We start from the raw sequence: 69,553 nt of genomic DNA on the forward strand, positions 1-69,553 counted from the left end.
GACACCCACACCCACTAGACCCAGCTCCTTATTCTCCTGAACTGCGTCAACCCTGCTTTGTGCTGGAACTCCCCCTAAGGTGGAGATGGACCCTCCCACTGCAGCCAGCCTCACATACACACACACACACACACACACACTCACTCACTCACTCACTCACTCACTCACTCACTCACTCACTCACTCACTCACTCACTCACTCACTCACACAGGGTGGCGGTTTGCGGGAGAGCAGATTAAAGGACCATCTCTCCCTCCCCAGTAGTACCCAAGCAAGGACATGAGGGTCAGGGGGCACGTATGCTTTATTACTTAACTCCCACACGTGAACCAAGGCACAAATCGGACCACCCACCTGCACTCGTTTATACTTTAAAGACCAGGTTAATGGGACGCAGGGCAGCTTCCACAATGACCCAGCCCCAAGGCGCTGGGGCCTGAGAGAACACAACTTCTGCTTTGAGGCCTGGTCATTCCGGCCCACACCCCATTCCTCCAGACCCCCGACTTTGGAGAAAAGAGCAGACACTGGGTTGCATACTGAGCGCCAGGACCCACAGAAGAGAACCAGGGAGTCCCCAAGTGATACTTTCTCTCTTCCCACGGCTCAGCCTCCAGAAGAAGAAAATAAGGCACAGTCGGTGGTCGAGAGGGAACAAAGCCAAGAACGTGAGCTGAAGACAGCCCTGCTTTTCCTTTCTCCCAGGCAGCCTGGTCTGGGGTGGAGAGAGGTGAGGGGGCAGGTCCACCCAGAGGCTGGGTCCGGGGATCCTGGAAAGAGGAGGCGTGGCCCCTACCCTTCCACCCCACTGGCTCTGACTGGGAGTCAGGGTGAAGGCCACATGGCTCCCGCCCCCTTTCCCAGGGTCCTCAGGCCGGCCGGGCTCCTGGTGGGCACTGTCGGCCCTGCCGAGGGCTCAGCTCCGGTAGCTCCTGAGCAGCTGCCCGGCGATCACCAGCCTCTGGATCTCACTGGTGCCTTCATAAATCTCGGTGATGCGGGCGTCACGGTAGTGCCGCTCAGCTGGCATCTCTGTCACGTAGCCCATGCCACCCAGGATCTGCATGGCCTAAGGTGAAACGCAGGGGCTCAGGAGGAGAAGACCCCCACTGGAGGGGAAAGACAGGGCAGGATCAGCCACACAGAAGGACCAGCTGGCGGAGGGGCAGCTGGCACACTCACTGCTACTCAACGCTTGGGACCTCCCTCGCCCAGGCACTGGGGATACTCACCTGGTGGGTGATAGCAGTTGCAGCCTCCGATGCAGCTAGCTTGGCCATTGCCGCCTCCTAAGCACAGGGGATGGTGGCATCAGAAATTACCTTTCAGGGAGTGCCTGGCACAGGGCCCTCAGTGGGGTGGGCCTGAGGGAGCCGCCCCTTGGAGCAATAAACCCACGGGCCCAAAGGAACCGGGACCCTGCCCAGTCCCTCCCCCACCAAAGTTCTGGGCCGTGCCCGGGGAGACCCCCGTGCCACTGGCACCTTGATGAAAGGCTTCTTGTTATCCTTCAGCATGGCAGCACGCCAGGTCAGCAGCCGAGCACTCTCCAGGGCCAAGGCCATGTCCGCCAACTTGAACTGCAACAGGCCAGCCCCACCCACCAGTCAGCGTTTGCCCTCCCTCCCCTCTCCCTACAGGACAGGAGGGAGGAGGGCGAAGGATGCGAGAGCAGGTGACAGCCTTCTGGGAGGCAGAGAGCAAAGGCTGAAATTCCCTCCCTCCAGCGTCCAGGCAAGGCTTCACCTCCTCACCTGGATGCCCTGCAGCTTGGTGAGGGGCGCCCCGAAGGCCCTGCGGTTCTCAGCATACTGCACGGCACAGTCGAGGGAGGCCTGGGCAATTCCCAAGGCCTGGGAGGCGATGCCTATGCGGCCCATGTCCAGGGTTTGCTGTGAGGACCGCCTGGTCAGTGGCTGGCCCTCCAGGCCCCAGGGCCCCGCCCCAGGGCATCTTCCCCCACCCCCACCCCCCACCGCCGCCAGGCTCACCATGGCGATCTTGAAGCCCATCCCCGGCTCCCCCAGCATGTTGTCCTTGGGTATTCGACAGTCCTCAAAGATGAGGTTGGCAGTGGATGAGGCCCGGATGCCCAGCTTGTCTTCCTTCTTCCCCAGCGTGAGCCCAGGTGTCGGTATGGGAACCAGGAAGGCACTGATGCCCTGGAGGCCAGACACACCCAGTGAATTTCTCACCTGCCTGATGCCACACCCCTCACACAAACCACCGCAGACACCATCTCCTGGTCCCTTCCTGCCACCTCCCTCGGAAGCTCGGCCATGACGCCCTCTGCCGGCTCCTCTGGGGAAGGCGCCACCCAGGGATGCAAAGGGACAGCGGCAAGTGCCCCAGAGCAAGAACCGCTCCGTGGGACCAAGGAGATTTGGATCTGGAAACTCTGAACGTCTCACTGACCCTCCCTTCGGGGTCCCCACCTTGTTCTGCAAGGATCTGTCTGTGCTGGCGAAGACCACAGTGGCCGAGGCCTCCCAGGCATTGGTGATCCAGGCTTTGGTGCCACTCAGGACCCACGTGTCACCGTCTGCCCGAGCCGTGGTGGTGGCGGCCCCTGCGTCACTGCCGTTCCCTGCCCCACACGCAGGCTCAGAGGCCACCGCCACCAGCGCACCCGGAACCACACCTCCCCCCAGGCTAGCGAGTCACACTCGGGTCCAAGCCACCAGGGTCTGGCTCCCGAGAGAAGGCTCGAGGGCCACAGCGGCTCCCACAGCTCTCAGGGTGGGGGGATGAGGGGGATGTGACAGCTGGGTGTCTTCAAGACAAAGGGACCCCAGGGCCCAAGTGCCCCCCTCCCAGGTCAGCCAAGCGACCCCATGCTCAGGGGCAGATCCCAGCAGCCAGAGCTCCACCCCAGGCCCTCAAGCCTGCCCTCCTGCCCTCCTGCCCTCCTGCCCCAGGAAGCAACAAGCAGCTGACTCAGCTCAGCACTGGCCCCAGCCCAAGTCTGTCACCCCCGATTCTGAGGTGAGGGGACAGGGTGGACCACTGTCCCATGGTGGTACCTGGTTCACTGAGGGCAAAGCAGCCAATTTTGTTGCCACTGGTGAAAGGAGTGATCCACTGCTGCTTCTGCTCCTTGGAGCCAAACTTCAGGATAGGCCCTAAGTAGAGGGACTGGGGGTGGGGGGTGGGGGGGCAGTGGGGGGTGGTCGGAGGCCTTCCAGCCCGGCACACCTGCCCACCCACATAGCCACCCCCAGGCCTCCTCTCTCCGGAGGCCCACGCAAAGGACCAGGTCCAGAGGTGCTCAGGTCAGGGGCGGGGAGTCAAGGTCGGGCTGCGCCCTGGATGTTGGGCCACGTGGCAGAGGGTCTGCCCGCTCACAGGAGCCTCCCCTCCCTGGTGTATCCAGGGCCCAGGCGCGAGACTCACGTTGTTGACACTCATGATGACTCCGGTGGAGGCGCAGCCCCGGCTGACCTCCTCCATGGCGATGGCGTAGGCCAGGTAATCGAGGCCCGCACCACCGAGCTCCTCAGGCACATCCATGGCCATGAGCCCCAGCTCGCCCATCTTCTTCACCTGGCCCCAGGGAGGGTTGTCATGACAAGGGCAGCTGCTGGGGGCCGGTGCCCACCCTTTCCAACCCTGAGCCAGTGCCTGAGGAAAGTCAGGTCATATGGCCCCACCCACCCACCCTGGGACCCCCAAGGCCGAGTCTGCATCACAGCACCATTCACTCAAGCCATCCTGTCCCCACACTTCGCCCTAACTCTTCTCTGTCTAGAGCCGCAATCAGTGAGCTGGCAGAAGGCACAAGAAGCCTTTGGGGGCCTCCGAGGTAAGGAGCAGAGCACGGCAGCACAGCACCACACAGACCTTCTTTCAGTCCCTTATGCGCACCACACTTCCCCTCCCCACCACAGGGCCTTTGCACTTGCTGTTTCCTGTCAGTGATGCCATTTATCCACTAGTTATTATCTCCTCCCGCCCTTGGGTCTCAGCTCAAGTGTCACTTCTGCTGCACGGCCACCTCTGACCTCACTAAGTCAAATCCTTTAATCACATGCTCCTGCAGCACCTGTGCCTCTCCTCGGTGGTGCCTGTGCAGCTGCAATTTCACACCTATTCGTGTGCTTGTTCTGATTAAGGTCTTTCTCCCTGACCACGAGGGCAGAGACTGTGTGGTTTTGCCCACTGCTATACTCCAATGCCAGTGGAAGAATGAATAAAGGGGAAGAGCTTGGAATTTCTGACTTGGAATCCAGTGGTGGTCATGGTTAATTATCAAGTGGCTTCTATATATCCAATGCTGAAAAGTGCTTTATGTATATTTTCTCATTTGAGTCTTGCTGAAGTCTGTGAGGACAATGCTGAGTCGACCTCATGTCATAGGTGAGGAAACTGGAGCTCAGGGAGGTGAAGCAACCAGCTCAGGGAGAAGCTTGTAAGGTGGGGCTGGGACTGAAACCCAGCACTGACTCCAGGACCTCAACCAGCTCAGCCCCTGTGGCAGGTTCCGAGGGCAGATTCCTTAGGAATCTGTCAGCCTGCTTCCCACCTGGGAAACAGGGACCACAACAGAACCTGTATAGCTTCAAGAACAAACAACAAAAACCAACAGCCTCCAGGGAGCAGGCTGTGGGGAGAGGAGGGACTGTTGCTTTTCCTTAGAAAATCATTTTATATCGTTTGATTCCTGTAACTGTGTTCTTGGACTATTTGGACTTCAATGAAGCAAATCAGTATGAATGTTTGCCACATCTTCTCATTTGTCTATAATTAGTATTACTTCTGTGATTATAAAAGTTTGACGCCCTCTCCCCGAATAGTACGTACTTCATAGAATTATTTTAAGGACTGATACAATATACATAAAATGTTGAGCCCGGTGCTTGGCACAAGGCAAGTGGTCGGTGAACGGCATTTTTAAAAAATTTTATTGATGTATAGCTGACTTACAACGTTGTGTTAACTCCGCTGTACAGCAAAATGACTGCTATACATCTATATATATATTTTTTTAATAAATTTATTTATTTATTTATTTTATTGGCTGTGTTGGGACTTTTTTGCTGTGCACAGGCTTTCTTTTTAGTTGCGGTGAGTGGGGGCTACTTGTTCGTTGTGGTGCGCGGGCTCCTCATTGCCGCGGCTTCTCTTGTTGTGGAGCACAGGCTCTAGGCAAGTGGGCTTCAGTAGTTGCAGAACATGGGCTCAATAGTTGTGGCTCATGGGCTTAGTTGCTCTGCGGCATGTGGGATCTTCCTGGAGCGGGGATTGAACCCGTGTCCCCTGCATTGGCAGGCGGATTTTCAACCACTGCGCCACCTAGGAAGCCCTATATATTCTTTTTCATATTCTTTTCCATACGGTTTATCACAGGATATTGAGTATAGTTCCCTGTGCTGTACAGTAGGACCTTGTTGTTTATCCAAACTATGTATAATAGCTTGGATCTACTAATCTCAAATTCCCAATCCTTCCCTCTCCCACCCTCCCTCCCCTTTGGCAACCACAAGTCTGTTCTCTATGTCTGTAAGTCTGTTTCTGTTTTGTAGCTAGATTCATGTGTGTTACATTTTAGATTCCGCAAAAAAGTGATATCACATGGTATCTGTCTTTCTCTTTCTGACTTACTTCGCTTAGTATGATAATTTCTAGGTCCATCCATGTTGCTGCAAATGGCATTAGTTCATTCTTTTTATGGCTGAGTAGTATTCCATTGTATGTATGTACCACATCTTCTTTATCCATTCACCTGTTGATGGAGATGCGGGTTGTTTCCATGTCATGGCTATTGTGAAGAGTGCTACTATGAACACAGGGGGAAAGTATCTTTTTGAAATACAGTTTTGTCTGGGTATATGCCCTGGAGTGGGACTGCTGGATCACATGGTAGCTCTATTTTTAGCTCTTTAAGGAATCGCCACACTCTTCTCCATGGTGGCTGCACCAATTCATATTCCCACCAACAGTGTAGGAGGGTTCCCTTTTCTCCACACCCTCTCCAGCATTTATTATCCATAGGCTTTTTAATGATGTCCATTCTGATCGGTGTGAGGTAGTACCTCATTGTAGTTTTCATGTGCATTTCTCCAAGAATTAGCAATGATGAGCAAGTGAACGGTATTTATTATCATTAAGCGACTGATAAATTCTTGTCTTGACAGTGATGTCTGGGAGGAGGGGCACTGGTGAATCTGCTGAACTTCCATAATGATTTGTGTCCCTCTGTGAAACTGCTTGTTTGATTCCGCCTTGAGTTGTTCCCGTGAGAAATTCTTGTAAGACTACGCTTGGGGCTTCCCTGGTGGCGCAGTGGTTAAGAATCCACCTGCCAATGGAGGGGACACAGGTTTGAGCCCTGGTCCGGGAAGATCCCACATGTCTAGGAGCAACTAAGCCCGTGCGCCACAACTACTGAGCCTGCGCTCTAGAGCCTGTGAGCCACAACTATTGAGCCCATGTGCCATAATTACTGGAGACCATGCTCTGCAAAAAGAGAAGCCACTGCAATGAGGAGCCCACGCACTGCAACAAAGAGTAGCCCCCGCTCTCTGCAACTGGAGACAGCCCGTGTGCAGCAGTGAAGACCCAACACACCCAATAAATGAATGAATGAATGAATTTTTAAAAAAAGACTCTACACTTGGGGTGGGCCTGACCCACCTCAGGGTCTCTCATGTAACACAGGGGAGGAGACGGCCAGTGCGTGGGAGGCAGAATGACAGCCCCAGCAAAGACAAGCACATCCTAATCCCCGGGACCTGTGACTATATTTCCTCATGTGGCAAAAGGGACTCTGCAGGTGAGATGACGCGAAGGATCCTGAGGTGGCGGGGCTGCCCTGGATGATCCAGGGGGGGCAATGTCATCACAGGGTCCTTGTAAGGGAAATAGGGAGACAGGAGGGGCAGAGAAGGAGATGGGACAATGGAAGCAGAGGCCAGAGTGACTGGATGCTGGCTGGAGGCGGGGAATGCAGGCGCCTCCAGAAGCTGGAAAAGGCATGGAAGTGATTCTCCCCTGGCACCGCCGGAAGGGACACGGGCCTGCCCACACCTTGATTTTAAGCCCAGAGAGACCCACTTTGGATTTCTGCCCTCCAGGAACGGTCAGATACTCAATGCGTGTACTGTTCTAAGCCGCTGAGTCTGTGCTAATTTGTTACAACTGGAAGCTAGTACACAGCAGTAAGTGGGTCTCAGAGCTCCCAGGGATGTGTCATTTCGAGAATCGCTTAAAAAAAAGTTCTGTGGTCCCCACACGCCTGGGAGCAGCGGGGCTGATGCTGTGGGGAAGGGCTGCATCGTTGCAGCTGGTGGGAATCAAGGAGGGGGTGGGAGAGGAAAGTAGAGAGTGATTTAGGTGGCCTTGTCTCTCAACAGGACCCGGGGACTCACAGAGCCCTGTGCCAGCATGAGCGTGACCTCAGAATACAGCCCCTTTCTTTCTTTCTTTTTTTAAAATTTATCTAATTTATTTTATTTTTTGGCCACACTGCACAGCACGTGGGATCTTAGTTCCCTGACCTGGGATCGAACTTGGGCCCCAGCTCCCTGCATTGGAAGCATGGAGTCTTAACCACTGGACAGCAGGGAAGTCCCAGAGTCCCTTTTGAACCCGCACTTAGGGCCTCCAACAAACCTATTCCAGGGTGACATAGGTTTTACTGGGGTTGCCTGGGCGGGGTCAGGAGCCAGCATCGTCGTATTCCACCAGAAATACGCAGGGTCCCCAAGCTTCATGCTCAGGCCTGGACGGGAACCCACTAAAGGGCTTTCTCTGGCCAAACAGCAAAAGAGACTGAGCTAAAAAAAGAAAAAAAGAAAAAAAAAAAGCCCCAACTGTCTCACCCTACATGTGCCACCCAGCTTCCCTGGACACGAAGGCCCACCCTCGTCTTCAGCCTCTATCTCCAGTACACAACCCTGGGATAAATGACCAATCAGCAGGTCCCTTGTGTCTGTGAACCAGGAGTCCAGACCTGCAACTTTGACTGGGCCAAGCCTCGTAGTCTCCAAACTTCCAAGAGAAAATGCAAGGAAGAGAAGACCCGTTTCCTAGCAGAGCGAGCCTTCAGCGCCTGCTGCCTTCATGTTTGGGACACATTTAGAGGGCACTTCATATAAAAATAGTGCTTTTAGGGACTTCCCTGGTGGTCCAGTGGTTAAGACTCTGTGCTTCCACTGCAGGGGGCACGGGTTTGATTCCTGGTCAGAGAACTAGATCCCGAGTACCGTAACTAACATGCAGTGCAGACAAATAAATTCTTTTTAATCAAAAAAAAAAAAAAAAAAAATTGATTCTTTTAAAAAAAAAAATCAAATTTGCCCTAAGTGTGCTTATGCTCACTAGAGTTAAAACGAACTCCCCTCAGAGAATCAAATTCCCTAACTTGCTGAAGATCTGCTGCTTTATTCTAGGGATAGGGGCCATGGGAGCCACCGGCCCAGCTCGCACGCTGTGTGTGCTTAGTGCTGGGGCGATGAGGACATTCAGGATGACTTAAGCATAAAATTCAAGTCCATAAAATTCAGCAAACATCTGCTGGATACCAAGCACTTACTGAGGGCGAGGAGGTGTTTTGCTGGACAAGGAGGTCGGGGCGTGAACAAGAGCAATCCCCAGCCCCCAGGAAGGTGACCTCAGGAAATAACTGGGACGTAGGACACACACGATCACGTGATGAGCACGCCGAGAGAATGGGGTATTATGAACGGAGGCTCCTGCAACGCAGAGACGAATTCCTGCTGGGAGAGGTGAGAGGCGGTGCCATGCAGGGGACACTTCCGGAGTGGAATTAACAGGAGGCTGTGCGTATGAGTAAGAAAAATGGCCTATGAGTCAAGAGGTTTCTCTGCAGCTAATTATCATCTGAGATAGGGCAAGAGGAGGAAAAGCAAGTTTTGCACCTGATATATTAAAGTTACTCAATAAACATTCACTGAGTGCAGGGGAAGAAACTAGGTTCAGTTTTATACATACAGATATGCACATATAGGGACTTTCCTGGCAGCCCAGTGGTTAGGACTCTACACTTTCACTGCAGGGGGCCCAGGTTCCATCCCTGGTCAGGGAACTAAGATCCCACAAGATGCACGGCGCAGCCAAAAAAGGAAAAAAAAAAAAAGCACATTCCCAGGTTCCGGAGTCCAAAGCTGGTTTGGAAACACCATTCTATTTCTAATTTGCCTATATAACATAATAGCATTGTAAATTCAGAATTGTTCCTTTTTTTTTTTTTTTTTCAGGAGCAGGAGGTAGGTTTGGACACAGAAAGACTAAAGTTCAACTTAGATTACAAAACCAGGCAAGCCAGCAGAAACTGGCACTAACCTTCCACCTCCTTCGTGAACTGCCCACCTCTCAGTTCTTCTCCCCTTGACTTTTCCCCAGTAAACCCACTTTTCTTGGGGGAAAAAAATTCTTCAGGAAAAAATACTAGATATCACTAATTTCAAACCATCTCCTACAGGCCGGGGTGGGGGGAGCTCAGTCTACATCTGGCTCCTCCGATCCCAGCGGTGTGACTTTTGAGCAAGAAATGTAATCTCTGGCTTCAGTTTCCCCACCTGAGGACTGGAGATGAATGAAGTAATTGCCTCAGTGTGTTTTGCTGAAGATTTAACAGATAAGTACCTGGAATATAGTAACCCCCAAACGAGTCACTCCTGTTACTATCACTGTTGTCATTTTAAAACACTAGCGGTGGGCTTCCCTGGTGGCGCAGTGGTTAAGAATCTGCCTGCCACTGCAGGGGACACGGGTTCAAGCCCTGGTCCTGGATGATCCCACATGCCACAGAGCAACTAAGCCCACGTGCCACAACTACTGAAGCCCACGAGCCTGGAGCCCGTGCTCCACAATAAGAGAAGCCACCGCAATAAGAAGCCTGCGTACTGCAATGAAGAGTAGCCCCCGATCTCCACAACTACAGAAAGCCGGCGTGCAGCAACGAAGACCCAAGGCAACCAATGAATAAAAATAAATAAAGTTTAAAAAATAAAATAAAACACTAGTGGTATTATTTTTAATTTTGCAACCTGCCCTATTATCCCTGTGTCTACTGCTTTCAACCTCTGCCTGTTTAAGCCCCGGACTCCCTTCTGTAATGGGGGGCTGAGCATCACCACCAGTAACAGAGAGAGTGACAGAAAAAAAAAAAAAAACCAACTGGCTTGAATCTTTAGCAAAGGGAAACACTGAGCAACCTCTGCATCCCACCAGCCACGAAAAAACCAGAGACCAGTTCGTGTGGGACGGTGGCAAGATCAGAAGATTTAGCGCTATTTCTTCCCAAGCTCTCCAACCTCAGGTAATTCCTACAACTGCTCCTTCATCCTCTAGACAAAGGAAATAAGAGTGGGACTCCTGATAACCTAATGAGATTACAGATATGAAAACACCTGTCCAAGATAAAACAAAATAACAAATGCTATCACTACTCTGAGCTGGGTCATGCATTCAGCAAGTCTGGACTGAGCAGCCTCCAGGTGCCAGAACGTGCTGGAAGGGAAGGAGGCTGATCCTTTTGATCTCTTCCTTCCACGTGCATTTCTGCCACTATTTAGTGACAGGATTAATTTGCAAATTCCTCCGCCCTATAAAGCAAGTAAAGGATTATAAAGCCAGAGGACTGGTGAAGAGTAGCTCAGTAGAAAGTCTGTTTCTACTGCCAGCTTTCTTGCACAGAGTAAGTCTATGTCTGTAATGTAAGAAGTTATTTGAGGGAATACAGGAAAAATAAATCAAGTGGTCTGTCATTTGGCAGAAAAAGCCCCAACATCCAGCCATGTCTTGGACAACTGCTCTGGGGGCAGCACCCGTGTGCGGGGGTATGGAGGGTACAGGCGTAGTTTAGGCCCTTGATGATAACATTCCCAACTAGAACAGGGCTTCCCAGCTGGGCTCCCAGGACAACAACACGACGAAGTGGATGGAGGAGGGTTTTGGAGCCAATCACCTCTGGGGTATGAATTCTCACTCCATAGACCAGTAGGCCTTGGAAAATCACTTCATTTCTCTGTGTCTCAATTTTCTCAATTGTAATAAAAATAATAATAGTATGAATAGCTACTGTTTTTCACATATCAGGCAGCATGAACTTGATATATGTGATCTCCCACAATCACTGCAAACATTCCAGGAAACCAAATGGAGATCAGACTTGCAGCTGAGGATGTCCTTAGGACTAAATGAGATGACATGATTTCAATGCTTAACACCTAAAAGTTGCCCAACTACTTTTGGTGCTCAGACCGCCACTTGCCTAGCCCACGTGCAGCTCCTTGGGTATTCCCACAGTCCAGGCACAGCACCCGATACACTGTGAACACACAACACTGACTGAGCTGGAAAAGTGGCCCCAGAGCCTAGCAAGCATGTTAATGGCCATTACAACTCTTGAATTCCTCAGACTGGAAAACAGGCACGGAGAAGCCAGACATACTTGCTCCTTCACAAGTGATGTACTCAACAAATCTCTCGAGTATTTATACCCTGTGCCAGACATCTTGCCAAGCCGGGGGATGGATACAGCAGGAACATCTCATATTTGTCATTACAGATGGAGTGATACAACAGCATGGGAAGGAGGGGACTGATTGGGATCTCAGCAGCTGGCAGAAGACAGACTTAGGTTCAAACCTTAGCTCTGTAACTCATTAGCTCCATGACCTTGGGCACATTATTTAATTCTTCCATCAATTTGAGTTTCATCAACTTATGCAATAGGTTATGTAATAATGGCAACTTCACTTCATAGGACAGTTTTAAGAAACAGATAAGCTAGGGACTTCTCTGGCAGTCCAGTGGTTAAAACTTTGCACTTCCACTGCATGGGCACTCGGGGTTCAATCCCTGATCTGGGAACTAAGATCCCGTGTGCCGCTTGGTGTGGCCAAAAAAAAAGAAAACACGAAAGAATGAACGAAAGAAAGGAACAGATGACCTAACCCACCAGCACTTAGGACAGTGCCAAGCACAAGGTCAGCATTTTACAAGCATTAAATATTATCATCAACACGACACCCAGTACACAGTAAGCTTATCAACCATCTACTGTTATTACTGTTTTTCGAGAAGTTACATCCTGGCTATAGGCCTCATACTGGACAAAGGAAGCCTCCAGGGCATTTTCTGTGTCCTAGGACCCCCTCTTAGGGTTCCTTGACTGCAGTCTCTATGCCTCTGGCTGTCACTGTCACCAGTCACCCTGGAGTGGAGGGCAGATCCCATCACAGGCTGCTGAGGTTGGGACTCTCACCTGAGCTGCCGGGAAGCGATGTTCCTTGTCCACCTGGGCTGCGATGGGAACGAGCTCCTTCTCGGCAAAGTCCTGGCACGTCCGACGCAGCATCTGGTGTGTCTCAGGCAGTTCCGCAGACTGGTAGATGGTGTGTAAGCGACGCCAGATCTGAGGCCAGGGAGCTGCCAGAGGGAAGAGGAGGAGTGGGTGGAAGGGGAATGCAAGAGGTCTTGCGTAGTACTGGTAGTAGTGATAATAATAATAGTGATCCACTAACTGGGTGGTTCTCCACCACGGATGACTTTGTCCCCCAAGGGACATCTGGCAATGTCTGGAGACATTTTTGGTTGTCTCAACCGAAGGGTGGTGTGGAGTGGGTAGAGGGAATACTGCTAAACATTGTACAGGACAGATGCCACAACAAAGAATTATGGACCCAAAATGTCAACAGCGCTGCTGTCGGGAACTGCACTGTTTGCTATGCTCGCTTAATACTTTGTTCCGTGATCGCACTCAGTCACCAGTATAACTCCAATAATAGTAAGAGCACAGCTCTGCGACCTCAGGCAAGGAAGGAGCCTAGCTTCACTGGTTTCTCTAACACATGGAGGACAACAGGACTCAGCTCCTGGGTCGGGAGAATGGGATACTAACTGTAGCACTTAGCAGGGGGCCTGGCAGAGACAGCTCTCAAAGAAAGTCCTCTTTATTATTATTCAGGGTGAGTGGGTCGTGACCAGGCCAAGGAAGTCCTGGGCACAGGTGTCACTGCTGCTACAGCTGGAGAGAAATAAGACGATGGGAAAGGTACTGCACGCAATCAGCCTCAAGCGCTAATACTGAGCGCCTGTAATATGCCAGGCACCCGTGGCTTACTCCTTATAACAACGGTATGACAACAGCAGTATTACTGGGGTTATTTTACACAAGGGCCACGTGAGGCTGCCAGAGGCCCAAGGTCACAGATGCACAGTCTGGGTTCAATCCCAGGCCTGGCTCCCCAGGAATGGCGCACCCTGAACCTCCGCCGAAGGTGCAACGAGGGAAGGGGGATGTGGGCGCACTGGTGAGAACTGGGCTGGGGGCGGGGGTCGGAGCCGGAGCCGGGTCCACGCAGGCGCGAGCAGCGGCCCCACGGGGGCCAAGGCCGCGCGCTCCTGGAGGGGGCACCGCCCGCCCGCCGGCCTGCCGCAGGGGAGAGCCGGCCGCCGGGATCCACGCCCGCCCGGCCCGCACTCACCTCCGTGGACGGGGCCACTGGCCCGGGCGAGAAGCGCGGCGGCCATGCTGAAGACAATGGGCTTCTTCCCGGCGACCTCGGGCCGCGAGCGCGGGTTCCGGGCAGCGGGGGGCGGGGCCGGCGCCCGTTCCGGGGGCGGGGCCTGCCTGCCGCGGGTCCGTCCCGAGCCCCGCCCCCCTCCCGGGAGCTCCATCAAAATGTCCCGCCTTTGGGGGGAAGTCTCTGAAGTCGGTGCTAGGCTGATCCTAAACCTCTTCCGGGGCGCGCCTGTCTCTCCTAACATCCCTATTTGGCCTTCCCCCACCTGCCTCCCTGGCCCCATGCCCACCATGCCCTTGCTGTCCTTGCTGCGGCCTCACAGGGCAGCTTTTCTCCAATACCTCTAGCTGGTTCCTGCCTCCGGACCTTTGCAGTCACCGTCCCCTCAGCTGGAACACTCCTTCCCTCATCACCCACTGAAGCCTGCCGAACCCAGGAGGCCAGGGTTCCCCCCTCCCCTCCACTGTTTTATTTATTCCCGGCGCGTGGCATATGAAATCTTATCAAGTGACCTACTAGTCTGTGAGTGCCAGGAGTGGCAAGGGTCTTGTCGGGCTGGTGCTCATTATTTAGGCATGGGGAGTTGGATTCCTGGGAGGTTGTGAAGGTGGGGTGGCACTGCTGCTTCCCTGTTCCACTGTGGTCCCACCATCTCACTCCCAATTGTGGGCAGAGCCTCCCCACCCCCACCCCTCCGCAGGGAGCAGGGGGCACTGTGCCCTAATGCCGTGCATTTGGTCCTTAGTATCCGTCAGGACGCCTTCACCCTGCCCAAAAAACTACAGAGATTTCACTTGCCTGCCATGCGACTTCCATGGGCACAGGTGTGGGTCAGACTTCCACAGGCTCCAGGCGCCACCCACACATGCCCAGGAACCCAATCCCTCCAGCTGCCTTTCTTCCCCCAACGCTCAGCCAGGCGTCCGTCCCCAGCACTGACCCACAGGCCAAAAATTCTGTCTTTTTTAAGACCTTGTTCTGAGCTTCCTGGAGGAGACCTATTAAAAGATGTGGCAAAGTCTTTCAAATGTTACCTTGCATTTAAAAGAAATGCATTCAAAAGAAAGCCTCTAAATCCACAGTACTTTTACTGTCATTGGGAAGTGCTCCGAGGCTTCCTCACCTTTCATCACCCCACCTGGGCACCAGGAAGAAAAGAGGAAGAAGCAGGAGAAAGGGGGAAATAAGTGGTTTGTGGGGAGAGGCCAATAGACCTTTGGGTGCCATAAACCATCTAAACCAGATTTAAAATTTTTAAGTTGTATTGTCTGTGACCTTAAACATGGATGTTTTATATTACAAGTATGCAAAAGTTTTATATTAAAAGTATACAAGTTTTCCAAAAGGGACAAAAATCAGAAGATGGTTGCCAGGGGTTGGATGGAAGGAGGGAACTGGCTGCAGACACCAGGAACTCAAGGGAACTTTCTGAGGTGATGGAAATGCCCTGTATCATGATTGTGATGCCCGGTATCCACTTGTCAAAACTCATCAAACTATACTCTTAAATGAGGTTAATTTACTCTTAAATGAAGTATAGTTAAAACACACCTTGCTCCTCGCATCTCCTCGTCATCGGCCCCGCCGAGTCTGCGGGCAGAGGGAGGTTGGGGGCTTGTAGGGGGGCGGGCAGGTCTAGGTAGCCAGCGCGGTGGCTGGCAACGACCCCTCCCTAGGTCGCTGGCACCACAGCGGCATCCAAGCGCAGAGCGGAGGGGCACGAACCACAGTGCTGGTTAATTAGTTGTGATTGAGGAAGATGGTGGAGTAGGAGGACGTGCACTCACTCCCTCTTGCAAGAGCAGCGGAATTACAACTAACTACTGAACAACCATTGACAGAAAGGCACTGGAATTCACCAAAAAAAGCCATCCCACATCCAGAGACAAAGGAGAAGCCGCAATGAGACGGCAGGAGGGGCGCAACTGCGTTAAAATCAAATCCCATAAATGCTGGGTGGGTGACTCACAAGCTGGAGAATAATTATACCACAGAAGTCCTGAGGGTTCTGAGCCCCACGTCAGGCTTCCTAACCTGGGGGTCCAGCAACGGGAGGAGGAATCCCCAGAGAATCAGACTTTGAAAGCCAGCGGGATTTGATTGCAGGACCTCCACAGGACTGAGGGAAACGGAGACTCCACTCTTGGAGGGCACGTAAAACACTGTGCTCACCAGGACCCAGGGGGAAGGAGCAGTGACCCCATAGGAGACTGAACCAGACCTACCTGCTGGTGTTGGAGGGGTGCCTGCAGAGGTGGGGGCCAGCTGTGGCTCACCGAGGAGACAGGGGCGCTGGCAGCAGGGGTTCTGAGAAGTGCTCATTGGCGTGAGCCCTTCCAGAGTCCACCATTAGCTCCACCAAAGAGCCTGTAAGCTCCAGTGCTGGGTTGCCTCAGGCCAAATGACCAGCAGGGTGGGAACAGAGCCCCACCCATTGGCAGACACGCAGATTAAAGTGTCACTGAGCTCCACCCACCAAATCGGATTAAAGTTTTACTGAGCTCCGCCCACCCAGCCCTACCCACCATCAGTCCCTTCCATCAGGAAGCACCCGCGAGCCTCCTAGACAGCTTCCTCCACAAGAGGGCAGACAGCAGAATTAAGCAGTATCAGCAGTATTTCATCTTGTGGAACTGAAAAATCACAGCCACAGAAAGACACAGAAAATGAAAAGGCAAAAGACTTTGTACCAGATGAAGGGACAAGATAAAACACCAGAAAAACAACTAAATGAAGAGGAGATAGGCACTCTTCCAGAAAAAGAATTCAGAATAATGATGGTGAAGATGATCCAGGACTTTGAAAAAAGATTGGATGCAAAGATTGAAAAGTTGCAAGAAAAGTTTACCAAAGACCTAGAAGAATTAAAGAACAAACAGAGATATGCAACACAATAACTGAAATGAAAAATACACTAGAAGGAACCAATAGCAGATTAACTGAGGCAGAAGGACGAATAAGTGACATGGAAGACAGAATGGTGATAATCACTGACGCAGAAAAGAATAAAGAATGGAAAATACTGAAGACAGCCTAAGAGACCTCTGGGACAACGTTAAACGCACCAACATTCACATTACAGGGGTCCCAAAAGGAGAAGAGAGAGAGAAAGGACCTGAAAAATATATTGGAAGAGATTATAGTTGAAAACTTCCCTAACATGGGAAAGGAAATAGCTACCCAAGTCCCGGAATTGCAGAGAGTCCCAGGCAGGATAAACCCAAGGAGAAACACGCCAAGACATATAGTAGTCGAATTGACAAACATTAAAGACAGAGAAAAGTTATTAAAAGCAACAAGGGAAAAAAGACAAATAACATACAAGGGAACCCCCATCAGGTTAACAGCTGATTTCTCAGCAGAAACTCTGCAAGCCAGAAGGGAGTGGCATGATATATTTAAAGTGATGACAGGGAAGAACCTACAACCAAGAATACTCTACCCAGCAAGGATCTCATTCAGATTTGATGGAGAAATCAAAAGCTTTACAGACAAGCAACAGCTAAGAGAATTCAGCACCACCAAACCAGCCTTACAACAAATGCTAAAGGAACTTCTCTAAGCGGGAAACATTAGAGAAGAAAAGGACCTACAGAAACAAAAACAAAACAATTAAGAAAATGGTAATAGTAACATACATATCAATAATTACCTTGAATGTAAATGCACCAACCAAAAGACACAGACTGGCTGAATGGATACAAAAACAAGACCCATATATATGCTGTCTACAAGAGACCCACTTCAGACCTGGGGACACATACAGACTGAAAGTGAGGGGATGGAAAAAGACATTTCATGCAAACTGAAATCAAAAGAAAGCTGGAGCAGTGATACTCATATCAGATAAAATAGACTTTAAAATAAAAAATGTTACAAAAGACAAGAAAGGACACTACATAAAGATCGAGGGATCAATCCAAGAAGAGGAGATAATTATAAATATATATGCACCCAATATAGGAGCACCTCAATACATAAGGCAAATACTAACAACTATGAAAGAGGAAATCGACAGTAACACAATCATAGTGGGGGACTTTAACACCCCACTTACACCAATGGACAGATCATCCACACAGAAAATTAATAAGGAAACGCAATCTTTAAATAACACAATAAATCAGCTTGATTTAATAGATATCTATAGGACATTACATCCAAAAACAGCAGATTACGCATTCTTCTCAAGTGCACATGGAACATTCTCCAGGATAGATCACATTTTGGGTCATAAAACAAGCCTTGGTAAATTCAAGAAAATTTAAATCGTATCAAGCATCTTTTCTGACCACAACGCTATGAGATTAGAAATCAATCACAGGAAAAAAACTGTAAAAAACACAAACACATGGAGGCTAAACAATATGCTACTAAATAACCAACAGATCACTGAAGAAATCAAAGAGGAAATCAAAAAATACCTAGAGACAAATGACAATGAAAACACAACGATCCAAAACCTATGGGACAAAAACAAACAACAACAACAACAACAACAACAAAAACCTATGGGATGCAGCAAAGGCAGCTCTAAGAGTGAAGTTTATAGCGATACAATCCTACCTCAAGAAACAAGAAACATCCCAAATAAACAATCTAACCTTACACCTAAAGAAACCAGAGAAAGAAGAGCAAACAACACCCAAAGTTAGCAGATGGAGAGAAATCATAAAGATCAGAGCAGAAATATATGAGAGACAAAGAAAACAATAGCAAAAATCAATAAAACTAAAAGCTGGTTCTTTGAGAAGATAAATTGATAAACCTCTAGCAAGACTCATCAAGAAAAAGAGGGAGAGGACTCAAATCAATAAAATTAGAAATGAAACAGGAGAAGTTACAACAGACACCACAGAAATAAAAAGCACCATAAGAGATTACTACAAGCCACTATATGCCAATAAAATGGACAACCTGGATGAAATGGACAGATTCTTAGAAAGATATAAACTTTCAAGACTGAATCAGGAAGACATAGAAAATATGAACAGACCAATCACAAGGAATGAAATTGAAACTGTGATTAAAAATCTCCCAACAAACAAAAGTCCAGGACCAGATGGATTCACAGGTGAATTTTATCAAACATTTAGAGAAGAGCTAACACCACACCCATCCTTCTCAAACTCTTCCAAAACATTGCAGAGGGAGGAACACTCCCAAGCTCATTTTATGAAGCCACCATCACCCTGATACCAAAACCAGACAAAGATACTACAAAAAAATAAAACTACAGACCAATATCACTGATGAATTTAGATGCAAAAATCCTCAACAAATACTAGCCAACAGAAGCCAACAACACTTTAAAAGGATCATACACCATGATCAAGTGGGGTTTATCCCTGGAATGCAAGGATTCTTCAATATACACAAATCAATCAATGGGATACATCATATTAACAAACTGAAGGATAAAAACCACATGGTCATCTCAATAGATGCAGAAAAAGCTTTTGACAAAATTCAACACCCACTTATGATAAAAACTCTCCAGAAGGTGGGCATAGAGGGAACCTACCTCAACATAATAAAGGCCATATATGACAAACCCACAGCAAACATCATTCTCAATGGTGAAAAACTGCAAGCATTCCCTTTAAGGTCAGGAACAAGACAAGGATGTCCATTCTCGCCACTACCATTCAACATAGTTTTGGAAGTCCCTGCCACAGCAATCAGAGAAGAAAAAGAAGCAAAAGGAATCCAAATTGGAAAAGAAGTAAAACTGTCACTGTTTGCAGATGACATGATACTATACATAGAAAATCCTAAAGATGCCACCAGAAAACTACTTGAGCTAATCAATGAATTTGGTAAAGTTGCAGGATACAAAATTAACACACAGAAATCTCTTGCATTTCTATACACCAACAATGAAAGATCAGAAAGAGAAATTAAGGAAACAATCCCATTCACCATTGCAACAAAAAGAATAAAATACCTAGGAATAAACCTAACCAAGGAGGTAAAAGACCTGTACTCAGAAAACTATAAGACACTAATGAAAGAAATCAAAGAAGACACAAACAGATGGAGGGACATACCATGTTCTTGGATTGGAAGAATCAACATTGTGAAAATGACTATATTACAGAAAGCAATTTACAGATTCAATGCAATCCTGATCAAATTACCAATGGCATTTTTCACAGAACTAGAACAAGAAATTTTACGATTTGTATGGAAACGCAACAGACCCCGAATAGCCAAAGCAATCTTGAGAAGGAAAGACGGAAGTGGTGGAATCAGGCTTTCCAACTTCAGGCTATACTACAAGGCTACAGTGATCAAGACAGTATGGTACTGGCACAAAAACAGAAATATAGATCAATGGAACAGGAGAGAAAGCCCAGAGATAAACTACGGTCAACTAATCTATGACAAAGGAGGCAAGGACATACAATGGAGAAAAGGCAGCCTCTTCAATAAGTGGTGCTGGGAAAACTGGACAGCTACATGGAAAAGAATGAAATTAGAACACTTCCTAACACCACACACAAAACTAAACTCAAAATGGATAAGAGACCTAAATGTAAGGCCAGACACTATAAAACTCCTAGAGGAAAACATAGGAAGAACACTCTTCGGTGTGAATAACAGCAAGATCTTTTTTGATCCGCCCCTAGAATAATGGAAATAAAAACAAAAATAAATAAGTGGGACCTAATGAAACTTCAAAGCTTCTGCACAGCAAAGGAAACTATAAGCAAGACGAAAAGACAACCCTCAGAATGGGAAAAAATATTTGCAAACGAATCAACAAAGGATTAATCTCCAAAATATATAAACAGTTTATCCAGCTCAATATCAAAAAAACAAACAACCCAATCAAAAAATGGGCAGAAGACCTAAATAGGCAATTCTCCAAAGAAGACATATGGATGGCCGAGAGGCACATGAAAAGCTGCTCAACATCACTAATTATTAGAGAAATGCAAATCAAAACGACAATGAGGTATCACCTCACACCCGTTAGAATGGGCATCATCAGAAAATCTACAAAGAGTAAATGCTGGAGAGGGTGTGAAGAAAAAGGAACGCTCTTGCATTGCTGGTGGGAATGTAAATTGATACAGCTACTATGGAAAACAGTATGGATGTTCCTTGCAAAACTAAATATAGAACTACCATATGACCCAGCAATCCCACTACTGGGCATATACCCAGAGAGCACCATAATTCAAAAAGACACATGCACTCCAGTGTTCATTGCAGCACTATTTACAATAGCCAGGACATGGAAGCAACCTAAGTGTCCATCAACAGATGAATGGATAAAGAAGATGGGGTACATACATACAATGGAATATTACTCAGCTGTAAAAAGCGATCAAACTGGGACATTTTTTAGAGACATGGATGGACCTAGAGACTGTCATACAGAGTGGAGTCAGAAAGAGAAAAACAAATATTGTATATTAACACATATATGTGGACTATAGAAAAATGGTACAAATCAACCGGTTTGCAAGGCAGAAATAGAGACACAGATGTAGAGAACAAACATATGGACACCAAGTGGGGAAAGCGGGGAGGGTTGGGGGGGAAATGAATTGGGAGATTGGGATACCAAACTGTACACTCTAAATATATGCAGTTTATTGTAAAAAATAAAAAAATAAAAAGTTAAAAAAAACCCCACATACCTTAATGAATGTGTTTCAAAAACATGTATATACATTTTTAATTCTCAAAGCATTCCATCAAAATGTAAAGCAAAAAATACTAAGCCTAAAGCACAATACTGTGCCCTCATCACCCTAGAAACCAGCTGTACTCATTAAACCAATATTTACAGAGAGGCCACATAAAGACACTCAGAGCCCACCCCCAACTCCATACCTGCTCCCCCCAAGACACAAGGGGCCCAGTCAGGAAACAAGAGCGGGTGTACACATACTGTGAAAATCTTTCTTTTATTACTGTCTCTTGCAAAATAACATTTTATACAAATAAGTCACCTAGTTTACTTTGGACACAAAGACAATACAAACTGGAATGAGGATCTTAGGTGAAGGGGAAAGGGGAAGGAGGATAGATCAGGTCATTAACATTTCTTATATTCTGTGAAAAATAGATATATAGGGAAAAAAAATAGACTTTCACAAGTTCAATGACTTTACATGATCCTTTGTACAACAAGGGGTAAATCCACCTCCACCAGATCCTTCTTATGCCTCAAGATGTTCTGTGATGTGGAATGTTGAGAAACATGATGATTCAAGGATTGGGCTCCTGCACCAGGGACAGCAGCGCCCTCTGAGTCAGGGAGCCTCACGCACAGATGAGTCTGTGCTGTGATTCTGAGAACTATCCCCATTCCCCAACCTCAATGACATCATAGTGACAATGGCCACCAGAAGAAAGTGACTTTACAGAGAAAAAAAGGAGTACCCTGGGAGCCTATCAAGGCTGGCAAGATACAGTAAAGTAAGACTCATCCAATTAGTACATTAGACACGGCCTGTTAAGTCCATTCCAGACATGCGTCCCACTTCAACTGAGAAAACAAGATGAAGATTCCCCCAGCTACTGCCATGTCAAGAATCTCCAATCTACGGATAGCCCCAACATCCCCAAATCACTGCCCCACGTGAGAATCAGATGGCCCAAAGACTGTGAGTGTCTTCAGGAAAGCCTACATGGCCCTGAAAACTGCTTTCCCTGCAAGATAGCTCTGAGCTAACACGTGAAAAGAGGATGACCTACTTTATCCCAGAACTACTTTTAGTTATTTCCTGTTTACTCTTTAAACCATAGAATAAAATAAACCAGGATCTTCTTTGCAGAAGCTAAAAGGGCATCTTAGCCCAAAGGCTCCATAGGAAAAGAGAGGCGCTCTCCCAGGAGACTCCAGGGCAGAGGGACAGGAGCAAGACAGGAGAGGGAGGGGTGCAGGCAGCAGGCCCCCCAGAGCCAGCTGGGCCTGCCCGTCTGCTGGAATGTGTTCCCTTCAGGAGCTGCCTCTCAGGTACCAGCTCTGAACAGAGGGCATGGTCCCCCCAGGCAGGTAGGCTTCTTTCTCCCAGTGTATTGCCCACAGGTAACTGCTACCAGTAGTCCAGATGCCTTAACAACATGGCCTTCTAATTTCACTTCTGATGAGTGCAGCTACTTACTGCACAGAAAAAGTATGATTTCCAATTCTCTCCCCAGTTTGAGCACAAAAGCTTCAATTTCAGACTAACCCTACTTAAAACCCCAGAGTGGTAATGCTTCTCAAGATTTCCTGAGTAGCTAGACACGAGAACCCCGAGTCTCAGGTCCAGAACACCAGACCTTCTGGAGAGGAAGACAGCAAATCCCTATGCTGTTGGGCACACACCGAGCACTTGGCCTCAAAATGGTCTCCAGTGAGACTAAGGCAAGCTCTTGTGAAGAGACTACAGCACTATTCAAGCCAGAATGCCTGCCTCCTCCGCCCTCCTGGCCCTCTTCCCAGCAACAGCTAACACTGCAGGTAAGAGAAAGCCCACTAGCCTACCAGCTGCGGTCTGCCTGGGACACATTTCCAAGACACGCTCTACTGAGCACAGTTCTGGGCAGCTCCAGAAACCACATCCTAGATAATAATTAAACATCAAATAGCAGAAAAACTCTCCCGACTGGGCTCCTATCACAGAGAAAAAGGGGTTATTCTGAAGCTCAATGAACACAAATCTGTTGAAGGAGCCCCAGTGAGAAAGAGAAGGTGAAGAGGCAGTGCTGCTGTCTGTCCGGCAGCATATGGGATGGAGCCACACATAAGGCACCTGGATTTGCAGCCGACTCCAGTTTTGGGATTCACTCGGTCTGGGGATGAGAAGCCCACCCTGCAGGGAGCTTGGTCTCTTCCTCCCTCGGGGGTTGGGCCAGTGCCAGCACACAGGACTAACCAGGGTTTTCTCAGTGAGAAAGCTGCCAGTATCTGGCACAGCCCAGACTCTGGCCTGGCACAAAGCACTGGACAAGGTTCAAGGCCACTCACGCTCTAGAATCCAAACAGGGAGCAACACTGGTCAGTGAAAGCACAGCGACATCTGTGGCAAAGCACTGGCCCTTCTCTCCCGGGCCCCACCCGGCCTTTCTCCCAAGCACCTAGGGAGACAGCTCTCCTGTCACGGATATCATGTACCTGGGCCCTTCCTACGGCGACCTTTCTAGCAATGCTAAATCCTGGCCACAGCAACAATCTCATCAGAGGATCAGGAGTTTGGCCTGAGCACCTAAATCCACCCACACAGTCAGACAATGGTAGGGAGCTGAGGCGGGGAGAGTTCATCCCATGAGAGCCTGAGGGATGTGTACGAAAACTCTTTTGAGAACATGTCTCTCAGATAGGCCACCTCAGCCAATTTCCCCCTTTCCGAACACCTGAAACCATTCCAACTGGCAGCCCAAAGGACCAGAATACGCATTACTTAGGTCTGACCTGCCAGGATGGTTCCAGGAACTACTTCAGTACAAAAGCAGGAAGGACTTGAGCCAGGTTAGTGCCGGGAGCCTGACTATACAATCAGAAGTCTAGCCACACATTACACATGCTGCGAATGCCACTGATGTTTTATCAAAGCTCCCCACAAGAAGCCTAGGAATAAAAAACCAAAATACAGTGAGGCCTGCTCTGGCCTTAAGAGATACTACAGTTCCAAGAGCAAAACTGACACATTCTATTTCAGGAGAGACTCAAAAGTTAGGAGCCAGAAGAAACAGAGCAAGCTCACCTTTCCTCTGGAAGGAGAGTGGGAAGGCACTACCAAGCTGAAACCTCAGTGGAGCCCCGGGAGGACCAGCTGAGGATCCTGGAAGTCAGACAGACAGCAGCCCCCGCATAAGATGGCTCCTTTAGCTTGGCAGCCTCGCCCATCCCAGTGCCTCGACTCCGGGCACCACCCCTTCCCTCCGCCCCCTTCAACATTCTCTCCAGTTGGTTTAGGATGAAGCACAGGCTGAGGTCAGAGTGTGCTGATGGCGACCCCGCAGGCGAGGCAGGGGCCTCGGCTTCCCACAGCGCCCCTGAGCCTACAGAAGAGCCTTCTCTCCCGGGCACAGCTGTGCCCGGAGAGACCCAGGCTTATCAGGACAATCCAGAGGAGCCATGACTACATGAAAATAAACCTTCTTTTTTTATCTGGATTCCAGGAGTCTTATCCTAAGTTTTCCTATAGTATCTCTGTGACCTAAGGGGCACGGGAAAAAGGGAAGAAAAAAATACTGGGGAAGGAAACACAGCACTGCTTGGCACCTCTCTTGGAGCACAGGAAACTGCCACCCCGGCCTCGGCTTCCTGGGGTCAGGTTCCAGATGTGTGTTGACAGCAGCTTCAGCCACCTCTGTGCGCCAGGACCTTGGGCCACAGCAAAGCACCTCCCCGTCTGCTCCTGCCGCAGCTACTGGCCCCCGTTATAGGCATAGTCTGCCTTGTTGTGCATTATCAGCTTGTTGTCGACAAAGTAGAAGCTGTCAGAACGGGTCTCATAGGGATTTTCAATCATCAGACGAACTGCAAGTCAGGGAAAGGTAAAAAGCAAAGACTTGTATGTGAGTCTGCCCCATGGACCAGGTGAGAAAAAACTCAGCATCCTCTCTAATATTCGTAAGCCAGCCTTTCCCCAAAATGTGAGCATATGCTATCAGAATAATGAGGTCAGAACACAGGGAGCCGGTCTTGAGAGCTAGGGAAACCTGGGGACCACAGAAGCCCCCAAGCTGAGCATGCTGTCCACGTCAACAGAAGCATGCGACCAGCTCTGGACCTGACCCTCTGTGGCTGTTGCCAGCCCAGGGCTCAGTCAGAACCGCACACAGAGGTGCTTGCCCCTTTGCCAACAGGTACCACAGCAGCCTACTGACTTGGCGCTTCTGGTCCCCACCTCTAGACATTCTGGTCCAAATTCAGAAAGCTGTGCCTCGCTGTGCCCTCTTCCCGCAGGCACCCCCGGCCACAGAGGAATCCCAGGTGTGCCTGAGGGCAGGGGCGCAAAGGGCAAGGCGGCTTCTCCAGAGATGGCTCAGGGTATTAACTTTCCAACGATCCAGCAAAAGGCGAGCCTGTCTTGGGATCCAGATTTTAAAAATCTGTTTGTTCAGGCAGTTGCCCCAACCTCTTTAACCACAGCTCGAGAGTCAAGAGCGCTGAGCGTCACTACCTCTGGTCGGTTCTGAGTCAACGGTCACATGCTATTCTGAATCCTCTGGAGGAAATGCTGTTGCTGACCACAGTTCTCAAAGGTGAGCTGCTTGTTTCAAGTTCTTTGAACTCACCCAGGCCAAAGTTATCTAGTTCATATCCAGAGTACTCACCCCCACACTCTTTTAGCTTATCTGGCTTCAAGAAGAAAAAGTTATACGGCCTTAGGTAAAAGCTTGAAATGCTGTACATAATCTTTTCTGGCAAGTATCTACATATTCCAGCCCAGCTTGGGGAGTGGGCTTCAAATGAGGATCACGACAGTTGATGTGGTCATCAGCACCCTGCCCCCTTCTCAGCAATCCTCACTTTACCTGGGAACAGCACTGCTGCATGAGCAAAGAATGCTTGTCAGAAAATGAGAATTTTAAAGACCTGAGATTCTGAGAAAATTGGTCTGTATATGTAGACCCTTCCTCGCGATCCATCTAAACTCCACCACTACTCACAGAATCCCACTCACATCCTCACTGCTCTGGAACAACCTTCCCTAATTACTCACAGGGGATGCTAATGTGAGAGGGCCAGACCGAAGCCATGGAATACACAGCCTGTTCTTCCTCTGTCATTCAGTCCATCTCGTCCCCAGCCCAGCCTTCTCCCTGCAGAGCCTTCCCCAGTTCTTCCTCCTCAGAACTACAGGATGACTCTTACTAAGACACTGCTTCCATCACGTCACTTCTTCTGCTCCAAAACGTCTAACAGCTCCCTATTTCCTGCTGGATCTAACAGTTTATCTAATGACACTTCTACTTGCAGAGAATGAGAAAAAGGTGGTCCTCAGACCCAGAATTCTACTTAGCCCACACTTTCACATGTAGTTCTGATTAGGGAAAAAGCAAAGGACTAACAGAGTGCTGAGCAGGAGCCGGTGACTAGAAACCATGACTGGTCGTGTATCAAATCGGAGTCCCAGGGGTTGTCAGGGGCCTCCTCTTATCTCCCTCAACCACTCTCTTCCCCGCAGCAGGCATCTAAAAGGGATGGCCTGTATTAAAACCTTCAGTGCTCCCACGCACTGAAGTCAGAGTCTGAAACAGGAGACAGGAGCAATAGGAAACAAGAAGCCTGAGGTCAAAAGACTAGAGATGCATCGCATCCCTATTTCTCTGCAAATGAGGTCACTGGACCAGATGGATTTCATCTCTGGGTCTGTTCCTTCTAGCCTGAAGAATCCAGAATGTTGTAAAAGTCAAGGGATACGTACTGACATCCTCAGAAAGCTGGGGAAACTCATAGATATGTTCACAAGTGTTCCTACTGCTGGGGATGCAGAAGCCAAAATCAAAGTCAAAGTTTTTCAGCAGGCGTTCCCGGAAATAGTGCCGCTCGATCATCCGGAAGTTTGACACAGGTTTGTCTCCCACCGTGAACTCCACCCTGCAAAATAAATCTCTTTGAGCCCGACTTTGCCTCATCCCTCCACTAAAGCCAACCCCAAACGCGACCAAGAAGATTCTTCTCTGTGAACCAGAAGAATGTCTTCCCCTCAGGAAATGCTGGTACTCACGTGGCACCCACGGTGCGGAGGCGCAGAAACGCTGGTGTGAACTGATAGCGCACGAAGCGGCCCGCGCTGACATCCACATCTCCGCCTGCCTCCTCCTCCTCCTCCTCCTCTTCCTCCTGGTCTGAAAGAGCACATGGAAGCTGAGTGAACATCTTGGTAAAGAGCACGACCGATGAGCAGTACTAGTACTGACACCGACACCGACACCGACGGCAGGACGGCCAGTACTCACTGAGCACCTGCCGTGATTGCAGGCCCCATGCTGCCCACTTCACAGGATCCTCACCACAACCCTGTAGGTGTTGTCTTCATTTTATCTCCGCTTTACAGACCAGCAAGCTCAAGCTTAGAGAGGTTAACTAATGTGTCCAAAGTCCCTCAAATATAGGCAGACCTCACAGATATTGCGGGTTCAGTTTCAGACCACCACGATAAAGTGAATCACATGAAATCTTTGGTTTCCCAGTGTACATAAAAGTTATGTTTACACTTTACTATAGTCTATTAAGTATGCAATAGCATTCTGTCTAAAAAAAACGCACGTGCCTTAATTTTAAAATAATGCTGTTATATTCAATATCCTGTAATAAACCATAATGGGAAAGAATGTGAAAAAAATATATGTATAACTGAATCACTTTTCTGTACACCAGAAACTAATACAACACTATAAATCAACCATACTTCAATTAAAAAAAAAAACTTTTTTTTTAAATGTTGAAAAAAATGGAGGGGCTTCCTAGGTGGCGCAGTGGTTAAGAATCCGCCTGCCAATGCAGAGGTCATGGGTTCGATACCAGCTCCAGGAAGATCCCACATGCCGCGGAGCAACTAAGCCCGTGTGCCAAAAAAAAAAAAACTAGGAAAAAAAAAAAAGAAAGAAAGAAAAAAATGGAGCCAAAAGACTTATTCAATGCAAGGCTGCCACGGACCTTCAGCTTGTAAAGAACACAGTATCTGTGAAGAACAGTAAAAGCGCAATAAAGCGAAGCACAGTAAGATGAGGTAAGCCTGCAGTAAAGTGCAGGGCACAGGGATGTGAACCCAGGTCCATCAGACTGGAGGCCTGTTCTCAAACACTAAGCTATTTGCCTTTTATATAATTTGGGGCCTTGGGCCATATCCCAATGGCGAAGCCTGAAACACCAGCTGGGTGGTCTGTGATATGATCTGTGCTATACAGACTAGGCCTGCTGTTGACCAAGTTACAGTGCTTACCGCTAACCAAAAGAATGAGGCTACAAAAGTTGAAACTATTATAAAGGCATCTTCAAATAAAGCAAAAATTTCTGACACAGCAAAGACAAATCCCTAGAAATAATTTTGCTATTTAAATGGAAGATGCTGACCTACAGCCTTGAGGTACTGCACTTCCTTGGACAAATGCCTATTCCAGGCCATACCAGGCCCAACACTCCAACCACCTGGGAAAGGGTGAAGCAGGTGGGCCATGAACCAACATGTGGGACCTGCAAGAAGCTCCACACGAGTAACGATGGGCTCTGGTCTAGTCCATTCCTGACCCCAGGAATGAAAGATGTGTAAAATGAATCAGAGAACATCCTAATGTGAACAAGGAGTTAGGTCCCTCTCTAGTAGCTACCCAGTCCAGCAAGGGTATTTTTTCCAGGTCTACGCTGATCGTAAGTACAATAAAAGAGGAGTCTTTTTTAGCATCAAACATCTCTACCTGTGACAAGCCCAGGAGCAACTGGGCAACCAGACTGAGTAGGGGTTCAAAGCCAGAGACTCTAGAGCCCTGGCTCCAACAATGGGATTCAAAAAGAATCAGACCAGGCTTCCTAGGTGGCGCAGCAGTTAAGAATCCGCCTGACAATGCAGAGGTCACGGGTTCGATCCCAGCTCCAGGAAGATCCCACATGCCATGGAGCAACTAAACCTGTGTGCCAAAAAATAAAAAAATAATAATAATAAAAAAAAAGAATCAGACCAACTCTTCTCAGGGATTCGAACTCATCAGAACAAGGGTTGCAGAAGAACACTGATTCAGTGTGAGCATATTCTTAGTGAATCAAGATCCTTAAAGGTAAAGACTGGATGGGCTGAAAATAAAGGTATTTTTACAGTGTCTGCAGCTGACCTTCTTCTAGAGACAGTTCAATTTTATACTGAAATGACTACTCTGAGCCCAGTCTCATCCAAATCCAGGGTCCTGGGAACATCTAAGTATTAGAACATGTGGCTTAGAGATTCGAACGGCACAAACTTAGGAAGCTGGCTGGCCCTGAACCTCCGAATACAAGATAAGTACCCACAAGCTCGATCCTTTAGGTGTCCTGGTCAGTACTAGACTGAGCAGCATAAACAATACTGGGTGGGGATGAGGAGACGAGTGCTCTAGCCTTGGCTGTATAATTAACCTGAGCTGAGGCTTTTTCATGAAAGCCTTTCGACTTATTTGGATTACGAAAGCTGTCTTACCAAATTTACAGACTCTTGTTGAATAGCAAATCAGATGAGAAAAGCTTGGCAAAAAGAGTTATTAACACAGACCATGGCTGATACTCTGAAGGACTATCTGGGCTGGTGTTATAATAATTAACTCCAGGGGGTGCTCAATCGCCAGTGATGTTCTCCAAAGACCTACATGTGGTCCCCTGGTCAGAAATGAATCACCATGGAACTGCCTCACAAGCAAAGGAAGTGTCCATTCAAGGCTAACTTAAGGGGCCCCCAATAGTTGAGTTCACAGGTCTGGGCCTTCTGTTCATGCAGAAAATGGTGGAGATTAAAATCCAAACGAGGATTCACTAGGAAATCTGAGACACTGTTTAAAGGAAAGAGCATGAGAAGACACTCCCTCATGATCTGGACTGGAATCCTTGTGTTACCCTTCCAGAGTGTCCACAGCACTCAAGGCACAGGTAGGCTTTCCTCACTGTAGTTTAATTTCAAGGATTCCTTTCCTAAGTGAAGGCAACATGGTAAGGTCAAAGAGCACGGGACCTCAGAAAAGTCACTTGGAAATTGTGAGCCTCAGTTTCCTTATCTGCAAAATAAGGATAATAATAACCCTTCACAGATGTGTGAGGATTACATGAGCTGATGTAAACAGAAAGACGTGTAACACAGTGACCAGCTCAGTAGATACTCAACACACATCAGCCTCTCGACATAACTCAAGCCCTCAGGCCAGGCTTCAGGAGGAGGCTGGGGAGCAGGCTGAACTGGTGTCTGTGACACACAGCACAGTGGCACACAAAAATTCAAGCCTCAAAGACTTTTTGCTCTGTCAAGTGACTACTGCAATACTGAGGCCTACCTGAAACGCAAGGTTTGGCAATCTCAAAAAGCACTGTCCCTGTCTCCAGATCTCGAATTTTGAAGCGGGTGAAATCGATGCTGTAGACGTTGTCTTCGGGTTTACATAAATAATCTGAAAATAAGAGAGAGACACCAATGCTGTTAAGTAATCCTCCAAAACTAACATTTCTTTTTCAAGTTTTAAAGCAAACTCAGGTTTTTTTCTTACACAATTCACTTAAAATACACCCCAAAACTTCCTCTTATAAGTAAAAGCTGTATGGAGAGAATTAGGGGATCCAAGAAAGAAAGAAAAAAATGGATTTGGTTTGGATGAAAGATTATTATAACACTTTAGAAACAGGGAAGGTAAAAGGGGATTTCTTTGGAAACACTTCAAAAATGGCCTACAAACCTTTCACTGAATGTCACAACAGGATAGAATTTTTTTAGAAATCCATTTTAAAACATTTATGCTGATCTAATGGCTAATACGGTACATGTTTGCTGACCTTATCACAAAGCAGAGATCAGCCAACTTTTTCTGTAAAGGGTCAGATTATGAATAACATTGGCTTTGAGGCCACACAGTCACTATCACAACTACTCAACTCTGTCACTGTAGTACAAAGGCAACCACAAACATGCAAATGAATGAACGTGGCTGTATTCCAATAAAGCTATTGGAAATGCAAAATTTATATAACCATGTGTCCCCAAATATTTTTTTTTCCAACCGTCTGAAAAGGTAAAAACTATTCTTAGCTTGTGAGCTGCAGAAACCCAGCGGTGGGCCATACCTACCCAGGTGGCAGGACAGATTTGCTGGGGAGGGCATGAGGCCAAAGTGAAGTAAGCCCACAACCTGATCTGCTAATCAAAACAGTACTGATCAAAGACAATTTCACTGATTTATTTCTATCATGACTCCTGAGAGCATCTTCTCCACAACTCACTTTGGCACTTTATCTTCTATTGCCTGCTTGTGTTAGCTGTTTCATATTTTACAACTTGACTCTCCAGTAAGATGGCAAACTTGAGAGCTACTGATTATTCTGTATCTCCCAAAAGCTCTGCGATTGGTTCTGCACCTTTAGAGGGGACTCAATAAATAACCTGCTGAACAGAACAGACTTTAAGAAGAGTAACAAAATCCAGAGATCACCAAGCTGACTTGTGACTTTCTCCAATAAGCTGTGTTTGGTGCATTTGAGCACAGGACCTGAGTGCCCTCCGAGAATGCTGCTTAGGGCCAGGTATTAGAGTGGCCTAATTCACCCCTGATATCAGGAGAAAGCATGAGGTGAGAAAGGTGAGGTGGGGAGCATTTCATTTGGGAGAACCCCAAATGAAAACTGGGTCAGAACAGAAGCAGCTTTTTCACAATGTTTCTATGAAACAGAATAGCAAGACCTTCCAAAGATATACTCAGGCATGCAAAGAACAGTCCTGCCCCAAATAAGTGATGGAAAATGGACATATGAAAATGTCCAGAATCAAATTAAAGCTATTTTAGGAGATGGGAATTCCCTTTCATACAGGCTGGACCAAGGCCCATCCCCACAAACTGCCATCCTCAAGTCACTGCTGTGGCCTCTAGCTCCCTGAGGGACACCTGAGCACCCCTGGGCTGCCGACTAAAGCAATTCAGCAGATAACAGGACAGCAACCTTAATTCATCAAGGGAGTGTGGGTGCTTCACAGAAGTCTGGAGGACAGGGTGGGTGGCTGGGCAAGCAGGGTCTAACCAACTGACTGACTGCAAGCTCTTAGGGGGAAACAGCAGCAAGAGAAAGGACATCAAGTCAGGGGTTGGCCTGAAAGAGAACAGAAAAAGTGAGGAGAACCAGGACTGCGGTGAGCTGTATATTTCTTCCCACCCCTCCTTCTATCAATGAAAAGGTGTAGAACGGTTGCATTTTACGCAAGAAATGCATCTCTGACACCCTGACGTAGTCTTAACTCACTAGAGCAAGTGTCAAAAGTAGGAGTCACATTTTGGTTTTGTGTGTGAACTCAAACTTTAATATATTTTTTTTCATGTGGCACGAAATGCCATGGCAAGGTCTCTGAGGAAGGAAGAGCCCACTTTGCACACAAAGGGGCAAGGCTTGGGACCCAAAAACGTAGGGGGCCAAGGCAGGCTGTAAAGAGGGAGGGGCTGTCAGAGGCCGGCGTGGAGAGAAAGGCAGAGAAAGCAGAGAGGGGTCTGGGCTGGCAGAGGGCTGCAGGAGCTGGCTGTGGACGGGTTAAGGGGGCCTAGCTGAGCAGGAACTTCACTGATAGCTGGGGGGCAGCGGCCCACTTCCCAGGGTCAGGAGGATCTGGTTAAGCCAAGGGGCGGATTCCCACCCAAACAGATCCGGCTGAGGAGGAGAAGGGCCGGGCCTCAGGGCCCAGCGGGGACGGGCTACAGGGAAGCTTGGGGTGGCCGCACTCAGGGGAGTGCAGTTAAGCGCGCCTCCCAACCAGGTCTAGGTGAGGGGCGGGGAAGCGCAGACCCGGCCGGACGGAGCAGTGGGCAGCGCGGCCTGGCCGGCCGGGGGCGCCTGGGTGGCCCCCTGGGCCGGCCGAGCGGCGAGCGGCCGGTTCCGCCGAAGGCTACAAGGGGCCCGCGGCCCGGCGCGAGGGGAGGGCGCGGCCGGCCCCGCACTTACTCTCGGTGACCCGGCTGAGGCGCAGGACGTGCTCGGGCCGGATGGTGTCCAGAGCCAGCAGCTCCTGCTCCGTGACCGCTGCCCCGATGCCGTCGTCGGCCGCTTGGTGGGGCGCCTGCCGCCGCGCCTTAAGCCTGTTCAGGACGCCGCCGCCCGCCTTCTTCTTCTCCTCCTTGCCAGTCACCAGCCCCCCGGGCCCAGCCGCCGACCCCACGGTCGCCGCCTTCGAGTTCGACCGGCTCATCGCTCCGCCGCCAAGATGGCCGCCGCCTCCGCAGCGCCGTAACTATGGAGAGCGGGGGCGGGGCCGGGGCGGCAGCCGGGGGCGGGGCCGAGGCGGGCGGGGCCCGCGGGCTGCGTCGCTAGCCCCCTCCCGCCAGCGTTGGTCCAGCCAAGTGGCTGGCACCTTAGTACTCCAGATTCTCCATCCGGCCCCCGGGGTCACCCCACATGTCTAAAAAAATATTTCGTATGGTCAAATATCTTTCTGTCACATAAAATGTAGACGAGGCATCTTGAGAAAATGTTTTTTTCATCGGTAGTCTAGAAGGTAAGCTAAGATAATGTTTGCTATGCAAAGGCAGCTTTCCAATTAGATTGCCATTCCTCAACCCTACTGTGTGAGGCTTTGGGCTAGACAGTGGGCTGGGCTACAGGGAATGTAAGAATACGAAAGAGGGAAAGGATTGAGGCGGCTATATTCACCACTGCGTTCAGGCAGTCTAGCTAATGCCTGACACATGGTAGGTGCTCAATAATGACTGAATGAACGAATGAGTGAAGGAAGGCCTGAATAGCACTGAGCTATGGAGGAGCTCCCACATTGTTGGGGAAGACTTTGAGGTACACAATTCATCATGTGGTCCTTCCTCTTGACCAGCCCTGTATGAATGAACTAGAAGACAAACCAAACTTGTAATTGCTGCAGCAGAGGTACTACTAGAGTACACAGGAGGGGTCTGGGGGTGGACAGAGGCTTCAGGGATGACATCTGCACTGAGACTTGGCAATTAACCATGATTTCAACAACTAAAGGAGGTGGGTGGGAGGGGGTAGAACACTGCCCTCTTACACTCCAAGCGGCTCCTTCTCTAGAGATTGTGGATCCACACGCTTCTGTGTTGGAGGCCTGGGCCTGATTGATGCAAACTGTGTCTGCTAGGTCTGATGTCACCTCTTAGCTAGACTCAGGCCAAAGTGAAACTCTACCCCTCTCCCCACTGTCAGCCTCAAAGACTTGATTTATGCAGGCCTTGCTGGGTACCTCTCACCTAATATGAGGGGTTTGGGAGTGGCCAACAGGCCTCGCCTGGTTCCTGGACAATACCCCAACCTGACTCCACCTGTCGCCCAGCCTGGTGGAACAGTATATGGCCAAGTTCCTATCTAAATGCTGTCCTGTCTTTGAGAGATTACCACCGGGGTGGGATTTCCCAAACTGTTCAGGGAAATTTTAAGATGTGTACAAAGAATTAAAGTCTTTCCCTTTGCAAACAATTCTTTTTAAACTACTCAGCAGTAAGTGGTTACTGAAGAATTTCCAGAACTCTTACTATGCTACTTGATTGTGAATCACCAAGAGGAGGGTTTAGCATGCAGCCATTTCCCACAATCACTTGCTCACTGAACCTTTGCTCTCAGAACACCAGGACTAGAGTTATCTGGATGCCAGCTTTGCTCGTTAGGGATGATAACATATTGACCCCTTTCCCTGCAATTCCATGTCCAGGAATTTAGCCTATATGTATGACAAAGCTGTTTACTGCAGGACCACTCCTAACACTGAAAAATTACACTAAGTTACAGTTGTATCCATTCATGTTACACAGCTGTTAAAAAGAATGAGATCCATCTCTATGTACTCCTACCGAGAGACCTCAAACATAGATTAGCAGGGGAAGGGGAAACAAGGCACATATTCCCCTTTGTTTAAAATTTAAAAGTATATGAATATTTGTATCTGTAATTGTAAAGGAAGGAGTTTGGACATATACAATAAAGTGTTAAGTGAGGCTCCCTTTGGGGAGGAGAGTATTGGAAAGGACTAAACGGGGATATATTCACTTCTGACACTCTTTAGAGCTACTTTTTTTTTTAATATTTATTTGGTTGCACTGGGTCTTAGTTGCAGCAGGCGAGCTCCTTAGTAGCAGCATGCATGTGGGATCTAGTTCCCTGACCAGGGATTGAACCTGGTCCCCCTGCATTGGGAGTGCAGAGTCTTCTACACTGTGCCATCAGGGAAGTCCCTAGAGCTACTTCTATACTACTTTATCACAACAAGCATATGATCATGGGCTGCTTGTATGCTTTTAAATAAATAAATAATAACTTAGGACGTGTCTGGAAGGTAGACTCTAAGTCAAAGTAGCCTTATTATCTCTTAAAATTTAAAAGCCACCTCAAACTTGATCACCTTTTTCTGTTCAAAAATTTTTAAATAAATACTGCCATATAAGGGTGTTGAGGCTTGTACTCTCTGATCACTACCTATGAACTGTGGTTAAAAAGAAAAAGACTATGTCTTTAGAATAGAAAACAAAGAAAGAAAGAAAGAAAAAATATCTATAAATATTCCTTTTTAAAAAGGAGTAGGAAAAATTAGGGGTATAACCTCCAATCTGCCTCTGCATTTCCTCACCAAATCTTCCAAAGGTATGTCAAAAGGCTCTTATAAAAAAAAAAGTTTTTTTGGAAAGTACATATACTAATTCCCCATTTGGTGGAAAAAGGAAAATAGAGATTGACTGCATTAAGTAGCAACCCCAATGTCTCCCTGGGCCAGCCATAGGTAGACTGGAGTGGAAAGGCTGGCCTCCTTCACCCCAGCTTGGTGCTCTTCAAAAGTCCCTCTCCTCCAGCTGCTTATTTTCCTCACTGTAAGAGCTGTGATAGTGGCTGTTTTCCAGGGCAGTCCCAGAGTTGCCAGGCAGTCTGCCTCAAATCAGGCCAGGCAGGTGGGGCCCAGAGCTGGTGCAGTCAAGGTAAGCAGGACACCAGAGGGCTTTTTTCTGCTGAGACAGGGGAAGTTCAGTCTTCCTTCCTGCTGCCTCCCTAAAGGTGGCATCCATCGCATCTGCCAGTCGTGGCTGGGACTGCAGGCAGGCCTTGTGGTCTGGGAAACTGAGAGCTAGTACTTCCCTCGTGCCCAAGTCACTTCTCTCCCTGGCTAAGAGCTGTTTTTTAAAAGCATTCATTTATTATTTATATCCCACCTGTTTCCAGAAAGGATTCGTGGCGTATTCCAAAGTTGTACAGCACAAGACTGGTGGGTGGAAATTCATGTAGCCTTGCTGAGGGCGTAGCTTTCAAAATTTAAAGTGTATATACTGTTTTTTGTTTTGTTTTGTCTTTGGCTGTGTCGCGTGGCATGCAGGATCTTAGTTCTCCAACCAGGGATCTAATGTCTGCCCCCTGCAATGGAAGCTCGGAGCCTTAACCACTGGACTATCAGGGAAGTCCTGTGCATACACTGTTTGATTCAGTAATTCCTTAATGGAATTCTAAAGGCACACTTGCACATGTGAAAAATAAATATATATAATAAATATGTATGTATGTACATATAAATATAAATACATATAAAATGAAAGATATACACCAAACATAATACACCTGTATTATCCTCTAGGGATTAAAGAGGTAGGACTAAGAAAGATGAGTTTTCACATACTGCACTGCATGTAAATTTTTTAAATGTACTTATGCACTTTGTATCACTAAGTCTTAAAAGGTTACTGCCTTTTTCAGAGAAAGAATAATATAATAAACCTCCATGTAACCATCACCCAGCTTCTTCAGTTATCTATATTCAAAAGGTTCCTTCTTCAAAGTAGTACATCATGAGGTTAAAAGCATAGGCTCTGCCGTTAGACAGAGCTGAGTTCCAGTCCTCACTTGGCCACTCACCAGCTATGTGACTTTGGGCAGGTCATTTATGCCCTCTGAGCCATTGTTTTCTTATCTGTAAGTCAGGCTAGTCACTGGTCTTTCCTAAGGTTGTAAAGAGGAGATGAAAACAGCAACAAAAAGCACTCTGCTGGCTCCAGGGAGAGTGTCTTGTGAACGGTCACTATGGCAATACATGTAAGTGGCCTCTTTCTCCTGGACCTCTCTGCTGAGGGCAGGCACTCTGGGCAGGGAGAAGCCTGGGAGCTGGATGGGAGAGTGCGGTGACCGAAAAGAACAGTCAAGTCAGAGCAGAGAGGAGATGAGCTGGGGACCAAGGCTTGAGGAAGCAACAGACTGAGTCAAGTAGAGGCCGTGAGAAAGCTCAGGAGAGGGAGTCTTAGGATGAGGCCCAAGGCAAAAAGTAAGTGGGCTTTTTTTCACTAATATAAGTGGTCAGCAACAAACAAAACTAAGGCTCTTGGGCCAGGGAACCGCAGTGAGGTGCCTACCATCTCAGGTTGCTAGACAGCAGAGGCCCGCCCGCTCCAGACCTCCTCCGTGCTTCACCTCTGTTCTGCCTTGACACTTCAACATTGCTATGGCAACAGGCTTTCCAGTAAATGTTGGAAAAACTCATCTCTCTTCCTCTGTGGGGGGCGGAGGGGCGTGGGGTACTAAGTACGGAGAAAGGTCCGACACACCGGCTCCAGCCAACCGGGAGCCTGATTTCCTCAGCGAGATTAAGATCTGGACCCAAGAGTGTCTTAACCCAGCCCCCGGCACTTGGCCTAAGATCTTCTGTCAGATAATCTTTCTCCCTGAGAGTCCCTAGAGCAGGGCTTCTTCAGGTCTCTTCCCCATTTGGCAGCTTGTGCAAAGCTACCTGAAATAGTAACAACCAAGTCTAAATCAGTAAAGAACTCCAGTTATGGGTGGGTTCAAGCTAAAAATGAGGCTCTGTGGGCCTCCTGGCTTATTTGGGCCCTGAGAAAAGACTCCATCAACACTGGCTTCATTCTTGGAGCTGAGCACTGAATTCTGCCCTTCAAGGGATAACTAAAGGAGGTAGGCCAGCTCTCCCTCCCATTCCCCAAACCAGCAGCCTCCATTCCTGCTTGGAGAAACACAGCACATGGCATCAGGGGAGAATGGAAGGTGGGAGAGAGGAATGATTAAGAGTGACAGTCCTGGTGTAAAACCTCAGTTCTGCCTTTTGCTGGCTGTGTGGCCTTCAGCAAGGCACCTCACCTCTTGAAGGTGAATACCAACTGGTTTGTTGAAGGTTAAACAGAGATAACATTGGTAAAACTGCTTGGCCTTGTGCCTGGCCCATTTCAAAGGCTCAGTGAAAGATATCTGTAATTATTATTTTTTTAGCCTTAGAAAGAGCGTGGGCTTTGCAGACAAATAGACCGGGTTGAATCCTGGCTTGACCGTTTACTGAGTAGCCTGGTGTAAATTACTCAAGTTTTTGGAGCTTCGTATTCCTTATTCCTCAGCTATAAAATGTGATGGATAAATCATAGGGGAAAAAAAGTCCTTCTTGCACTTTCTGCCCCTTCCCGCCCCTTCCCTTGTCAACACTGACAAAACACCAGAAAAGGAGACAGCAGAGAAAACCGTCCCATGGCTCAGTCTGTCCACAGGCTATCATGGAAGCTGAGGAGAAAATGGGAGGGGAGGCAGCTACGGGCTCAGTGTGCCTTGGAAGTGAGAGTGTCATGGCCTGGTGTTCCAGTGAAAGTGGAAACAAAACAAAACAACTGTTTATTTCTCCTTGAATGCGCTGCTGGTTGAAATGGCCGGGCAGCATTTTAAAAAACTCTGTTCCCTTAACCAAACATCCTGGTGAAAAGAAAAGAAAGCTCCCAGGTTCATCACGTGAGAACCTTTAGCAGCCAAGAGAACCCCTGGGTCTCCCTCTTCCCACCCCATCACCCCAACCTCACTTCTTTGCAGTCAAGTTCACACTCAATCCCAACACAGAGTGTCACTGCAAATTGTTTATTAAAACACAAAGCAATGGACAGTGAAAAACATCCTGATTTTTTTTACTTTTTGGTGGGAGCAGGGTGGGGCATGGATGGGGTAGGGACAGATGGAGACAGCCCAGAAGGAAAGACAGCTCTGTCCACCCCTACAGCTTTCCCGGGCCAGCCAGGTTCAAAGCCCCTCAGCCACATCTCACTGTCACTGTAAATGCGTGTTGTGGCTACAGACAGAGAGAAGGTTCGGCCTCTGCAGGGAGAGGATGAGAATCTAGCGTAGGGGCTACGAAGAACTTGACACTATTCTCCAGCACTTGGTACAAAATAGAGCAGCCAGGCCCAATCTAGAGGGGCGGGCTTGATTTCCTGACAAGTCAGGTTAGGCCAACAATGGTTGAAGAGGCTGCCCTGAGCTCTGAATGGGCAGCTGGTCCGAGTGTGGAAGAACCTGGTGGAAGGAAAATCCAAGGAGGGAACTCACCCAGGGTCAAATTTCTTTTCATTCCCTGGATCATGACACACCAGGGAAGAGAGGAGTCAAGGCTGTCTCATTCCTGGTTCTGCCATAACGCCTCTCCCTGCCAACTCTCCCCTCCCACCTGGCAACTCAGCCCTCCTTTCCCGACAGTTATCCTTTGAAAGGACGGAAAGCGCACTTCAGATTGTTGTTGTTTTTCCTCATACTGAAATAAAGCCCCGAAGCTCAAAATAGAGGTGAGAATGGAGTTCTGCTTTTCCTGGTGCTACGTGCCCCTATCTCGCAAGACTGCCTGCATGCAAGAGGTGCCAAGGCCCTCTCTGCCAACGCCAACAGGCACTACTGTTTCCCTGGCTGCCAGCATAATCCTGGCTCCTTGGTTTTATACTCCTGCGGGGCAGGGAAGGGGGAACCCATCCCAAGAGATCCCTCCTGCTCTTTTCCTGCCAAGCCAGCCAGGCCCCAAATCATCTGCCCTCATCCAAATGATTTGGCAGCCTACAGCCAGCTCGCCAAAGGCAGCTGGGCAAGGACGAACCAGATCGGCATCAAGCCACCCATGCACAGAGAAGAAACTGCCCTCGCTGGGCAGCGGACCCACTGGAGCCAACCTAGTCTTGTAACAAAATGAGGAAATCTAGCCCTCTTGCCCCAGGAGAGGTCTAAATACAGAAAGAGCTAGAAAGAGTCCTAGCTCGGACTGAAAGGGAAGAATTACTCTGATCTCTCTGAAGCTTGAACATTAAGGCTTCTTTGCAATTTTCTTAGAGCTCTTTCTTCCCTAATTATATCTCTCCATAGAAGAGTAGATTCCTTCTCTGGTTTCTGAACCCATCCTGGGTGTATCTGCTTCTACTTCTGCACCATCACTTAGCCTCGCCCCAGGCTCCTTCCCCTGGGGCCACAGGGGAAGGAGGCCCAAAGCTTACCCTCCCTCCCCACCTTGTTGTTTTTGTTTTTGTTTCTTAATTCGTCTCTCACTCTGGAAAGCTCACCTGCTCTCCTAGGTCCTTTTGGAGAGGCAGGAAGGACAGTATTACATGTTGCCACTTGATGCCATTAAGGCTCCTCGAGGCAAGAAGACACTTTAATTAGGTCAGAGCCTGGCCAGCAAAGGGGAAGGGGAGGAAGGGATGGGGAAGCAGCCCCATGGCAGGAACTGTGAGACCCCCTGCCCAGACCTGAATCTAGAGGGAACGCCCACCCTGGCTCAGAGCAGGAGAGGAAAAGGCACTGTGCTGACCGTGTGGGTCCTTCCCCAATCCCCAGGGAGGGTCGAGAGCCTGCTAATTCTCTCCCTGGGCTTCCCAAGGTGAGCCGATTTCTAGGGAAAGGAATATAAGTGCTAGGAAAGGGAAAATACTGCTGCTGTTTTCTGAAGTTCAACTGAGATTCTAGAAGTGATGGCCAGGCCTTCCCAGGAGAGGGCAGAGGCAGGATGAGGAAGAAGAGAAATTCCTTAAAACAGAAGCTTCTCCAAAAAGAAAAGAAGTCAAATCACAATTCGAAAACTGGATTAAAGTTCCCAGGCAAAGAGAGGGGGAGGTGAGCTTAACTCGAACTTCACCCCATCTCTTCCGAGCCTAAGTGACTTCTAATGTGATCCCCCAATTTCAGGCCAGTATCTCTTAGGCAAATAGTGGGAACAAGAAAACAAGATCACACTCTCAAACTAACAGGTGGGCCTGCCGGCCCTGTGGTCCTCCTGCGAGTCAGACACCACTGACATAAAAAGAACCATCTTTCAAGTCACCAGAACGCAAGGTAAACACTGAGCAGCTTCTGCTCAACAGTGGAGGTTTTTTTTTTTTTCCTTCAGAAACATGTATCTGGTTCAGGGGGCACAGGTCCCACAGATTGTTTCCTGGCATGATGTTCCCGTCAGCATGAGTGAAGCCCCAAAAGAGTCGGATTAAAGGCCAGCTGGTCCCTGACCCAAATCAGAGCTACACTGCAGGCTCTCAGCCCACCTTCCACAGACATCTTTGCCCGGTCCACCCAGAAACTGAACCCAAGCCATACTTCTAGCAACAAGAGTTTCACCTTGGCTGTCTGCTCTTGGCTTTGGCCAGCTAGGCTCAGGAGAATCTATAAGCCTAGGACAGAGCATGGATCCAGTAGAAGAGTTCAGGCCTCTCCTTCCCCACCCCTAATGGGCATGACTTCTCACCTCCCCAACCTGTCAGACTCCCCAACAGCGCAGCCCCTCAGCCCTAGCACCAGTTCAAGATACAGACATGGGGCCAAACAGTGCAAAAAGCAAAAGATGAACAACAGAGTAATTCTTGACACACATAATACAAAAATAAAAATAGAGTACCCCATCCCCACCCCTTTAACCTAAACTTCATGTACCTATATCATCTTGAAGGAGCCAAAAAAAAAAAAAGCTTTCAAGCTCAGCATCACAAGCCAACTGTGACGAGCCCTGGGCAGCTCGGTGAGCTGGGTGGGCTTGGTTCCAGGGGACTCTACCCCAGCCCCCACCAGACTTCTTCCTGTTTCCTCACTTCCTCTTTAGTTTTTGTGAGCCATAGAAAGATGTTCCTTCCTTTCAGACACAACCAAAGAGGAAAGTACCCGTCCCTATCCCTGAGCTCAGAGGGGAAGGATGGGCTTGGAAACAGAGGCAGAAGCAAAGCTGCTTGGCTTACAGTACCATTAGGAAATGGCCCCAGGAGCCAGGGTTTCCTTCTGAGACTCTGAGTCACTGAAGGGAAGGGTTGAGGTGAGGAGGCGGGGAGCCCTCCCTCCTCACAGAGACCCAGACAAGCTAACGAACAAGGCAAAATGGAGGCAGCAAGCCCTCCTTCCGCATCCTGTTTACTCCACGGGCAGTGGCCCGCGGCTCTGGAGAGCTGTGATGGAGCGGGAATGGAAGCCACTGTCAGAAGCCCAATTAATAGGGTGTCCACGGCGCCCGGCAGCTGGTCCCCAGGACCAAGGCTTCGGGACGTCACCCTGTAACGCAGGGAGCCTCGTGAAGCGCTCCAGAGTGTTCCTCTGATTACAGCTCCAGGCCGCAGCCGTCCAGCTGCCTGACTCGGTACCCGAGCACTGAGGCCTAAGTCACAGCGGAAATAAAGGGCTACGACTCTCAAAGGACTAAATGCTCACCTGGAATAACTCATGAAGGACATGAGCCCAAGGGCTACTTAGTCACGTAACGAACAGTTCAAATATATGGAGCTCTTAGAAAACATATCCAAAATGACAAACTCAAAATTAAACACATTCTAAAAAGATGGGCCTGGTCTGAGATTCTGTGCTGCTCCAGCCCAAAAAGAAACTACCCCTGCGGCTTTCCATCCACAGAATTCTTGTAGCTTGGCTGGGTCCTCCCTCATTGCTCCCCTAACTGGGAAAACGATGACAGGGACCAGCAAGGAGGGGAACAGGGAAGCCTCATTTCCTGTAGAAATTTTCCCAGGGAATTCAAGACAGACACTTAGAGGCTAAGGGTGGCTTCAGAGCTGCCAGGACTATGGCTGACTGGCAATCTTTCAGCCCCGGCACAGCAAGAACCTGGCTGTGACTTGGACAGGGAAATGAAAGGACAAAGGGGTGCACTACTAAGGTCAGTGAGAGGTGCCACTGGGCCAGATACAGACAATCAGTCTAGTTCCTTGGGGCAGCTCTGCGTTTAAACCAAAACTGGTTGAACCGTGACACAGAAGGACGTGGGAATAAATTAACGTCAGATACTAGGTACTCTCAACAGTGGTCAGTCACTTAGTAGGGCTCAAGTCTCTGAGGTTGCTCTTAAGTTACGCTAACATAAGCCTTTCCTAATCCAAAGACCAGAAGAGACTTTTAAGGTCAAGTGTTCTGTTGCTGCAGGCTGGAAAGCATCCCTGCCCCTGGCAGCAAGACCCTACAAGGGGGCCAGTAAAAGAACTGCTGGGTCAGGTCCTCCTGGCTGCTGGCTCAGAGATCCAGGGAGGGAGGTACCAATAAGGTTAGGTGGTGGAGGATAAGACATTCAAGCAGAGGGAACCCCAAATCCCCACGTCTCCTTCCCTTCTTGGCAATAACTTAGCGGGACGGTTGAGAGAGAGGTTTCAAATGAGCCAGGTTCAGAAAAAGAAAGAGAGAGAGAGAGAGAGAGAGACAGAGGAAATCAAATCCCCAACAGGCACTGAAATCAAAATGATTTGCTGCGGTAAGAAGTCAGAGGCAACTTGAGGACCTGATATAAACTAATCGTCTTGGATACCAGACAGTCCTCTAACTGGCACATGTCAGGGAGACGAGCAATGACAAAGCTCAAACACTTAAGGTGGAACCACCACTGGGCTAAAACCAGAAAGGCTTCCAAGTAAGGAAGTATCTACTTTTCTTTCTCCTTTTTAATCCCCCTTCCGTTTTCATCTTTATCATACAAATTATACACCTACACACACACACACAGCACACACTTTGAATCCCAGGACATTTGAAAGCTTATCTGGACATAACTTCAGAACATACCCAACTCCCAGTGCTGCTCTTCTCGTGTAAGAAGATGACATTTCCCTGCTGTTAATTTCTAACCTAAAAAAAGGAACCATGTCTGCTCTGAGTTCAGAATCCTTTCCACTGGGTTTATGGACAAAGACCCTTGAGCAGGTAGGATCCAGTCTACCCTACGTACCTACATACCCTAGAGAGGCAAGAGACAGTGGGGGGCCACCACAAAGAGAGAACTAGGACTGGAGCAGGTCTGGGACCAGGTGGTGGGCGAGGGCTGCTCTCTACTCATTCTGCCTCTTTTCACCTCCTTTAAGAGAGTGTGTGTGTGTGTGTGTGTGTGTGTGTGTGTGTGTGTGAGAGAGAGATCTGTTTGTTTGTTTCTGTTAATCACTGTAAAAAACACAGAAACCCAAACCAACATGTTTGGTTTCTTTGCCACGCCCCTCCACCTGTTCAGGATGCTGCTTTGCTCTCACAACCGGCAGAGGCAGAAGAGGGTTGGAATGAAGACTCCGAAGGCCACCAGGATGGGAAACATGAGGCTGCTGTTGTCCGAGGCATAGGGGTTGGGCGTGCGGGGGCCCGACTGCACCCGGTTCTTATTGGTCTGTCTTTTGAGATTAGACCCTTCGTCATATTCTTCTTCCTCCTCCTCCTCTTCTTTCTTCTCCAGTCCTGGATGAGGCTGCAGCTTTGGTACATCTGACGCAAGAAACAGAATACTTTTTAAGTAAGACCCACAGCATTTAAGGGAGGTTCTTAAGGGCAGTAAATGAGCCACAAAAAAGAGACCCTATGAGCTAAGCCAGATTCACAAGAAGGAGCAGAAAGAGTTCCCAGCCTAGAGAACAGCAGATTGCTGCAAACATCTGTCTTCTTCAGATTTAACTAAAATGTAGTAAAAAGCCCCGCGCACAGAGAGGCTATCTCCCCTTCGTGTCCCATTTCTTCAGAGCCCCAAGAGAACCAGATTGGACAAGGACAATGCCCCGACACCCAGAGCTTGACCTTTTCAAATCTCTCCTCCTCACTCCTACAATCCCATGTTCCCTTTTGATTCACACAGCAGCCGAGGAAAAGCTGGTCTACGGAGTTCTGGATTCTCAGCACATACTACCCCTCTGTTCTCTGTCCCCTCCTGAGGGACTCCGGCTACAGATCAGTTTGGTGGCAAGACATCCTCTGGGATGTCATAACAATAGGATGAGAGCCTCAGTGCCTCCAGGATGAGGTGGGGAAAGGCAGAGAGGCGGGATGGGGGAGAAAAGTCACTAAGACAAAAAAAGGCTTTCTCCGCAAAAATCAGCCTAGGAAAGCTGGCAGCCAGGCCCCTCAACCCTGAGAAAGAGATATACTCTCAGGCTGGATCCCAAGGTTGAGGAGACACTAATATATGAACTTCTGCTCAGTGCGGCACAGCGACGCTGCACTCTCTTGGAGCACACAAAAGACTCAAGACTTCCTTCTGCCTTTTTCATCTTTATGCCCCCACGACATACATGTCAAAGAAACAGAATAAGGATGAGTTTTAGGCAATTCCAAACGACCACAGGGTCAGGGCACACCCCTAGCTACCATTATTAATCCCAATTTACAGTGAGGTTAAAGGATTTTGTCCAAAACCAACCTGCTGATTAAATGGCCACAGCAAGATGTGACACCGATTCCCTCCAAAGCTTATGGCTAGCCCCGTGCTGCACTCATCCCCGGCCACCGGACTCTGCGTTCCCCACAGTCTGACTTTAAGTATTAGGGTTTTCAAAATAGTGATCAGCTAAACCATCCCTCAAGGGCTTCCTCAATCATATCCTTCAGCCCACATCAAAAAGCAGATCAGAAATACAACTTACCATCCACTGTCCCGGCCATGATGTAGAGTGCACAGACTTTGGGATTGTCATAGTATCCCTAGGGAATGGGAAACAGCAGTCAAGCCCACACGGCAGCAAACATCCCCCCCACACCCATTCTTCGGAGCGTGTCCTCAGCTGTGAGGGCAGGGGAGCAGCGTTACCTTGACAAACTCAATGTAGAGTTTCCCTGTGAAGGTGGACACCTCCCCCTGGACGCTCAGCTTCCCCTTTCTGATGCTCATGGGGATGATTTCATCATGAGCTGTACTGTGACCCACGCGATCAAAGATATCCAAGTCCTTCACCACGACGTGGCCATTCAATCGCACATCGAACACCTGGCAAGATGAAAAAAGAAGCCAACATCAAAACCGCCTGCTTCACACCCCTTCGGTAGCTGGACATCAGGTATATGCCTGGGCTTCAAGTTCAAAAGTAATTTAAGGAATGATAAGGCCGGATATACTCCAGGGTGGCTAGAGCCCTTTACCTGAGCCAAATCAAAGCCACGTTCATTCACTGTCAAGGCTGCATACTGGCTGCAGGGAACAAAGAATACAAGCTAAAAGCTCAACATGGAAAGAAGGAAATTCAGAGGAAGGGACATGAAAAGAATGGGGCTAAAAACAAGAAGGTACTGACAACCAAGAGGGGAGAGGTTATAACCAGAAGGGCCTTAAGAGGATTAATTAGTTGCCAAGAATTAGGATTCTGGCATTGCCTTCTGGCACCAACCCCGAGGCAAGTGCAGCCTTATAGTAACGGGAAACAGCTGGGCAAAAGGCATCCCGCTTTGGCAGTTCCCCGGTTGCCTAGTGGTTAGGTTAAACAGCTGGGCAAAAGGCATCCCGCTTTGGGAGTTCCCCGGTTGCCTAATGGTTAGGGTTCTGGGCTTTTAATGCCGTGGCCCAGGTTCGATCCCTGGTCACAGAGCTGAGATCCCACAAGGCGTATAGTGTGACCTTTTAAAAAAAAAAGGAAAAAAGGAAAAATAAATAAATAAATAAATAAATAAATAAAATTAAAAAAAGGAAAAAAGAAAAAAATCAAGCTTTTCTTCAAAGCTCATCTGTTCCTCCCTTCTGGGGAAGTTCTCGCACTCTCTGGCCCTTAGCAGAGGGCTATCCGAGAGTGGTAACGTCCCACTTGTCAAGCAGGGGCCTGACCAGACGTCACCTTCTGCTGGGACTGTGCAAAGTAGACCTCGGCAAATTTCAACACCAGTACGTAGTCCCCCTCCTCCTTGATGGGCACTTCATAGCCAAAGGTCTCCTCATTGTACCGTTCTGTTTGATATAGGATCTGGTCCTCGGGGTTGGAACGTAGGATTGGCAGTTTCATGCCATAGTCAGAGGCTGGGGACAAAAGACAAAGAGAAACCACATCAGAGGCAAAACACAAAAGAAGAGCAGAGACCCCAGAACCGCCAGAGGCATTTCCAAGGCAGTGCTAATAACCTTCCCAGTGGAAGGGGCCACCCCCACTGCACCTGGCTCCAAAGAGACCAGCCACAAAGGCAAGAATCCGAAAGCCATTACCAAGCAAGAGTAAAATGAAAGAAACCAAACACTAATCACCCCAACAAGCTCCCATAACCCTCACAGCAGAACTTTTTGAAAGCACATGAAAATGACTTTTCCCCACTATATTCAGAGTGATGGGAAGGGAACGAGTCTAACTCATTATTAGAACAAAGCATTACGCTACAGCTGCCGGGTTCCCTGATGAGGGAGAGCGTCAGAGAAACCTCATAAAACCAGGGGGATGGCTGGAAACGACGCAAGACGATTAAGTTCAAAGGCTTTTTTTTCTCACTCAGATAAGCTCAGGAAAGTCATTCTTCATTGTCTTTACTACAAATAAGATACCAGCTTTAGTTGTTTTTTGTAATTTCTTCATTCAAAAAGTTCCAAGGCTAGTCAAAAGAAACATGCTCATTAAAAAAAGGATGTGATGCTCTCTAATTTCCTTTGGGTCCAAACGCCTTACTTCCCATAGACTCACAGAACTCAACCTCACCCACGCTCTTGAACTTTTCCCCAGACAAACCAAAAGAAAAAAAATTCCCACTGTATCCCCAGCACCTAACATACACTGGCCCACGATATGATTCACTGAATCAACAAATGGCAACAAAGGAGATGCCTGCAGAGCAGTGAAGCCATGCGCTCCTATCCACAGGGCCAGGGCCATCCTAACTGGGAAAGACAATGTGCCACAGTCCTGTTGGCACCTCTGGCCTAAGATGCCCAGGTCCGGAGGGGGCCACCTTTCCCATTTCAGACAGACAAAGGGAATAAGTCGGGGTAAAAGCAAAAAGTTCTTACTTGGGTGTATCAGAAGAGCCAAAAACCTCTATTGCCCTCAGCCTGCTCCCAATCTTAGTAGGAGATGGGTCTGTACGTGTTTTTCTTTCCCCCACGTGACAAACTAAAGCTAGGTCTTTCCTTGAATATAAGACTCTACGCTCCAGCCCGAGATGAACAGCCATGCTTTCCAGGGCTCCATCAATCTACTTTCCAAACCACAGACTTAGCAGTGACTGCAGTACACAGGTCTAGTCTCTCTTCTACCTTGGAGGAGAAGTCTTGGAATTCAGATTTCAAGATCACCTTCCAATCTCATATGGTGACTGAAGATATCTGGCACCTAGATCCTTTGGGCGACGTTTTGAGAGTGGGCATTCCAGGAGGCTTATCTTCTGAAACTCCAAGGGAGAGAATCTTTTATCTCCAAGGGAGGTAAAAGAGTAACTAAAAGATCCAGTGGCTAAGGTCAAGCCCTCAGAAAAATAAACAGAACTGTTAACAGTTCCTGTAAGTGAATAGCAGCCAGGAGATGAGATGGACGGATGAGACAATGAGCAGGAAACTCATTGCACTTGTCTCCAAACATTTTTTCTTCCTATTCTCCTCGAGAACTCAAAGGGGGGGGGGGGGGGGCAGTGAGTAGCACTACAGAGGATGTACTGCCAACTGGCCTAGCTCTGTCCCAGGCTCAGATCACAAACCTATAAAGATTAAAGATTGCCAGTCCTCTTCCAACTGACTTCTAAGAGTCTCCCTCTTCCCCGAGGACCATGATCCTTACAAATTTGGGACAGTCACTAGATGTGCTTTTCAGAGACACAGTAAATGTTGTGCATGTGTGGAGAATCTTTTCTTCCCCCCTTCCGGCATGGAAAAAGTGAGAAACTGACAGTAATGTAATAAGCTGTGGCAGCCTAAACACCACAGCTAAGAAAACTCAGACATATGAGCAGAAACTACTTAACCACCTTGGAATTACCTTTAAATATTTCCCCTAGTGGCTTTCCCATGAGATTTGCCACATGCAAAGTTGAATTTGCCTGAGTCCCAGGAGAGACAATAGTAAAAAGGACTTTTTCTTCCCCCTTGAGGCTTTATGCATTCACAGCTAACGTTCTCTGAAATACAGTGTACACAGGCAGCACACCACCGCGGCCGGCATGACATGGCTCAGACGGTTAACCAAAGAAAGAAGGAGGCCAAAGGGCCCACACTCTGTCCACAGCTTCTTAGCTCTAGACAACGGAGTCGCCAGGCTACTTGAAAAATTTAGCCCAGGTTTGAGAGTAAGATGGGCTGGATTTGAATCTATGTGATGTGGAACAAGTTGTCTTCTCTAGGTGTTTTCTCACCTGAAAAATGGGGTATCACCTACCTAAATTCTCTACCAGTGAACTGCTCCTAGGAGGGCCTGCAAATGAAGCCTGCTATTAGAAGAGAATTCTAAACCAATCCCTTGGCCTTAAGCAAATCAGAGGTAGCAGTGTCTCTCACGCTATCTTTCAAGCTCTTATCTCCCCAAGGCCAAATCCTTTCCCAGCCAAAAGGAAAGGGTCTTCTTTAGGTCTACAGAATTAGTCACCCTGGGCCCCCGGCCAGATTTTTTCCCTTCCAGAGCCACATTCTGCTCCACTTTTAATTCCATGTAAAAGGTCACTGAGCAGAGAAAAAGATAAAGACACTTTAACCTACTCTGGACAGGAGAGTTTTCAGACTCATGTCACTGATTTCAAAAGCATGACAAGTTTTATGAAGAAGGAAAAAAAGGCTCAGAGAGGGAAAGCCAATTCTTCAAGGGGGTACAAATAACTAGTGGGCATCTTTCTATGAAGAGGAAATAGCCTCTCTCCTAAAACCAAAGCCAAGTTCTATGCCCTCAGGCTAAATAACCAGGTCTTTTCCATCAGAGTCAAGAGGAACCCAGAAAGAGCAAGTTAAAAAGAACCTGGAATGCACAGCACACCAAAATCCCACACAGAGCGCTTTGGAGTCACTCTTGGTAGTGGTACCCCCATCTGCTGAAGCACACAGGTTGAAAAAAAGCCTTTCCCAAGCTGTCAGCATCTTCTCTGAGCACTAGCTATCCTCAAGGCAGAAATGAAATTCAATAAACATTATGAAGTGCCTTTGAAAGCAAAAGCCACTAGGTGCCCTGGGCCACTCACAGTTATGAGAATGCTGAACTACAAAGACGCTACAGAAAAACAGCAAGTTCAAAAGCAGGCCAAACTCTTATCTGGATTAACTTGGCAACAAATACCTGAATTCATTCGACATAAAAATGGACTTTCCTCGCGTGCTGGAAACAACATCACAGGCATGTGGGAAAAGAAAGACATACAGCTCCTACCGCAATTAGTGTAAATAGCTGCAGCAGGCAAGGGTCTCCGAATACCTGGCACACCCTGATCTGAACACTGCCAGAGAAGGGCAGGCAGAGGAACAGCTGCACTTCCCTTGGTGGTGCCGACTCCTTTGCACAGAAAGAAACTATAGAGAGCTGCCTTCTGAGAGAGGCAGATTAATCACTTCTCAGCCCCAGACCTAAAGCCAGCAAAATGCTACTCTCAGGAGTCCTCCAAGTACACTGTTGCAACCGGCTGGTCCAAACTACCACAACCTACAAGCTGACAATGGCCTTCCGCTCTCCATCCACGCCTTAAAGCGGCTACAATTCATACCCAAGTGGACCGCCAGACTGCAGCAGGGAACCTCCGTTTATGGAGTGCCAGGGTCTGGGACAGGACTCCAGTACCCATGAACTTTGGTAATTTGGCAAGTCACATACTTTTACCTGCTACAATAAACTCTACCAAAGGAACTGCGACCATGAGCCAATAACCCAAGGACAGAGAGCCTGGCTGTCCGCTGACCAGAGTCCCCCCCCCCCCCCCCGCAAGGAAAAAACCCCACCAAACCCACCAGCACCGGCAAATTAACACCAGAATTTCTGCATGAGGGGAGTAGCTGGGGACTAAACCTGTGTGGTGTTAGCTCCCTCCTCTGCACAACTGACCAAAGAGCATAATGTAACCTGTGTAAAGCCTGGTATCTATTAAGCGAAAGGAACCATCTGCACGCTGTCTCACCACAGCTATCTCTAGAGGTAAAGTCCACAAACGGTCTCCTTCCTCCCTGCCCACACCCATAAGGAAAGAGGAAGGGTCTAGGGTGGAGATAGCAATGACCTTCTGCTATTAAGTCTGGCTTTGGCTGCTGTTACAGCTGCTAAAGACCAAGGCCCTGACTCAGCTGAACCCAGGCTACTGAGACCTACATGCCAGGGCTAAATAACTTCCAGAGCTAAACTGAAGACAAACATAGAGCTTCGGAAAACAGCCCTGTGTCCCAACACCCTCACATGTATGGAAGCAATAAACTCCCCAATATAACAAACGCCAGGGCACTGCAATTAACTTGGTTGGAATAACTAAGTTAAACCCTTGGGACTTCCCTGGCAGTCCAGTGGTTAAGACTCTGCCCTCCCACTGCAGGGGACCCGGGTTCGATCCCTGGTTGGGGAACTGAGATCTCGCATGAGGCATAGCCAAATTAAAAAAAAAAAGGAAAAGAAAAGAAAAAAAAAAAAAAACTAAGTTAAACCCTTTAGGAAAGGCAAGAGCCAAATCTGAAAAAAAGAGTGAGAAAGTCTGTCTCCTACTTTTCTGGAGGTGGCATATTGCCAGTCTGGCAGCCTCTGAACCCAGCATACAGCTTAAATCTCCTTCCAACACATGAAGCGAGGAACTTCCTTCTTAAACCTGTTTTCCAATCCTACTAACAGAAGGAAAGAGTCTAGAGCAGATTTTCCCAAAGAGTCGTCTGCAGGTGACCTACATCAGAAGCCCCGGGTGCAGAAACCTGGGTTTAATCTACAGGTCTGAATTTGTATTTTTAATCAGCTGCCCTGGCAATTCTTACGCTAACTTTGAGAACTGTGCTGATCGTCGAAACTACTGTTGCTCCATCAGTTAAGTCAAAATCATTTTTCCCATAAGCTGGAATCACACCTCTTAGGACCACTTAGGGTAGGTTCTCCGCATTTGCAGACGGAATATTCAGGTCTTACGCTGTCTGACCCAGTTGACACACCACCAGCCCCATGTGCTGTATGGTTGCGACATAACCACCCTCTGGGAAAGGCCTGCAGCTTCTACTTTTAAGCACACATATTCCCCGCTCCAAAGGGGCGGCGGGGGAGGAGGCTACAATCAAACTTTCCTGGCCCATCCTCTTCGAAGATTCCTTTCCATTCTGGCTAAGAATCAAGCCCCACTCCTGCAGAGAGGGTACAGAAAGCCGCCGATTTCTGGGTCGGCAGGAATCTACCAGAAACGCACTTGAAAGGAGAGCAGAACCGTCGGGACAGGGACAGCGATAACCGAAAAACCCCTGAGGCCTCGAGGTGGCAATGGGCCGCCCTCGGCTTTACTTTCCCACCTCGCATGGAGGTGAGGGGTTAAGGAAATACAGGATGCGAGGTCCAAACAGAACTTCTCGCCAACTCTCTGTCTCGATGGCTCTTGGTAGCTTCAAGCCAGTGCCAGGCTCTGGGCTCTGATCGGGTCCCCGAAGAAACTGTAGAAAGAAACTTCGCTCCAGAGACATGGCCCCCGGGTCGAGGAAGGGGCTCTGGGCCCGCAGCCCTCGGCGCGCTGCGCCCGGCACGGCAGGCCCGGGATCCCGCGGCTCGGCCGAGGGGCTCTCACCTCGGCCCACCCGGCCTTCCAAAGGGTCCTTGCGGAAGTGGATCCCGTGCACGTCCACATGCGCCTCCCCGCCCGCGTTGACGGCCCAAATCACGCTCTCGGGCAGCCCGGCCCCCGCCAAGCCGACCACGCCGAGCCCCGGCCCCGGGAGCGCCGGCAGCAGCAGCAGCAGCAGCAGCAGCAATCGCAGGAGCGCCACGGCGGCTCCCTCGACCGCCCAGGCGCCCAGCATGGCGGCCTCCACAGCGGGGGCAGCCTCCGCCGAGCCTCGTCCTCAGCCGGCCGCCAGGCCGCCCCAGACTCAGAGAAACAGCGCCACGGGCCGCTGTGCCTCAGCCGCCGGGGACATGTCGCTCTCAGGCCTCCTCCTCGGGCACGGGTACCGCCTCCCACCTCAGGAACAACCTACCCCGTCGCCCAGCCTCCAGCCGCGACGCTGCAGCCAATCAGAGCCCGGCCCTTATTAATTATCCACCACCCCGCCGGGAGGCGCTCGCCCATTGGCTGCCAGGCGCGGGAAAGGGCGTGGCCACCCCTAGGCGCCGGCCCAACCATCAGGCACGAGAGGGAGCGCGCGCACAGGTCGGGGGTTCGGTTGAAGCGGCGGTTCGATGCGGAAGTGGTGGGGTGCAGCGCCCAGGCGGCCCCGGAATCCCGCAGCTGCATAAGAAAAGCGGCCTAGGGGGAAGGTTTAGGATAGGGCGCACTGACACGTCGCCAGCACTTCCGGTGCTCCAGATTGTTGGGGCCGAGGGGGCGTTGCCGACTTTCCCGCCCCTTCTTTCTTTCTCAGGGAGAGGCATGAGCATAAGCTCTAGGAGGGGAACCAACGGTCACTCTTCCGACCTGAGATTCAGCCTTTTTCCCCGTGTCAGGCAGGGAACCCATCCGCCCCTAGAAAGGCCACATGCACAGGTCTCCAGGGCACGGGTCCCACGAGGACAAGACCCCGCCCCCACCCCTTAGCGGGCTCGGGACTGGTGGTAGCGTCCAGACGGCCGTCCAATCAGAAGGCTCCAACGCAGCGGAAACGCGTGGCCTTGAGGGGCGGGGCTCCAGACTACCCGTGTCTCCATGGCGACAGACTCGGGCCGGCCCCAGCTAAGGTGGGGCGGGGCTGGGGCTTCCCCGGCCCGGCAGAAGGACTCGAGGGCGGTACCCCGTCTGGACATCCAGGCTGTCCCGCGCAGGCAGGAGCCTAGCTACCTCCCTGCTCTTTGGCACTTCACCCAGCGCTCTCCTGCCTTGGCGATCCCTGCGCTGTTGTCGCTTCCCGAACTCCCACCTCCGAGTTAGAGAAACTGAGGCCCAGGGCGGGGCGGAGCACTGCCCAAACGGTCAAACCGCAAGTTCAGGGCAGAGCCAAGGCAAAACCTCATTTATCCATTTGTTGAACAAATATTTATCGAGACCCTACTACTGGGGTTGTCAGATTTAGTAGCTAAAATACAGGAAGCCCAGTTAAATTTTAATTTCAAATCAATGGGACGTACTCATACTAAAAATAATGTATTGCTTGTCTAAAATGCAAGTTTAACTGGGCTTTTTGCAGTTTATCTGACAACCCTACCTACTACTTGCCAGGCAATGAGTTTTTCCAGCAGTGAACAAAACTACACTCAGGATCTCGAATGAAAATCACAGCCTCGCCTCAATTATGTAGTTGGAACAATGTGAGTGCTCTAAAGGAACACAGTGAGGTACGGAAATGAAGCATAGGTGGGGAATTTTTTTCTCTTTGTTTTTTTTTTTGGCCTCCGCCACAGGATCTTCGTTCCCCGACCAGGAATCTAACCGACCAGGAATCTAACCAAGAGCTCTGCATTGGGGTTGCCGAGTCTTAACCCCTGGACTGCCAGGGAAGTCCTAGGTGGAGAATTTAAATGCACCTGAATTCCTTCCTCAGCCCCCAAGAGCAGATTCCCACAGAGAGAATTTTTGGAGTATCCTTTCTTGGTCCCACTTTTTTCCCCCTGTTTTGCAGGATCTGGACTTGTTTCCTCCCACAGACTTGGTTCCCCTCCCAAGGCCTCTCTGTGGCCCTGCCTTGGAGTTTCCAATCCTACTTTCCTCTGAAAACTGTCATCTTTGGAGGAACCCGACAAGTCAGAGCTTGAGGAGCCCTCAGAGCAGGGGCCGTGGTGCAGATGGGGGAACACAGGAACAAAGAGATGATGCAGACGTCCTCCTCCTGGGCAGCTGATCTGTAAAGCCCATGTTCTGGCCATTGACGACACTGCTTCCAGGAGCTCATGTTTATTTTATCCTCAAGGCGGTCTAGTCTAGGAGAAACTATCACAGAAACGACTAAACTTTTGAAGAGGACCCAGAAGGCCTAAGCTTAAGCCTTCTCTCAGTCCCCTAGATCCTTGGTCACCCCAGGAGGTGAACAAGATACCTGGCTAGCCCCCCTCCCCCAAACGAGGCTCTCAGAGTCCATTCCTGGCAGGGCTATCCTTGTACCAAGGGGCCTGGCCCCATTTCTGAGATTCAGATGCTTGCAGATTAGGCTACCTCTTAGGTAAAATAAAAGTTCTGAGAACTTGGAGGCGGGATGAGCACAGGATCTGAGTTAGACTGCCTGGGTTCCAAGCCCTGCTCCACCATTCACTCACCATGTGGCCTTGGGCAACCTCCCTGAGCTTCAAGATTCCTCCAACTGGGACATGACAATAGTTTCTACTTCAAAGGGTAGATCTGAGGATTAGAGAAGGTAATGCAACCATCTGACTCAGCAATTTCACTCCATGTCACCCAAGAGAAATGAAAACATCCTTTCACACAAACACTCGTACATCAATGTTCATAGCAACATTTTTCATCATGGCCGAAAAGTGGAAGCAACCCAGGTGCCCATCAACTCATGAGTGGGTTTTAAAAATGTGGTATATCTGTACAACAGACTCTCCAGCCAGAAAAAGTAACATAATACTGGTACAGACTACACCATGGATGAACCTTGAAAACATTTTACTGAGCGAAAGAAGCCAGAAAAAAAAAAAAAAGGCCACAAAGTCTATCACTGCATTTATATAAAATGTCCAGAATAGGCAAATCTATAGAAACAGAAAGTAGACGTGTGGTTGCTTGGGGCTGGATGATGAGGGAGATTGTGGGAGGGGGGGTGATAACTAAAGGGTATGGGGTGTCCTTTTGGGGTAATGACACTGTCTAAAATCAACTGTGGTATGGCTACACAAGTCTGTGAATATACTAAAAACCACTGATTTGTACATGTTAAATGGATGAATTGCATGGTATGTGAATTATATCTAAGTAAAACGGTTTCCAAAAATAAGAGGGAAGAGGAGGCAGAGAAGGAGGAGGAGGATGGAGGTGAAAAAGGGGAGGAGGAGGAGGAGGAAGGGGAGGAGGTGATGTACTTTAGAATAATCACCCTCCAGTCTCCCTGGGCGCAAGCCAAGCACGCAACCAATTGTTATCCTGGAATGAAAGAGTCCCTGAGTTCTTGCTTTTCTGCACTTTGTACCCCCACCTGCACTGTGAAAAGTTGCCAGAGTTAGGCTTTTTTTTTTTTTTTTTTTTAATATTTATTTATTTGGTTGCACTGGGTCTTAGTTATGGCATGCATGTGGGATCTAGGTGCCTGACCAGGGATGGAACCTGGGCTCCCTGCTTCGAGAGTGTGGAATCTTATCCACTGCACCACCAGGGAATTCCCCAGAGTTAGGCTTTTTTAGGAATGCCCAGAGCTCGTGATAAGTATTATCGTTGAGGTTGCAGCCTCCTCAGATTCCTTTCTGCTGAAGGACCCTGTGCCCCTTGAAGGTGACAGTGTCTTCTGTAGGTGGCACCCCATCAGCCTGGGGCTAGTGAAGTTGGTGGTGTCATTTACCAGGGGATTTCCTAACAGAAGTATTGGACCCCTCAATTTACCAAGCTTTTTCTCTTTTCTTATCTCATAAGATTCTTACAGCGTTTGAAGGTATATAACTGAGGAAACAAGTCCACATGGCTGGGGGCCAGCAGTTTTCAAGTGGCGGGCACAGCTCCTGCAAGCAGAAGGTGGTTGCTACAGAATGGGGTCTCATCTGAGAGATTCTGGCTCACGGGCAGTCTCCTGGGGGCACGGGGTGACTGGGGTGGAAGGAGTCAAGTTTCCAGCAGCTGAGGGGTTATCAGGAGTGGGACTCAGGTCTGAAATGGGGGTGGGGACAGGAGACAAAAGGCTTAGAGTCCTAGCTGCCAAGCCAGACTGGAGGGCCTGACCCCAAGGCAGGATGACGTCCAAAGTCCCTGACCTAGGGAATTCCTTGGTGGTCCAATGGTTAGGACTCTGTGCTTCCACTGCAAGGGGCACTGGTTTGATCCCTGGTCAGGGAACTAAGATCCCATGGTGCCAAAAAAAAAAAAAAAACAAAAAACAAGGCTGGCTGTCCACACGGCAGGGAGTGTGAGCTCTAGGAAAGCTGAGAAGGGTGTCAGTTCCCTGGTTGTACTGGGCCCAGGCCATTTCTCTCCAGCCTCCAATGTCTCCTGCCTGCTGTGGAAGGTCAGCCCCAACTGAGAGGACCCTTGGAGTGGCTGCATCCCTACCTCCCTCAACTGGGGCTGATTTTCTCCAAAAATTACTTCAGCTCTTCAGAGGAGCAGAAACTCTCATTCATGGCTGGTGGGAATGGTCAGCTGCTTTGGAAAACAGTTTGGCAGGCTCTTACTAAATTCAATATACTCTTACCATCAGATCCAGCAATCAAACTCCTGGGTATTTACCCAAAGGAGGGGAACACCCACATCCACACAAAAACCTGCACACACATGTTGACAGCAGCTTTGTTCATAACTGCCGAAAACTGAAGGCAACCAAGATGCCCTTCAGTAGGTGAATGGATAAACTATGGTACATCCAGACAATGGGATATTCTAATTTCTTTCACTGCTAAAAAAGAAATGAGGGCTTCCTAGGTGGCGCGGTGGTTAAGAATCCGCCTGCCAATGCAGGGGGCACGGGTTTAGTCCCTGCTCCAGGAAGATCCCATATGCCGCAGAGCAACTAAGCCTGTGGGCCACAACTATTGAGCCTGTGCTTTGGAGCCCATGAGCCACAACTGTTGAGCACATGTGCCGCAATTACTGAAGCCCATGTGCCTAGAGCCCGTGCTCTGCAACAAGAGAAGCCACGGCAATGAGGAGCCCATGTACCACAACGAAGAGTAGCCCCGACTCACCGCAACTAAAGAAAGCCCGCGCACAGCAGGAAAAACAAAACAAAACAAAACAAAAAAAGAGCTATCAAACCATGAAAAGACACGGAAGAACCTTAAATGCATAATACTAAGTGAAAGAAGCCAATTTGAAAAGGCTACATACTGTATGATGCCAACTATATGTGGCAAAACTATGGAGACACTAAGATCAGTGGTTGCCAGGAGTTCTTGCGGGGCGATGGGGGAATGAATATGTGGAGCACAGAGAATTTTTAGGGCTTCAAAACTACTCTGTGTGATATTATAATGGTAGATACATGTCATTATACTTTCGTCCAAAGCCATAGAAGGTACACTACCAAGAGTGAACCTCAGTATAAACTGGGCTTTGGGTGATAGTGACATGTCAATGTAGGGTCATCAATGGTAACAAATATACCACTCTGGTGGGGGATGTTGATGGCAAGGAGGTTATGGATGGGGTGGGAGGTGGGGGGAGGGGAGGCGCTGTAATATGGGAACTCTATGTATTGATACTTTCCACTCAGCTTTGCTGTGAACCTAAAACTGCTCTAAAATATAAAGTCTATCCAAAAAAAAAAAAAAGCTACCTCTAGAACCTTCTCCGGTTGGAGGATTACCCTCCATGGAGGGGCAGGAACGGAGATTTGAAGGTCAGACAGAACTCGGGTCAGTTTCTTTCTCAATGGCTTCCCAGCTCTGTCACTCCTTTTCTCTCTAATCACTTTTCTCCTAAAATGCAAATAAAATCATGCATCTCGCAGTTGTTGTAAGGATTAAATGAGATGGTTTTAAAATGTACATAAATTATTTTTCTCTGTGAAAGAAAGATATACGTTTTGTGGAAAATTTGGAAGAGAATTTTACAAAGATAAAATTCACCATAATTCCATCCAAAACTGGGATAAGGCATAAACTCAGACCCTGAGGGAGCAGATTCTTAAGAACCATTGTTTCCCAGCCATGTGATTCTCACCTCAAGAAGTTGGGAAAATAGAATGTCCCCATTTTGCAGATAAGAAACTGAAGTTCAGAAGGATCAAGTGAATTGCCCACACAGTGAAAAGCCAAAATCCGTGGCTTTTTTGGCTTCTAATCTACTACTTTTCCTCTGAGTCAGGCTACCTGTCAGACACAGATTGGTGCAAATCGCATCTCCACCATTAATTGCTGTGTGACTTTGGGAAAATGAATTCACCTCCCTGAGCCTCAGTTACCTCATCTGTGAAATTGGAGAGAAGAATTACACATGCCACGTAGGATTGTAAGAAGTAAAAAGTCATATTTTAAACTAGGAAAATAAAAAGGACATGTTTTAGAAGCTAGCATCAAGGGACCCTTGATTCCAGAGCTAAGTACTCAATAAATATTAGTCATAGGTGTGTGGAGGCATGGAGCCCCAGATTCAAAGCCTAGCTCAACTCCTTAGAGTTGTACAGCCTTGGGAAAGTCATTTCTCTTCTTTGGGCCTGTTTCCTCATCTGTAAAGTGGAAATAAGACCCACCATGTAAGGGCATTAAGAGCTTTTAACAGAGTAGGTCTTCAATGCATAGTAGCTATTAATCATATAAGAAGAAATAATTATAACATGTAATGCTGGTAGTTTGGTAAGCAGAAAAGGCCTTGGTGAAATCCTCAGGCTAAGGAACTGGGAAAAACCTTTCCACCCCAGGGAGGGAAAAGCCAAAGGGTCCCAGAGTTCCAAAGTAGGAAGTGGAGCAGCTATTTGGAAGCTCCCAGGGGCAATTTCACCTTGACCCACAAAACCGAAAAGGGGTGTGTCTTCCTGTCCAGATAAGGATCAGAAGAACAAAGCATGCTATTAATTAAGTCTTGCCTATTTTAAGTTTATGGAATATTTTCCCCCTTTAAAGATAAGCTCACAATAAAAGTTCAAAAGGTAAACATACAGGGGGGTGGGGGCCAGCCCTGCCTTCTGCTCAGCCTGCCCTGCCAGCCCTTGGTCTTGGAGGTGGGTGGTCTGGTTCCAAAGCCAAGTTTCCATGCCCAGGGCCTCTGCCAGTTAGACAGCAGGGGGACCAGAGCCACCCAAAGAGGCAGAGAACGAGCCCACAGTGTCTCCTGGTCCTGCCCCAAGTAGGCAACTTGAACCAAGAGAAACCTGGCTGGGCCTCCAATTTCATGGAAGGGAAAATGGACTTGGCTTTTCTTTGCTTCCCCAGGAGGATATGAGTCACAGGGAAGTTGCCTGAGACAAGGACAGAAAAAATAAGAGGCTTCCCATCTGGGTGGCCTTGGGCAAGTCACTTCCTTTGTGCGTTTCAGTTTCCTCACCTGTAAATGAAGTGGTGAGAACCCTCAGCCGCCCACGGTTGGGATGAGGGTTATATAAAGCAAATTTCCAAGAGGGCTTTACACGGCCATCATCAGCATTTCCTATATATTAGCTGTTCTTATTATCTTCCAGCCTCTTCTGGTGTTAAGGACACTGTTTTTTGGAGTCAGGAATACCGGGGACGGTCTTGGCAAGTCACCTCCCCTCTCTGAACCCCGGTTTCCTCATCTGTAAAATAGTGTGATTGTACAGATGGAGTGAAACGATAAATAAAAGGGACTTAACACATACCCAACAACACCACATAAATAAATGAAGCGGCTGCTGTATCCTTTCCATTCTCTCCCCCTTGGGCTGGGCAAATTGGGGAAGAAGAAACATAATAGCCCAGTGCTTGCCAGTTTACTTGTCAGCTGTCCCTTCAGACCTGAACTTTCCACCATGATGGAAATTTACCGTATCTGCACCATCTAGTACAGCAGCCAACAGCCACACGTGGCTATTGAAGTTGTGAGATGTGGCTGGTACAACAAGGGAACTAAATTTTTACTGAATTTGAATTCACTTAAATTTAAATAGCCACATGAGGCTAGTAGCTACCATACTGGATGGCATTACAGATGAGAAAACTGAAGCTTCAGCAACTGACTCAAGGTCCCAAACATTGTTAATGATTGATCATCAAAGACTAGCATCTAAGTCTGTCCAACTCCCAACCCTTTGTCTGTTTTCCCATTCCATGGTACTGCCTGTGACTTTGAGGCCCCTTTAGCACAAGGAAATGGTCCCCAAAGATCCAGCATTGGAACAGAGCGAGACCTGAGGTCAGGAAGCCACCTGGGATGGGGCCTGGAGCCCTTCCTGCAACTGAGGGCAGTGGTCACAGATGGCTGCCACCCTCTGCACCCCCAGGCTCATGTCCACCAGACAAGTACGTACTGAGCATGCTGTATGCACTGGCCAGTCCAAGGGGTTCAGGAGACACAGCAGAGAACAAGTCAGACAAGATTGCTGCTCTTATGTCCCTCACAAGCCAGGCAGGGAAGACAGACTGAGGCAGGAGATAGATGGGCCCCAGGCTGGGCAGCTGGAGTTGCTCCCCCGTGGACAGATACTCCAAAATAGCAGGAGCAAAAGAAGAGCTGAGCCCTGCCCAGATAAAAGCTAGGGATCATGTATTTCTCACTCTTGAGGTCAAGGAGACCTTCCTGACTATACGTGCACGGAAAGGCTCCTCGGAGGACAAAAGAGAGAGGGCGTCACCTCATAGTAAGTGATGTCAACCTATGCATAGGCCTCTTCACTAGAATCCATTTTCGCTAAGAGATGCACATGCACACATGAGAGGACCCTGAGATAAGCCAAATACGGACTCAGAACCAGGCAGTGCAAGATGAATGGCCAGGACTTCCTAGGTGGTGTAGTGGTTAAGAATCCGCCTGCCAATGCAGGGGACACGGGTTCAATCCTTGCCCCAGGAAGATACCACATGCCACAGAGCAACTAAGCCTGTGTGCCACAACTATTGAGCCCACATGCCACAACTACTGAGGCCTGCGCACGTAGAGCCCATGCTCCACAAGAGAAGCCACCTCAATGAGAAGCCCGCACACCACAATGAAGAGTAGCCACCGCTCTCCACAATGACAGAAAGCCTGTGCGCAGCAACGAAGACCCAACACAGCCAATAAATAAATAAATAAATTAAAAAATAAAATAAAATAAAATAAAACCAGGTGGCTGACTCGAGCTCACACTTTAAAAAAAAGCAAAACTTTTTATTGTAAAATAAGACAAACAGAAAAATATCCCAGAATAAAGGTACAACCTAGTGAGAGGCAAACACCCTTGTAACTACTACATGGATCAAGAAATAGAACTTTGCCAGATTCCCATGGAGACCCTCTCTGTGCCCTCTCCCAATCACAGCCCCCTCCCGCCCACTCCCTCAAAACAACCACTGTTTAGACTTTTATAGGAATAATTCCCTTGTGTTTCTTTGGTTTTTATCCACTCGAGTGCACATCTCTAGACACTGTCATTTATTCAGCTCCCCCCCCATTTTTGGTGACATGAGGGATCTTATTTTCCTGACCAGAGATCGAATCCGTGCCCCCTGCATTGGAAGCAGAGTCCTAACCACTGGACTGCCAGAGAAGTTCCCATTCAGGGCCATTTAAAAAAAAACTTGATACCTTTTAAGTCTCTTTTAATCTACAAGTCCTCCCTCTGACCCTTTCTTTTTCTTATAATTTATCTGTTGAAGAACGTGAGCCCTCTGACCTCCAAAGCTTCCCAGGTCTGGATTTTGCTGATGGAATACTCACGGTATATCTCAACATGTTCCTTTCCTCCATCCTCCGAATTTCCTGCCAATTGCCCGCTGGATCTAGAGGCATGCTCAAACTCAGGTTCTTTCCTTTTGGCAAAACCCCAAGGGGTGTGTTCTTCTATTAAGGGCACGGAATGTCTGTTTTTCTCTGTCTTTTGATCAGAGCCAGGCTCTCAACAACATGCTAAAGGGATGTTTCCTGGCTACCCTTGGCTGCCCTCAGCTGCCCTGTGACTTGCTCTACCCTCTGGACCTATCTGTCAGCAAAGGTGAGCCTTTTATAAGCACCAGGTTTTCTGTTGCCGTGGGCCTGGCTTACACAAGAAAGCAGCCCCTCATAAGTCCCACCTGAGCCACACCACCCTCCAAGGTCTGTGGTGGGATCAGGCCTTGTCTCTCCAACCAGCATCCTCTCCACTTCTCCCCCTAGCCCAGTGCACCAGGCAAGTGGAATTCTGCTTCCTTTTCCAAAAGAACCATACTCTCCCTTACCTCCGGACCTTTGCTTCTGCTGTTCCCTCAACCAGAAACACTCTTCCCCTCACTTCCTCTGGCTGAGCACAGCTGATCCTTCAGGTCCTAACAAATCTGTCCCTTCCACCCCACCAGATTGGGTGGGTATCTTTTAGTTCCCTCACTTCTCCTAGGCTAACCTCATAAGTAACCTAGTAAATAGCACATACCATGACATTAGCCTTGTCCATTTCCCCTATTAGAGTCTGAGCTCCTGGAGGACAGGGACCCGGCACAGGACCTGGCACATAGTAGGTGCTCAGTAAACAGTGGTTGAACACACGCATGAACGAGTGAATGAATGGGACTTTACAAGTCACAAGGAGGCAAATCCAGGCCCAGTTTAAGACCTTACAGACAAGGAGAACTCTTAAAAGATGACACCCACCCACCCAGAGGAGGAGATGCAGAAAGAATTCCTGCCTGGGATAGGGTCCATCTAGGAAAATGGGTCTCAGTTCTTGCAAAGCAGAATAACTTTTTCTTCACATGACCTTATTAGGAACCCCTCTTTGTAAGACAAGTTCTAGTTTCAGGACTGGAGGAGGCAGAAGCCCTGCCTCTTGGCCTCCCCTTGACCTGAGCCTGAGGGCCCCTGTGAACAGTGGCCTGGCATCTTCAAGTCGCTTTATCACAGCTGCCACGTCTCTGATTTTAGGAGGCCACAATACGGAGGACAGCAGTGTCCTAGCTGACACCCTAACTCCACCCTCTCCCTGCGGTGCCCCCGAGGGCTCATCCTGTCAGCTGACACAGATGCCCCCAGAAACCCCCTTTCTACAAATGGCTCTCTGGGCCTCCAAGGCCACTGGATTTCTGAAACAACAGAGATCTGGGGTCTCTGGGCAGAGCCAGGTACGGGAGCAGGCAGGGCTGCAGGCCTGCCAAGCGGGCACAGAGCCAAGGGCTTAGTCTCAGAATTGGATTACTCAAGTGAATTTGGAGCTCCCAGCTCCCCTGATCTCAGGGACGCGGGGATTACCCAGGCCTCTGGCGGGGGTGGGGATGGGGGGTGGCCCACAGTCCTTCCCCGCCAGCTCTGAGAACACCGATCCTCCCTCAGCCCCGGCATAACGGCAGGGGACCCTCCACCTACCTTCCCCATCCAGCCTTCCGCCCACAGCCTCCATCCGCTTCGCTACGTAGAAGCACACCTGCCTCTCACTTGTCTGGGACTTACAGCAGCGTTATTCAAATTGAGGTCCTGAGAGCATCAGCATCCCCTGAAACTGGTTAGAGATGCAAATTTACAAAACCCACCCCAACCACTGAATCTGAATCACTGGGTGGGGCCCAGATCTGGGGGTGGGGCTAACAAACCCTCCGGGTGATTCTGATGAAAATGCTCAAGTTTGAGAACCTTTGGCTTGAAGAACATGGGTCCATCCCGCACACCTGCTGTCCGATGATGCCGCAAACCTGTCAAAGATCCTGGGCAAGTTCTACCCACAAACTTCTCCTTTGGACTCCTTCAGCCCTCGGCTTATAGAAATTAATTACAATGATTACAGTGGATCCTGTTTAATCACGCCACCTTGCACAATTTCACAGCCCCTGGAGGTGGGCAGTGCAATACCCTGAGATCATTTACTGCAGATTTTACTATCCTCTCTTATCCCTTTATTGCATATGAGGAAACTGAGGTTCAGAGAGGAGACATGACTGGCCCAAAGTCACACAGCAAGTAAATCCAGGACCTAACTACGACACCACCCTGCTTCTCACTCAGCAGAGAGGATGGCAGCTGATTCCATTCTAATATATTTGTCTCCTCACATACACTGGGATTTCCTCCAGGGCAAAAACCGCCTTATCACTTCCTCGGGAAAGCGTCTCCTGACCTCCCCAGGGAGTAGTCCAAGCCTCCTTATTCTTACCACTCCGAAGGTTCCTGCATTTTTCCTTAAAAGCAGGATCACCATTTGGAATCACACATGGATGTGATTATCTCGACCAGTGTGAAAGCTCCAGGGAGGCAGGAAGTGAGGCCGACCCTGCTAGATGCTTACCCAACCAATATCCAGGCTCCTTTCCTTACAGAACTTGACTTTGGGGTGGGGGGGCATATCCAGCTACATCACTCTATGCCCCAGTCTCCCTTTCAGTTAAAGGTACCGGGTTCTGGCTTCTGAGATAAGCGTGGAAGAGGCTGGGTACCTGATGGGAACGCAATACAAGTCGAGCGCAGGGAGGTTCAGCCAGTTGTGGGCGTGCGTCATCTGACCAGGCGCGAGAAGCGAAGACCCCCACGGCTGCCTTTCTCTTGGAAATAGTTTTTATTGGTTCTGAGATAACAGGGCTGAGGCGAGCTGGGACGGGCACAGAGCTAAGGAGGGCGGCGAGAGGCTCTGCCCCGGGGCGGGGACAGACATGCTGTTATGGGCCCCCCCCCCCCCCAGCCAGCGGCGGCTGAGTCCACGGCCCTCGGCGCCCGGCCTGACCTCTGCCGGCCTGGCACGGTGGCCTCCTCGTCGGCGGGCGCCCCCCTTTCCAGTTGCAGGAGTCGTGAGTCTTTCACAGTGCGGAGGGGTGGGGGTCCGGGGTGGGCGCCTCCCCGGGGTGCAGGCAGGCCCCGCTCCGCCAGCACATCCTGGGCTCTGGGCGGCGGCGGCGGCGGCGGCGGCGAGGCGAGCTCCGGCTCCTCTTCTCCCCGCCCGTGGAGCTTGGCGGTCCTGGAGAGGCCCTGGCGGCCTCAGCGGGACATCATCCGGACAAACTCTGCGGGGGGCGGCACGGGAGGGGGTGGGGAGAAAGCAGCAGTCAGGGCCCAGGACGCCGCCTCCGAACCTCCCTCAGGTCAGCGGCCCCCTGTCTATGGCCACTGCTCCCGACCGGTGCCGGTCCCCAGTGTCCATGCGGCATCTTTTTTTTTTTTGGCCGCTCCACACGGGTCTTAGCTCCCCTACCAGGAATCGAACCGCGCCCCCTGCAGTGGGAGCGCAGAAACCTCACCCCTGACTGGACCACCAGGGAAGTCCCCCATTCAGCATCTTCCAATCCACCTCCCACACAGCAGCTAGCAGGAGCTTTCTATCTGCACGTCTGACCCCTCTTAAACCTCTTATGGTCCCCGCTGGACAACGTGCAGGATCCTGACACGACCCCAAGGCCTCGGTGTTCTGGCCTCAATGGACAACCCCAGCCTCACCTGTCACCACTCACCCCCAACTGCTAAGCTCTGACTCTACAGAGCTCCTTGTCAGAGCCTCAGGTGGAACCCACACACTCCCCCTCCCCCTCCCCCTCACTTCTCAGCTTTCCTGAAACCTGCCCACTCCCTTCTCTTTCAACCAGACTTTATTTTTTAGAGCAGTGTTAGGTTCACAGCAAAACAGCAGAAAGTACAGGTTTCCCATACATCCCCTGCCTCTATACACACACACCGCCTCTTCCATCACCAACATCCTCTGGCAGAGTGGGACGTTGGTTACAGTCAAGGAAGCTACGCTGACATCATCATTAAGCCAAGTCCATGGTTACGTTAGGATTCACCCTTGGTGTTGGACATTCTATGGGTTTGGACAAATGTATAAAGACATGTATCCCTGTTATACTATTGTACAAAATAGTTTTACTGTCCTAAAAATCCTCTGTGTTCCCCATCTTCATCCCTCCCTCCCCGCACAACCCCTGGCAACCACTGATCTTTTCACCATCTCTACAGTTTTGCCTTTTCCAGAATGTCATATCGTTGGAATCACAAAGTATGTAGCCTTTTCAGATTGGCTTTTTTCACTTACTATGCATTTAAGGTTCTTCCATGTCTTTTCATCACTTGATAGCTCATTTCTTTTCAACGCTGAATAATATTCCATTGTCTGGATGTACCATAGTTTTTTTATCCATTCACCTACTGAAGGACACCTTGGTTGCTTCCAAGTTTTGGCAATTATGAGTAAAGCTGCTATAAACATCTGTTTGCAAGTTTTTGTGTGGACATAAGTTTTCAATTCCTTTGGGTAAATACCCCTTCCTTCTTTTTCACCTGTTGGCTCCTACTCTTCTCTTAGGGCTCTACTTACTTATAGCCTCCTCCAGGAAGCCTTCTCTAACCCCCCCCCCAGCTCAGCAAAGGTGCCCCCACTGTACCCCACAGCCTGCTGTACTTCCCCCCAAACAGCATGGATTATACTGTTGGCTTCTGTTTTCCTTGCTGAGCTTGAGCTCCTCAATGCAGGGATCAGGTCTCTGCACACCACAGGTGCACAACACATGCTGGTAGAATGAATGGGGGATGCTAGGCTTTCAGGGAAGAGCTGCCACCCATGGGGGTCACCACCTGGACACAGGGTGACCTGAAATGTTCAGCTCTGGTGGTAGCAAAGCCTTCTCTCCATCGCTACACTCTCCTCAACCTTGAAGACCAGCTACTCCCCAGAAAAGGCCTCCCAGCCTTTGCGTTCTGGACATATTCTGTCTAGCTCATGTTTATCTTGCCTTTCTGCTTGTTCATGCAAGTTCCTGGAGTGCAGAATCACGTTTTTGCTGTGTTTTTATTTTCCTGTATCCCATGGTGCCTCGGACGGTGTCATGCACAGTGTAATGTATGTAGTGGCTGAGATTCCAGGCCTGAGTTTATGACCTAGCTCTGCCTCTTAGCAGTTAGCAAGTTATATTGCCCTCTGAGCCTCAGTTTCCTCATCTGTAACACGAGGTAATAATAGTGCAGCCCCTAGAGTCATCGTGAAAATTAAACGAGATAATATATGTAAAGCTACTCAGTACAGTGACTAGTATATAAATGTACAGTTACAGATGGTCACTATTATAATTTTCATTGATTATTTTAAAAACACTTTTACTGAGCATTCACTGTGTGTCAGGTACTGAGTTCTGTGGGAATGACAGAGATAACGAAAGTGGGGTTCCTCTTCTCCAAAAGTTCAGAGTCGAGCGGAGGTATAACTAGCATTTAGGGGCCAGTGGGAAGAATAAGGGTTGAGCCCGAGGTGCTGTGAACGCCCAGAAAAGAGGAAGTTCAATCTGGGGAATGAGGAAAGCCGTGTTGGAGGAAGTGGCCCCACTGCTGGGTCTTGAAGGATGAATGGAATTTAGGCCCAGTGAAGGATAGGACAAAACGCATCCTGACAAAAAGAACCGTGTATTCAAATGAGAGCTTAGGAGGTTCATGGACCACCCGTGGCTCTAAGGTGGAGTGTGAGTGAAGGAATGGTAGGAGATGCGTCCACAGGGGTGAGCTGTGGAGCGATCTTAGGGGGCCCGGGTGTCAGGTTGAGGAATGGCGTGTTCAGAAAATACCTACTTGGATGGATGCAGGAGTAGGTGGACAGATAGATGGAGAGAGATGGATGGGGGCAGATGGACACAAGGATGGATGGATGGATGGATGGACGGACGGATGAGTACATGGATACAGATGGGAAAATGACTGTACAGGCCGATGGACAGATCAATGGAAGTATAGGTAGAAACACAGGCAGATGGGTAGAGCTATACAAATGTATGAACAACTATTGAGAGGTGTAGATGCATGGAAAGATGGAGAGAGGTACATGGGTAGACAGATGCATGGATGAATGCGTGGGTGAATGTATGGATAGACAAGGCCATAGATAAATGGTTCTATGGATAATTGTTTAGAGATAGGTGAGTGGATAAATAGGCCCCTGGACAGATCAAGAGATAGATGGATGAACAGATGGAAAGATAGAAATGGAAAGACAGACAGATGGTTGGATGGATGGATGGATGGATGGATGGATGGATGGATGAATGGATGGATGGGTATAAGGATGGAAGGCAGATTAGAGGGGTGGCAGGATGGAAGGGCAGAGGGATGGAAAGCTGGAGTGGACTGATGATTGCATGATGGACACACAGGTGGCAGGCTCTGTGGATGCCCACTCCTGCCTTGGTTTCTCCTCCACTCTCAAGACCACTTTCACCTACCTTCAAAGTCCACTCGTCCATCCCCATTGAGGTCCACATCTCGGATAATTTCCTCTATGTCTCGGTGTCCCACCTGATGGCCCAGGAGTTTCCTCATGGCCTCTCGCAGCTCACTGGTGCTTATCTCCCCATCACCATTGGTGTCGAACTAGAGAGGGCAGGAAGGAGGGAGAAGTAGCTACAACACGGAGACAGTCGAGAGCAGACCCCGAGGTTGAGCCCCTTCTCCAGCATCATTGTCCCCCCTTCCCCGGAGCCCTTCTCTGTCCAAGCTCCTTCCCCCGGTCTGGGATCCAGAGCTCAGGTTTCTATCCTGGGTTGGAATTCTAACAAGCTCTCCACCCCTGCCTGTCCACTGCCCATCACTCACCTCTCGGAAGGCATCTCGCAGTTCTTTTACTCCAATCATATCTGCAGTCTCCGCCAGGAGTTTAGGTCCCATTAACTCCACAAAGTCATCAAAATCCACATGGCCACCCACTAGGGACAGAGAAACAGGCTGGGTCATCCATCTAACCACTGCCCATCTCCA

The 69,553-nt window shown here is 49.0% G+C and overlaps 4 protein-coding genes across 10 annotated transcripts in view; all 4 read right to left on the reverse strand.

Moving 5' to 3' along the window:
- Window positions 1-287: 287 nt before the first annotated feature.
- ACADS (acyl-CoA dehydrogenase short chain) lies at window positions 288-15,853 on the reverse strand. 2 transcript variants are annotated; one of them, XM_057744821.1, is made up of 10 exons: window positions 15,720-15,853; window positions 12,234-12,397; window positions 3,395-3,544; window positions 3,025-3,136; window positions 2,437-2,588; window positions 1,993-2,163; window positions 1,756-1,893; window positions 1,486-1,581; window positions 1,234-1,290; window positions 288-1,070 (listed from the first exon to the last, which is right to left on the reverse strand). In XM_057744821.1, exons 1-10 carry the CDS (start codon window positions 15,814-15,816, stop codon window positions 918-920), a joined length of 1,290 nt encoding a protein of 429 aa, XP_057600804.1. In that variant the 5' UTR covers window positions 15,817-15,853; the 3' UTR covers window positions 288-917. The 2 variants fall into 2 exon arrangements, with proteins under 2 accessions (XP_057600804.1, XP_057600805.1); XM_057744822.1 differs by lacking the exon at window positions 15,720-15,853 and adding an exon at window positions 13,456-13,570.
- A 5,275-nt stretch (window positions 15,854-21,128) lies between these two features.
- UNC119B (unc-119 lipid binding chaperone B) lies at window positions 21,129-34,308 on the reverse strand. The gene is made up of 5 exons (XM_057746686.1): window positions 33,101-34,308; window positions 30,463-30,576; window positions 27,180-27,300; window positions 26,877-27,049; window positions 21,129-24,982 (listed from the first exon to the last, which is right to left on the reverse strand). The coding sequence occupies exons 1-5, from the start codon at window positions 33,342-33,344 to the stop codon at window positions 24,870-24,872; spliced, it is 765 nt and encodes a 254-aa protein (XP_057602669.1). The 5' UTR covers window positions 33,345-34,308; the 3' UTR covers window positions 21,129-24,869.
- A 9,892-nt stretch (window positions 34,309-44,200) lies between these two features.
- On the reverse strand, window positions 44,201-53,268 carry MLEC (malectin). 3 transcript variants are annotated; one of them, XM_057745458.1, is made up of 5 exons: window positions 53,190-53,268; window positions 46,939-47,117; window positions 45,924-46,100; window positions 45,760-45,817; window positions 44,201-44,611 (listed from the first exon to the last, which is right to left on the reverse strand). In XM_057745458.1, exons 2-5 carry the CDS (start codon window positions 47,101-47,103, stop codon window positions 44,382-44,384), a joined length of 630 nt encoding a protein of 209 aa, XP_057601441.1. In that variant the 5' UTR covers window positions 47,104-47,117; window positions 53,190-53,268; the 3' UTR covers window positions 44,201-44,381. The 3 variants fall into 3 exon arrangements, with proteins under 3 accessions (XP_057601441.1, XP_057601439.1, XP_057601440.1); XM_057745456.1 differs by lacking the exon at window positions 53,190-53,268 and adding an exon at window positions 52,781-53,168; XM_057745457.1 differs by lacking the exon at window positions 53,190-53,268 and adding an exon at window positions 50,332-50,390.
- A 12,464-nt stretch (window positions 53,269-65,732) lies between these two features.
- Window positions 65,733-69,553, reverse strand: part of CABP1 (calcium binding protein 1) — a 21,073-nt gene continuing 17,252 nt past the window's right edge. For all 4 annotated transcript variants that reach the window (XM_057746123.1, XM_057746122.1, XM_057746125.1 and 1 more), the window contains 3 exons: window positions 69,392-69,501; window positions 69,022-69,169; window positions 65,733-65,829 (listed from right to left, as the gene is read on the reverse strand). In XM_057746123.1, the coding sequence (XP_057602106.1) occupies window positions 65,804-65,829; window positions 69,022-69,169; window positions 69,392-69,501 (284 nt within the window). In that variant the 3' untranslated portion in view covers window positions 65,733-65,803. The remainder of the gene's footprint in view (window positions 65,830-69,021; window positions 69,170-69,391; window positions 69,502-69,553) is intronic.

This window comes from Hippopotamus amphibius, chromosome 8 (genome assembly GCF_030028045.1).
Source record: "Hippopotamus amphibius kiboko isolate mHipAmp2 chromosome 8, mHipAmp2.hap2, whole genome shotgun sequence".
NCBI classification, from domain to species: domain Eukaryota; kingdom Metazoa; phylum Chordata; class Mammalia; order Artiodactyla; family Hippopotamidae; genus Hippopotamus; species Hippopotamus amphibius.

Excerpts from the sequence above, each read along its gene's own strand:
- MLEC (XM_057745456.1), bottom strand. The coding sequence starts at position 53,012 with ATGCTGGGCGCCTGGGCGGTCGAGGGAGCCGCCGTGGCGCTCCTGCGA. Across the intron at positions 47,118-52,780 it reads GGAAGGCCGGGTGGGCCGAG|CCTCTGACTATGGCATGAAA; the intron begins GTGAGAGCCCCT and ends TTTTGTCCCCAG. Across the intron at positions 45,818-45,923 it reads TCTACATTGAGTTTGTCAAG|GGATACTATGACAATCCCAA; the intron begins GTAACGCTGCTC and ends CCCATTCCCTAG.
- UNC119B (XM_057746686.1), bottom strand. The coding sequence starts at position 33,344 with ATGAGCCGGTCGAACTCGAAGGCGGCGACCGTGGGGTCGGCGGCTGGG. Across the intron at positions 30,577-33,100 it reads CCTCAGCCGGGTCACCGAGA|ATTATTTATGTAAACCCGAA; the intron begins GTAAGTGCGGGG and ends TCTTATTTTCAG. Across the intron at positions 27,301-30,462 it reads TGCCAAACCTTGCGTTTCAG|ACCAGGAGGAAGAGGAGGAG; the intron begins GTAGGCCTCAGT and ends GTGCTCTTTCAG.
- ACADS (XM_057744821.1), bottom strand. The coding sequence starts at position 15,816 with ATGAGCACTTCTCAGAACCCCTGCTGCCAGCGCCCCTGTCTCCTCGGT. Across the intron at positions 12,398-15,719 it reads CACCCCTCCAACACCAGCAG|CTCCCTGGCCTCAGATCTGG; the intron begins GTAGGTCTGGTT and ends TCCCTCTGGCAG. Across the intron at positions 2,589-3,024 it reads CTTTGCCCTCAGTGAACCAG|GGAACGGCAGTGACGCAGGG; the intron begins GTACCACCATGG and ends CGTGTGGGGCAG.